This window comes from Cydia amplana, chromosome 27 (genome assembly GCF_948474715.1).
Source record: "Cydia amplana chromosome 27, ilCydAmpl1.1, whole genome shotgun sequence".
NCBI classification, from domain to species: domain Eukaryota; kingdom Metazoa; phylum Arthropoda; class Insecta; order Lepidoptera; family Tortricidae; genus Cydia; species Cydia amplana.
Window position 1 is genome coordinate 2,506,789 of NC_086095.1, and position 68,021 is coordinate 2,574,809.

Here is a 68,021-nt window from a genome sequence, read left to right on the forward strand (position 1 = left end):
CAAGTTTGAAAAATGTAGGCGTGAAGGGATATCTTCCCATAGAAAATTTGAATTTCGCGCCTTTTTTTACTGACAAAATTTGCTTGACCAGCTATAATGCCAAATTTCTTTGAAATGTGACGATTATAGAGGCTCTCCACAGTGAGTATTACATTCTTTGGCCATGAATTACACTGCCAAGTAGGTTTCAAACTTGGCTTAGGGACACAATTCACTAATTATGCTAAAAATTATGCCAGATGCTAAATGGATAATTTGGATGCCAAAGAGTGTGAAAATGTGCCAGATCTGGCAACGCCAAGTTGGCAACACTGAGCGTGGCTGTGTGCTCACGCGTGATGTGAGCAGCGTGCACTAAGGCCGCCCCTATACGTGCGCATTTGTTTAACATGCACGCCGCACGCCCCGCCCCGCTGCACGCACAACAAGAGCGTCCACTCAGCCCTTACACTTATAGAAGTTATCAAAGTTTATCATATTAGGTAGAAGGATTTTAATAAAATGCGATATTTCATTTATTGTCCATATTTATGTTTTTCGTGTGATTTTCCTTGATTTTGTTACAAAATGTGCAGTTCCGATATTTTTATATACAGATAAGCTTTCATTACATGAATGATAATTAGCAAATTATATTAATATGATATTAATGTGGCTTTCCAGCAGAGAAGGGCAGCTTGTATACGGGCATTAATCACTTAAAAGTGTTACTATTACTTTTTTGGAAAATCTTTCAACTTTTGGGTTATTTCTACTCAGAATAACGAGGACTGTCGATTTTATAAGAAAAAAAATGTCCTAAAAAAATTTCGGTTTTGTAACGCATTTTCACATACATTTTGTATGGACCATTACAAAACTGACACCCAAAATTTGTATGAAAAACTGGGGACACATTTTTTCTTTGTCTCCTTCAATAGTACTCGTGATTCCCAAAAGTTGATAGTTTTTCGAAAAAAAAGTAAATGGTTCCATTTTTTTTCTGAAAACCCTCATCATACATGTTTAACCCTTTGAACGCCACGCCTATCGTATGCGGCGTGTCATTGTGAACCTTGTCGGAATGCACGAAGGTTGATATTGGGCAGCGTCAGTTGTCTTTGGCGGTCAAAGGGTTAAACCGTTTTATAACAAACTCTTTAAACGCTAAGAACGCATACAGGTTAAGTTATATCCACAGCGCCAAGAACGCATATGGATCAACAATTTCTTGCTTTTATTTTCTCCGGTCAGCCAAGAGACAATAGTAGCATAGTTTGTTAGAAGACATTGTACACCTTCTGACACGCTTGGTAGACGACCCTCTATGGAAAAAGTTTATAAGTATCACAAAAAAGCGTGTTTCGTGAATTTAAATGCCTAAAAATCAGGTTTTAAAGAGTGACTCAGAGGAACGTAACCATGGCAACGAGTGACAAGAAAAAGTTGATTCAACCAAGTAATTAATATTTATCTATAAACGACAGACTAGTCAGCCGGAGCCGGCTAATAAGTATTCTGCGGTCCTAGATGAAAGTGGAAAGTATACCTACGTGTGCAGTGAAACGCCGTGACTCAGCATTCATTCAGGAGAACGTAACCATGGCAACGAGTGACAAGAAATAGTTGATTCACCCATACACGTGTTATGGCGTACACTGTTTGAAGCCTTAATGCTTTCAAATAGGGTTCACATTGGTTCGCTAGCAGAAGTGATGTTGGCGTGTGAGTGACGTGTGATTTGCTAATTATCATTCCTGTTGCGCCCTTACGCTAATAGATTTAAATACTGCTTATAAAAATATGATAAATGCATTCAGTGCGTACTTTTAAAGGTAAGTATGGATACAATGCCTTTAAGTATCGTAACGTTCAGAGCCCATCAACGTGCTTACTAGCGCCACTGGTAAATAATTGTGATTATTTTAATTTAACGGTAGATATTTAAAAAAGGGGCCGCTATGTACTGTATTTTGTATTAAAGTACCTTTTGAATACATCAAACTAGTTTTTACGTTGCAGGATTCGTCAATCTATGAACTCAAAACAACAACGGCCGTTTTAACTTTGGACGCATAGATTGACGAATCCAGCAACGTAAAAAGTATTATAATGTATTCAAAAGGTACTTAAATACAGAATACAGTATATAGCGGCCCCATTTCCCTTAGCTTAGATGCATGAAGTATAAAATACAACCATAATGCAAAAAATGTGTTATCGGTTAAGGTATACCAATTTTTTTATTGTATGACTTCACAATTTACAATTTAATATACCCATACATATTTTGACCTTTAAAAGCACTCACTATGATGTTTAATATGGCAACGAAACCACTACGCTACCGCGACCCGCTCACAATCTTGACAATTTCAGTATTAAAAAAAAAAAACAAGTGAAACTCGAAATATGTATACACGTACAGAAAATCAAAAGTAGTCTATTTAGCCCCCAAAGCTTTAAATCCAGGCACGAGTTTGCAATACATAATGTATAAACATGAAAGTGAGAGTTAGCGCTAAGACCTCGCTTCGCTCGGTCGAATAGGGATCCCTTGTATTATGGTCAAGTGCGAGCAAGTCACAGACAGACGCGTAGTCACATTATTAATAAAATAATAATAATTAATAATACTCAAGTTGTGATGCTCGTTGCATTTAATAAAACCAAAAAGAATTTGAAATAGAGGCGAATTGTCAAAGTACATTATGCAGCCACAGTAAATTTACTGCCATCTTTCGACAGAAGATTAAAACTGTACGAACGCCATTTGACTTTGATCCTTATTCTTTCACTGATATGTGTTAATTTGTTAAATATAAAAAATTAACGCCATCTACTCGACAGTAAGCTAAAGGTATGGCGCCATCGCTCGAAAAGATTGCACCGTACCTTTGGCCTATAGTTCGTTTTTTTAGCATTAGAAAGAACTTGCAAGAAGGTAAGCGAAAAACGCTTTTTAAAAATCAAAAACTATTACTTATGAAAGCAGAAGAATATAAATGATCGTATTAGATTCATAATTGTTACATATTTGCCGTAACTTATTTTTAAAATGTGTTTTTCAATTAAAAGACACATCAAGATTGTTTACCTTATTTCTAATGCTAAAAAAAAACGAACTATAGTCTCGAGTAGATGGCGTTAATTTTTGACATTTAACAAATTGACACGTATCAGTGAAAGAATAAGGATGAAAGTCAAATGGCGTTCTTACAGTTTTAATCTTCTGTCGAAAGATGGCAGTAAATCTACTGTGGCTGCATAATGTACTTTGACAATTCGCCTCTATTTCATATTATCTTTGATAAGACGTTTAAATGCACTCGTTTTAATAATAGAGAGTAATAAATAAATTCAACATAACAATTAACCTAACAGTTTAATTGAATTAGTTTAAAGAAAATACCAGATTTTTTAAGCGCTGATGGCCTAGCGGTAAGAGCGTGCGACTTGCAATCCGGAGGTCGAGGGTTCGAACCCCGGCTCGTACCGATGAGTTTTTCGGAACTTATGTACGAAATATCATTTGATATTTACCAGTCGTTTGGTGAAGGAAAACATCGTGAGGAAACCGGACTAATCCCAATACAGGCCTAGTTTACCCTCTGGGTTGTAAGGTCAGATGGCAGTCGCTTTCGTAAAAACTAGTGCCCACGCCAATTACTGGGATTTGTTGCCTAGCGGACCCCAGGCTTCAATTATTCACAATTAAAATCTGTTACCGTACGGCGCCGTATGGAGGTCATCAGCGCCATCTATTTCAGCGGCATTACTACATTACGCGAGCTTCTTATCGCTTTTATATTGTTTAGATATTTGTGAGCCCCTTGGCCGCTCCGATATATATACGTGGCGATTGACGGCATATGAAAATTTTAAAACCCGATTTTCTTTAAACTAATTCATCTATACAAAATAATATTTGGATACATTATTTCAAAGTCTAACAGGCTGATTTTTTTAGAACAAAGGCTTTTCACAAAAAACAATATACCATAAATAAAATTGCTTTTGGAATTTCAATCTTATATCAACGAGTATAAGGTACAAATTTAATATTTATTAATCGGTCAGTGCATTGCTGAGTCTCACAACCGTCTGCACTCACACATTGCTATCTCTATCCTACCTCTTCAAGTTAGAGAAGGACAGCATGCATATTTTACTCAGAATGGAGCAAGCTAAGTGATGCCACATTATACATTTTAAAAGCTGACCACCAAGTATGAAGAAATTCGTACGTTGACTTATATAAAGAGACCAGTAAAATTAAAGTCTGTACATCGCTATATGGCGTTCTTCATTTGTTTTAGGTTGTTATTCCACCTGTGCATTGCGTCTCACTCTCACATTAAGCAAAACGTGAGACGCAAATACACATCAACTACATGTATAAAACAAAGTCGCTTCCCGCTGTCTGTCTGTATGTATGCTTAGATCTTTAAAATTACGCAACGGATTTTGATGCGGTTTTTTAAATAGATAGAGTGATTCAAGAGGAAGGTTTATGTATAATTTGTTAACCCGTGCGAAGCCGGGGCGGGTCGCGAGTTGGAACATTAAATTGGACAGGTGGAATACCACGATACGATTGCCTAATCTTTACAACTTACACCTGGGGGCCTAGTCAATATGACAATCGTACAACGTCAAACGCTAAAACTACCATTTTTAGGGGTTTAACCACACCTTTATTCATAAAACTTTGCAACCTCGTACATTTTGTCTCTTTCACACATGAAGCAGAAATGCCAAAATGACAGATTAAACAGACACGTTAAGATTGTTTACCTTTTTCTAATGCTAAAAAAACTTAACTATAATGTTTGTGACTTGGTTAACTTCATGCCGTCAATAATAAATGTGCTATCGGAGATAACCAGTCTTTAAATATAACTTGTCTCTGCAACGAGTCAATGACCGACATTCTCCACACTCGGCGGCCGAACTATACTGCCACAATATATGTGACGTTCTCGAGCAAAAGGTACCACCTCTTACCATAAGGACGAAATTAGCTCGTATCTTCATACGAATAACCTGTCAGAGCGTCCTTATGGCAAGCGACATTGTGGTACCTTTTGAGAACTTCACATATTATACATTATAATTTGAATAATCTAGAACTTTAAAATAATACATACAAACGTATTCACAATGAGAGTATTAGTTATATTCACAGTAGCGGTACATAATAACATCAACGCGCGACGCACTGGTCAAATGTCAGACCGAATGTATGGGCTTTTTTTTTTGTTGTCCCCTACACTTTTTTTTCAAATTTGGGATTTTTTATGTTATTTCAAATCAGAATCACGAGCTCTTTCTATCCTAATAGGAGAAAAAAAGTGCCCTAAGGTTTTTATTTTCATTACGTCACCATTTTTCATAGACTGTATGGCGGTCACGGAATGGAAAGATCGAAAAGTGTATGGACATTTTGGGACACTTTTTTTCTCCTATTAGGATAGAAAGAGCTCGTGATTCTGAGTAGAAATAACATAAAAAAATCCCAAATTTGAAAAAAAAAGTGTAGGGGACAACTTAAAAAAAAAACGCCCGTATGGACCCTCTCAAAATATACACTAGAGATTTTTAAACTGAGATTCATACATTTTAATGTCATCAATCTATAGACATTTTGTATTTTTGATGAAACAGTTTCTTAATATGGAGTATTAAAGTGTCATTCTATGAAATTTGCTAACTATGTAAACCATGAACCTAGTATTTTAACTGGACCAGGCATGAGGGGTGGGGGGAAATGGCCGAACGGGATAGTCTTATATGTATCTTTCAGTAGGAGTAGCAGCGAAAGCGCTATTATTGTTTGTCCTTGTCACAGTCTCACATTTTTTTTTATTCCCCACCATAAATTAGTATGGGTTATGGTGGGCAACAAATAAATTCGACCAATCACAGTGTCGCATTGCCTATGTTTTGTCCCTCACGGAGGCACGCGTATACCACTTCTATAGGATCCTACCTTCTATGATGTAAACATTGTAAACCAACCGCCATATTGAAATTGTCTCTGAATGTCAGTTTACTAGTGACTTTTGTTTACATAGTTAGCAAGTTCCATAGAATGACACTTTACTGCAATGTTCTGCCGCCAGAGGCAGCACTAGCACTAACCGTAAACCATAGAGTAACTTATGTATACTATGCCGTAAACAGTTTTTGACAAGTTTTCACAGATTATTTGTAACGAATAAACATGACATTGATGCATCAAGGCAGGTTTACAGTATGTGCTAGTGGCGCCCCCTACGCAGAGTTTTGCGTAATATTCCCTATCCCCATATGTAGCGAAAATATAGCGTACCGCTTTTCCGCCGCATACCGTAATTCAACAGAAAGCTAAAGTAAAAAACATTTTTTGTCAAAGTCACTTGACTCATTTTTGACTACTGTACGGCTACCATCAGTTTGGCACTGACATATATGAGAACGTAATTTACTTTCTAGTTTCTATACATCTCGCTCGTACTCGCATATTAGTGCAAACGAGATGTATAGAAAGTAAATTACGTTCTCGATAGCGTAAATGTCAGTTTTGACACTGTCAGTGACTCACGGTACGGGCTCAGGTAGTGTTAATAAGTCTGACAGGTCCACGTCGGTATTACCGAGTCACGACACGTCGTCCACACGTCGACGACACGACGTCCACACATCGACGACACGTCGTCCACACGTCGACGACACGACGACACGCTGTCGTTCAGCCGCTGTTTTGAGTCTTTTGCTCAAAGATGGCGGCCATGTCTCGAATGTTGTACGATGGGGACATCTTCTCTTTCCTGAAATTAATATTTTAAGATGTTACACAAATATAAAAGATCACTACACCTTATAAAACAAAGTCCCCCGCCGCGTCTGTCTGTTTGTATGTTCGGTAAACTCAAAAACTACTGAACGGATTTTCATGCGGTTTAAACATAAACATATTCTTGAGGAAGGTTTGTGTATAATTTGTTAACCCGTGCGCTATTAATATAATAAATAAAACGGTATTTAAACATCAAATGTGACGTTCCACGGCAAAAGGTACCTTATGGCACTTGGCGCTTACGACGCATAGCGCCGCAATAATACTAGCGCGCGGCGGCGGAGCGGCGTTAATAATAGCGTAAGCGCCAACGGTCATAAGGTACCTTTAGCCGTGGGACGTCACAAATATTCACCCCGAAACAAACGGTATTAAATTAATGTTTTGCGCTTATATACTTTCATGTTTCATACATTTTAATCTCCCTCTTGCATGTAAAAAACACGCAAGTAAGTATAACGGGTTGGCATTGATTGACTAGCACGTTATCTTTTCGCGGATTAGCAAATTAATATTTTGGTTTTAATTCATAGTTAAAAATTTAAAATGTTACAAAAGCAAAACCTAGACTAACCTTTCAAAATGGCGTCCAGCGCTGCTCCCCCCCCCCGGGCTAGTGGGGGAGGGGATGCTGTCCAACTGCTGGCTACTTCTAGCAAGTGAGAACCTGATCCTCTGCCCCAAGTCCACAGTATTCCTCCTCTCAAACTTTGGACTAACTTCCTCTTTCATCAGTTTAACCCTCGTCAGCTGTTCAGGGTTACTTCTGAAAGATTGAGAACTGTATTTCTCTCGAAGAAAATTTCTCCGCTCCGCTTTGTATTTCTCTATTCTTTCTCTGCTTAGTTTCTTCTCTGTGTCGAAGCCTATTAGGTTTTTAATGTCTTTTTTAGTATCGAATCTTTGTATTAAAGATATTTTATTCTCAGTGGTGGGAGTCGTTGCATGTTTGTCTTCCTCCATGTTTAGATTTAGATTTAAATCTGGTAAGAATTTGTTTTGCTTTTGCACATCCTTGACTTCTAGACTTTTTCTCCGGTCAACATAATTCTTCTCCGGAGCGAATTCTTTTATAAAAGCGCTTTCGTCTAAAGACCTGGCGTTGGAGGAGTTTTTAGATAACTTGTAGCATTTTGGAGAAGGCGGCGGTTGAGATTCCTTGTCGGGATATTTGACTTCGGTCTTGAACTTTTCGAAGAACGGCCCCTTCTGTTCGGTCGGGCTTTCGAATCTGTTAGCTAATTCTCTTACATTTAGAGTCTCTTTTGGTTTGATAATGTTTCCATTTTCTTGTGTAGACTTTATATCCACATTTTCATACTGTCTGCCTTCAAAAGAAATGTTTTCATAGTGTGATTCCTTCGGAGGTGATTCTAGTATCATAGCGTTAACTTCTTCAATACTTTTCTTGAAGAACTTAACTTGGCTGTACACATCTGTGTTGTCCACATCAGAGTCTGTCGGAGTTTCTAGAATGATCAGATCCTCTGTAAAACTGTGAGGTTGGCACGCTTGCTGGGTTGGTAGACTCGCATCCGCTTCCGGTATAGTAGCTTCCTCGACAATAGACAAATTTTTCTCTAAATCTATATCTTCATAGACTGAGTCTCTCTCATTGGTCGGAGTGTCATTCTCTATAGGTTCATAATCTGGTGATTTTTTTGTAGGCGACCTAAATGTGATACTAATAGTGCTTTTTAATGGGCTTTTCAAAGGGCTGCCAGGTGAGCTTTTGGAACTGGAAGACTGTAGGTTTATATAGTTGGGGCGGCTAAAGCTGTAGCATTCGTAAAGCTCATCAGGCTTAGGGCTAATATTGCTGTAGCTTGAAGAGCTTTCGTGTGATGACGTCATGACTTTCATATCACAGTTTTCATACGACAGTTCTTTCTTTCCCGTACCTTCAGACGTGGACGATGATACAGCTGATAATCTATTGAGATTATGATAGCTGATATTAGTTGAATTCGCCGGACTAGCTTCCAAACTGTCTTTCAAAGTGTCTGTATAATCTTCAACCTTAATATTTTCATAATCCGCCGCCTTCAATTCACACTTTAGACATTTTTCATCGCAATTGTCACAGTTATTAATTTTAATAGTTTGTTTATTATGCTCGCTCACTTCGGAGTCGCTCTCTAAGGGATCGTAAACTGGGGTAGCGGGAGTGATGGGTGTGTTGGGTGTATTTAGTGTCGAGTTAGTAAGGTTGCTTGTGGAGTTGTCTACAGGCCAGTCTATTTTGATGAGAGTGGAATGGTCTTTTCCGTGCCAGCTGAGTCTTGAGACGGTGACGTCATCTGATTGGTGGAGGTTGCTGTACCGGGCCGACTTGCACTTTTTGGGCGATGTACGTTCTCTGTCGAGTTAATTTTAAGCGGAAAATTAGAGGTTAGACCATTGATGATTATTGATTAATTTTGATCGATTTGGTTGGGGATATATGATATTTTCTTTTAGTAAATCTCAGTAAGTGACGTAAGTAATAAATGTCTGCCGCGATATATTTTTAGGGTTCCGTACTCAAAGGGTAAAAACAGGACCCTATTACTAAGACTCTGCCGTCCGTCTGTCTGTCACCAGGCAGTATCTCATGAACCGTGACAGCTAGACAATTGAAAATTTCACAGATGATGTATTTCTGTTGCCGCTATAACAACAAATACTAAAAAGTACGGAACCCTCGGTGGGCGAGTCTTGGTTTCTGCGTACGATACGATACGATAATAAATAGTCATATAACACCAACCAAATCGTTAAGCCAATAGATAAACAAACTGTAGATTCAATTCAATACTAATGATACAAAAAGTTTACATATCTGTTTAACTTTTGATCGTTATTTAAATGGCACGTAAATATGTAAAATAAAGCAAAATATTATATATTCTTTTGATTTGCGTAATGATAATTTTTCGATATAATCGAATTGAAACTGTTGTGAGACATACTAACATTGAGTAATTTTACGGTTACGGTACGCGATACACGGCCGTCGTGAACGCTGCTTGCACTGTTAGTGCTTGAGAAAGGAGACCTAGGCTCTCCGAAACATGTCGCGCGAGTGACTTAAAACAAGTCAGTCTAAACCGTAAAATTATTCAATGTCGATATAATCATAGAGAAATATAAGTAAAGAAAGAGTGGTAACTCCATACATCACTTGTCTTACCAAAACGCGAGTCATTTCGTGGTCGACATCTAGCGTCAAGTAGCGGACATTATCAGTTCTGCTAGTTGACAATAGATGTAGCGGCAAACAAAAACTCTAATGCTCGACAATTTTTAGCTAATGTTATAACCGGATTAACCGGAACTCTATTTTCAACTCCTTCTGTTTATAACATTAGTTGTAAATTGTTTTAGTAGTACATTTTTCGTCAGTAGCGAAACTTGTGTCATCTGTTAGTCACCAGATGTCACAAGTCAGTCCGCTACTAGTCAGTAGCGGTACTGATAGTTCCACTACTTGACGTTAGATGTCGACTGCGAAATAACTCTCGTTTTGTTAAGAAAACTGATGTATGGAGTTACCACTCTTTCTTTACTTATATTTCTCTATGATATAATTCGTGACCATTTTATTATGGCTTGTACGGTCATCTGCAATAATATGTTACACAAAGAAGGCCGCAAAAATATCTGGCACGATCTTATTTGTAGAGCCATAAGAGCGTGTCACATATTTTTGCGGCCTTCGAAGAGTAACATATTATTGCAGGTGACTGTACGTGTACGTGGCTCGTTAGCGGTAGTAGGAAGCAAGTTTGTGAGAAATCTGAATGCTCACCTCATCTTGACACCGCCGGTCGAGTTCTGTAAGTCCGAGCCGGCGGTGGGACAGTCGCGGTCTTTGCACAGGCTGTCGACAAAAGTTTACACTTAAGATAAGATTATATTTTATTGTCAAAATTGTGTAAAAAGTATAACATGTTATTTATTTATTTATTGCACAATACATGAAGGTACAAATGGCGGACTTAATGCCTTAAGGCATTCTCTACCAGTCAACCAATGGGTCAAACCAGAAATATTAAGTAGGTGCAGTGTCTTAGAGTAAATTAATTTGAAAACTGAGTAAATTAATTAATGTTATAAATATAAAGGTACCAACAACTGTACCCATTCCGAGCGTACAATATATCTTCTATTACTAAAATCAATGTCGAAATTACAAAAAAATACTCATTTAAATCGTAATAACATTTATACAGCAGCCAATCTTTCAACCTACCTACTTTGAGACAAACAACACGGTTTATGCCCTATTAATTTTTTTTATTATAGTTTTATAAAAATAAGTATTCGCAAGTTTTTACAGTGGTAAAACCGACCCTAAGGCCCTCAGCACCATAGAGAATGTGCCACAGACGTTAGATTAGAAATCGACTACTAAAATAAGCAGTATTTTGGTTACAATCATGTCTCGGGGAGCCGTCTGTCTTATTAGTCTAGTACATAGTGAGTGCATAGTTAGTGTAAGTGTTAATAACAGCTGCTCCTCCAGGGCGCTGCGCTTCCTATAGTAAATAGTGAGTGCATAGTACAGTGTAATGTACATGGGTAGTGACCAGGGATGTTGCGGATGCAGATTTTTTGACATCCGCGGATGCGGATGTCAAGATTAGGTACTTAGAAAACGTCAAAGATTACATATTTAGTATTTTTTTATTTAAAAAAAAAAACGAATCTTAGTATTTGAGCAAGAATATAGGTGCGTTATATTTAATAAACAGTAACTTCGCCGACTTTTCTGGATCTAGACGATTTCGTTATAGGTAATGACGAAATTACCTAGCACTTACGCCGCCGCTAAGACGTTCGTACCGACTTGTTCGACTTCCGCATCCGCATAAGCTCCGCATCGATTTTATGCGGACGCGGATGCAGATGCGGATGTTGAAAATAATGCGGAGGTTCCGCGGCTGCGGATGCGGATGTGGATATTCGCAACATCCTTGGTAGTGACTAGGGCTCGCGGTCGAGTCCGTGTTTCGTTTACACGTTTCGAATACCCGTTTCCGAATAACACGTACACGGTTTTCTGGCCCGTTCCGCACGTGTAATTAAGAAACGTGTAATTAAGATCCGTTCCCACGGATAAACGGGTATTTGAAGAAACGGATCTTATTTACCCGTGGCTCCGGAGACGTCCTTGACGAGTAGCGAAGGAACGAACCGGCGTAGGTACTTAAGAGCTACAAATGAATAGACAAAAGATTCATGAGGAGTCTCTGTCATATTTAACCTTATTTCGTGGTTCATAGAGTCGAAATTCAATAAACGGTTTACAAAACCCTTTTCTGAGCAGGTAGTTTTTGCTTGCAATGTTGCAATACGAGTAGAAAATTAGAATTACAGTTGGTATACCTACATGCTACTATCAAAATAGTATTTTGTATAAGACTTGAAATACTAATACTTTATGGTTTATTATATAATTTGATAGCAATAAATATAAAGTGCTAGTAATAAAAAATAAAAGCAATAAAGAGTATAAAGAGAAGACTGTACGATAAAAACTGGCCATGCATGATCTGGTAGGTATACATACAATATAAACAGCTCTTATATTTTTAATAATCTGTAGATATAAGTCCTATAAGTATAATTATAATTAAAATTCAATCAATTGTCAATCATATTACTGATATTACCTACAATGTATGTGTGAGTTTTCTCGAATAGGTATATTTTATCGAATAAATATTCTGTCAATAAGAATGTATGTTTTTTCATCGTATTATTTTTTAACTTACGTAAGCCAGGCATCTAGGTATTAAGTATTATAGTAAACCATGTAAAAATTGATAAATAATCATGTGTACCTGCCGCTGCATTTGTTACAATTTCTTGTGTAGACGTGTTCACCTTATTACACCGACATAAAGCTTATAATTGGTTGTGGCAGTTCTGATAATGGTTTGGGAACCTACCTGTTTTCGGCGATATCAGATAAAAGGGTATTTGAAAACAACACGTTCTAATGAATGGAACACCAGCGGACGGCATTTATTACCTGAACACTCGTGTGAAAGTGACCCAAGTGAACATGAATGATTACCAATTTTGAGATCTATCTTAATGTTCTTAACAATATAATCGCTAGGTAACCAAAGTAGCATGGGTTTTTATTTTTTTAAGGTTCTCGCGTGAAATCCTTCGTTTCGAATGCCGCTTGTGTGTACTTTTTTTTGCATCGTTGGCAGATTTGCTGTTTTCGCTCAGCAGTAAATTGATAATAATAAGAAATAACCACAAAGTAATTCATACTTATTACCTGTAATTATCTGTTATTTTTAACTAATATAGGTAGTTTTTGTCTGCACATCTATTCTTCACGAAACTATATTACTTACACAATTATACATGTATAAAATGTATTTCTTTGATTGAAATATAATTATATTAATTATGTAACTAATGATGAATATGTTAGCTTAAAAGTAGAGATGCCCCGAATAGTGGTTTCGGCCGAATACCGAATACCGAATATTCGGCCACTCTCGGCCGAATACCGAATATTCGGCATGAGATACGAACATTGTGGGTCACAATTATTATGAAAACTGTTCGCCAACAAAGCACAACGTTTGCTAAGATATATTTTTTGTAAAACAGAACTAATAGAGTCAATCAAATCAGACCCATGATAAAATGAAAATATTCCATAATCAACAAATGCTTAAAAAAGGGTCTTCCTTTTTAACAACTTTCCAATAATACTTTTTAAATATTATGCCGAATAGGCCGAATACCGAATAGTTGCCGAATATTCGTGGCATCTCTACTTAAAAGCAATAATAGTTAAAAAAAATGAAGGTTTTAATTAAAACTAGGGACGAGTTTAAAATTAAAAATATTAGACAATATAGGATAGGGTCACCTACTTCGATTAATATATTGTATAGTTGGCTAAATATGTTATATCAAGACAGTTATAAATAATTAAAAAAAAAATCGTACGCCAAACGAGTTTATCTGAAGTCAACATTCAATATTAGACCTTACATACCCAGACCTAGAGCATTGATTGGGTCAACCTATTTCGGATCCGTTCGGGGCGGTGTTAAGTACCCGTGTAAACGGAGATACGTATCTGAGAAACGTGTCTTGGGAACGTTTATTGGAGACGTATCCGGATCCCGGCGGTTCCGTGTAAACCGTGTTCTTAGCACCGCCGGGCTTAAGAACACGGGTATTCGTTTCGGCGTGTAACACGGATATCGGGAGCCCTAGTAGTGACTGACCGCTTGGCCAGGTTGTCGTGCCGGGCGGAGTGTCGCTTCTCGGCGGGCTTGGCGCGCGGCGAGTCGCCGTCGATGTACCCGATACCGGCCAGCTGCTCCTCCAGGGCGCTGCGCTTCCTATACAAAAAAAAAAAAGATTTCAAAATCGGTCCAGTAATGACGGAGATATGGAGTAACAAACATTTAAAAAAAAACATACAACCGAATTGATAACCTCCTCCTTTTAGATTTGGAAGTCGGTTAACAAATACATTTCAGACGGGATCTCTATTGTTTCCCAAACAGTTTTAAGTCATAATGTATTGTTTGCCCGCATTTTCGTCAGTCATAATTCATTTGGTTCGGAAACGCGTCACTTTTCAGGATTGCCATAAAACCTAACCTAACTATAGGATAACCTTACGACCTGAAAAGTTAACGGTTTCATAATAATATGACAAACGATACATTATGACTTAAAAGTTTATGGATAATAAAACAAAAATACATGAAAATATTTTAAATATTTTAAATGTTTTTATTTATTTATTTACTTATTTATTTATTTAAACTTTATTGCACAAAATATATACAACAATGTACAAATGGCGGACTTAATGCCAAATGGCATTATTTACCACTCAACCATAGGGCCAAACAGAGATACCTTCAATTGGTGCAGAGAGAGAAAATATATTGTGTGAGTTAAAAAAAGCAAACTATACTTATAAATTACATAAATAAATAAAATATATATAAACTACCACATATTTATTAAATACATACTATAAATATAATAATGATGGATATTATTCGAACTCTTGCTTTAGCAAATGCTTACGTAACATCCGCTTGAAAGAAAACTTACTAGTAGCTTGTCTAATATTTCAAGTAGACACACTACTATATAAATCCCTTGCTTACTATTAGGGTTTGCACGACGGATCCTAAATGTATGGGAATATCCGCGGATCCGGATAATTTCATACATTTCGGATCCGGATTGCAAACCCTACTTACTATATAAAGGCCTTGGTCACTTTTTCTTAGTATATGACATAATTTATTTAAAGTTTACCAAAATGCATGTTAAATAAAAGCTTGTAACACCGCGTACCTCTCAGCAAGCTCATTAGCAGCCTCTATATCGACCCTGAGGTTTCTCCTGGGGCTGGGGTCCACGCTGCCCGGGCCCGACTCGACCGGCGTGGAGCATAAGGAATCATCCTGTACGAATAAAATAAGTTTGAGGTCAAATATTCATTTTTAGGGTTCCGTACCCAAAGGGTAAAAACGGGACCCTATTACTAAGACTCCGCTGTCCGTCCGTCCGTCTGTCACCAGGCTGTATCTCACGAACCGTGATAGCTAGACAGTTGAAATTTTCACAGATGATGTATTTCTGTTGCCGCTATAACAACAAATACTAAAAACAGAATAAAATAAAGATTTAAGTGGGGCTCCCATACAACAAACGTGATTTTTGACCGAAGTTAAGCAACGTCGGGCGGGGTCAGTACTTGGATGGGTGACCGTTTTTTTGCTTTTTTTTTTCCTTGTTTTGATCTATTTTTTGTTGATGGTGCGGAACCCTCCGTGCGCGAGTCCGACTCGCACTTGGCCGGTTTTTTGGTACAAGCTTTTATCGCTGACTGCACTTTTCATGTCTCATCGAGACAATAGATAGGGTAAATATTATTTTAGTTAGTCGTAGTAGTTTCTTAGGGGGCAAAGTTGTTGTTTAACTGCTCGTGCTAATATTATTACCCGAGCAAGCGAAAGATTCCAAAATTGAATTGAATTCCTAAAAATGGAATCTTGAGCGTTGCGAGGGTTAAACAAAATTTGCCCCCGAGTGAAACATAAATTTTTTCACCACACCAACCCGAAGAAAATATTAACTTTAAGATATCAAACAAAATCAAACCAAATCTAATCCAAATGAATGTTATTAAATATTTATCATTCAATATTTCAATATCATCATTTAGTCAATTCTAGCAGCAAACATAAGAAAACAACTCAAAATTAGCATTTGATTACTTTGCCTCGCATGTGAATAAAATGCAACTTTGCTATCAGTTTTTGAAAAATCAAGAGAGCCTTTACCAGTTGGTGTGGTGAAAATAAGTTTTTGGTAAAAAAATCATTTTTGATACAAGCTTTTATTAAATTATATTTTAGTTAATTTTAATTTTGTTGTGTAAGTTTTATGGAATTTTATTCTGAAATAAATTATTTGAATTTGAATTTTATCGCTGACTGTACTTTTCATGTCTCATTGAAACAATAGGGTATTCTTTTAGTCAAATAATCTGTTTCTTTTTTAGAACTGTCAAGACGATTTGCTAATATGGAATTTATATGAAACATTACATCGTGACGTCGCGGTCAACTCACCTACATTTTATCAAAGAGTATAGATGTTATAGAGAGTTACAGTCATGGTAAATTATGTAGACACAGTAAATTCACCATCTTTTGACAGAAGATTAAAACTGATAGAACGCCATTTGACTTTGATCCTTATTCTTTCACTGATATGTGTTAATTTGTAAATATTGAAATTAACGCCATCTAGTCGAGAATAGGCCAAAGGTATGGTGCGCCATCTTTAAAAAACATTGCCTGTTGACGGTACGTAAGCTATGTTGTTGTACCTGGGCCGGCACACAGTGCGTGTCGTCCTCTTCACTGAACATATGCCTGTCTCTCTCCTGCGGGGACAGTCGGAGCCTCATGTCGGCCAGTTCGGCTTGCCACGGCTCGAAATATGAGTCGCAAGATGACGATCTAGAAAAAAAAACCATTTTTTTGGTAAAGCTTTGGTTTCCTCCGATAGCGGTGCCGTCATATGGCGGCCGTCTCCATACAAATACTACGACATCCATATTTAGCCGTATTATTTAGTATGGAGACGGCCGCTATATGACGGCACCGCTATCCTAGGAAAACCGATCTTAAGAGCTTTAAAATCATCATCATTTTCCTCGCGTTGTGTTCGAACCCAGGACCGTCGGCTTCACAGGCAGGGTCACTACCTACTAGGCCAGACCGGTCGTCCACACCAGGGATGTTGCGAATATCCGCATCCGCAACCGCGGAACTTCCGCATTATTTTCAACATCCGCATCCGCATAAAATCCATGCGGATTTAATGCGGATGTGGAACAGGTCGGTACAGGAACGTCTTAGCATCGGCGTAAGTGCTAGACTGCTAGGTAATTTAGTCATTAGCCAAAAAAACCTATTAGAAATTAGCAGTCAAGCGTGAGTGGGACTTAATGTACGGAACCCTTGGAACGCGAGTCCGACTCGCACTTGTCCGGTTTTTTGAAATAAAAATTACTAAAATGTAATATTTTACGTTTTTGATGTACCTATCTTGACATCCGCGATGTGAGCCTTTAAAAATCCGCATCCGCATCCGCATCCGCGGATGTCAAAAAATCGGCATCCGCAACATCCCTGGTCCACACGTCCACAGCCTTATTGCTGACTGTAGTTTTCTTCCCACAGGCAACTCATACGAGGGGCGTTCAAAATATTCTCGGTATTGATATCTTACAACCTCTTCTAAAATTTCTTTCGTTACTGGCCGCTAAGGTTTATTCATTGACATTAAAAAAAAGTATAATTCGAACCGAGATGTTCTTTTGTTTTTCTGCAATTGCTGAACAAACATGAACATCATGTGGGAATTGACAATGTTAACTAAATTAGAACATCGATGCGTGATAAAATTCTTGACAAAACAGGGAAAAATCAAAAAACCATAAAAGAGGAAATGGATTGTGTTTACCGTGAGTCTGCTCCTTCTTTATCTACCATTCAAAAGTGGTCAAGCGAGTTTAAACGTGGAAGGGAGAGTGTTGAAGACGACCCTAGACCTGGCTGGCCTGTAGTAGCTACTTCACAAGAAAATATTGATAAAGTGGAAAAACTTATATTGGAAGATGGTCGAGTGAAGGTAAAATCTATAGCACAAGTAACCAATCTCTCTATTGGTACCGTACATGATATTATCCATGACCATCTTAATATGTCAAAAGTAAGTGCAAGATGGGTTCCGCGAATGCTGACTCGGCTTCAAAAAGACATGCGTGTAGCTTGTTGTTCCGATTTTATTGACCTGTGCGGTGAAAATCCTGATGAGGTGCTGCAAAGAATAGTTACTGGAGATGAAACCTGGGTTCATCATTATGACCCAGAGAGTAAACAAGAGTCCATGCAGTGGCACATTAAGGGTTCAGCTCATCCCAAGAAGTTCAAGGTCATCCCTTCAGCTGGCAAGGTCATGGCCACGATATTTTGGGATTGTGAAGGAGTATTACTGATCGATTATAAAGAAAAAGGTGTAAATATCACAGGACAGTACTACGCTAACATTCTACGTCAATTAAAGGATGCAATCAAAGAAAAGAGGCGAGGAAAGTTAACCAAAGGTGTTATGCTTCTGCATGACAACGCCCCCGTCCATACTGCTCATATTGCCAAGGCAGCTATTGTTGAATGTGGGTTTGAAACTGTTACTCACCCACCGTATAGTCCGGACTTAGCCCCCAGCGACTTCTTTTTGTTCCCCAATCTTAAAAAGGATCTGCGTGGAAATAAATTTTCCGATGATGAAGCATTGAAGGCGGCAGTGGAGGAGCATTTTTACACCAAAGATAAAAAATATTTTTATGCAGGATTAAAAAAAAAATTGATCGATCTTTTAAGTGTATGAACATAGGGGGGGAGTATATTGAAAAATAAAAATATCAAACTTTTCGTACTTGTTTGTTTTCATTCTCATACCGAGAATATTTTGAACACCCCTCGTACTTACTCATTCAGACAACTATTGGCAACTCAACACTGATTTAAACTTTCACGATTTTTACACATTATTAAATTATACAACGGGACTTAATCGCGTATCTAAGTTTTAAGATTTACCTCCGACGTTTCGAGGACGGCGTTGTCCCCGTGGTCTCGGAGAAGACTGGCTTAAGTTGACATCAGCATCGTCTAACCGCGCGAGTTTTTCGAACTACCCGCACTTTGTACGCGCGTTGGTTAGATACGCGATTAAGTCCCGTTGTATGATTTAATAACTATTGGCAAGGTGCGAAGTCGGTGGAGGGGGAAGTGGCGCTGATCGTCACAAACACAGGTAATCTTATGGAATGTCCGACATTAGTACTAGCGGCAGCCGCTTGAAGTAATTTGACTCCATAAGATTTAACGTAGAAAGTCCGACAAAATGAGGGCAGCACCAGTCGTATAATAACCCCAAATACAATCAGTGTGCGTTGTTTTACTTGTTTTATCACAGAGTTCATATGGCCACCTCCTGTCTCCATCATCAGATCAGCTCGATGTCATCATAATATTGCATCGTCATCCGATATACGTATGTATGCATTATTTCAGCTCAATCGGAAATCGGGTGTCCTGTTGCCATTAGTACAGTTACGATGTAAACAGGTACCTGGTGTGATGTTTGAGAGGTTTCATGGCTCTCTCCGCTAGTGGCGCCACCGTGTCGCCGTCGGAGGCGAGCGACTCGCACGACTTCACCGGCCGCAGGCCTGCTGGGTTCATCGGTATGTCCTGTGAACACTGTTATTAATGTTTATTAACGTTTAAAAAAAATATACCACATCGGTGGCAAACAAGCATGCGGCCCGCCTGGTGGTAAGCAGTCACCGTAGCCTATGGACGCCTGCAACTTAATGCCTGCATTAAATAAAAAAACTCGGCTATTTATAAATGAAAGTTAACTTTCCAATGATAGATGAAAAAGTACTCATATTTGTATCTACGGGAGCGGGTACAGGCAGGGATCGGAACCGGTTTTTTGCAAAAACTTAGAAATAACCATATTTTTCGAATTATTTTATACTCGAAATGTAGGACTCAGTTGTGTTTTTAGGTTACGACTTCGTATTATTAAATTGCCCAATTAGAAATGAAGTAATTAGCAAAGAACGAAAAAATACCGTTTCCATTCCCATACAAAAAATACCGGTATCCGATCCCTGGTTACAGGGTAATCCGCACTCCGAAAACCTATAAAACGACTTCCACGACGACTTGTAGAAAAAAGGAAGTGTCTGCCATCTAACATCTTAGATTCCAAAATAAACGTCTTTTACAGTACATATGGGGCTACTTTTCCGCACTAGTGCGTAAAATAGCACTTTTCGTGCGTATGTCGAAACTTTAAAGTGCCATATGTACTGTAAAACGTTGTTCGATACACGTGCGAATAGGTAATTCGCAACTCGTGTCGATTTAAAACACTCCCTTCGGTCGTGTTTTAATTTATCGCCACTAGTTTCGAATTTCCTCTTTTTCGCACTTGTATCGAAAATAACTATTTCGATATTGATACTTCCGAAAATCTATAAAAACGACTTTTAAGAAAATATACACGTTCGCCACCTTGGATTCCAAACTGGGCACCATTTGCGAAATATAAATGTTAACTTTTCAAGAGAAATTAAATAGTTATTTACGATACAAGTGCGGAAAAGAGGAAATTCGAAACGAGTGGCGATAAATTAAAACACGACCGAAGGGAGCGTTTTAAATCGACACGAGTTGCGAATTACCTATTCGCATGTGTATCGTACAACGTTTTACAGTACACATGGCACTTTAAACTTTCGACATACGCACGGACAGTGTTATTTCCCGCACTAGTTCGGGAATAGCACCATATGTACTGTAAAAAGTATTAGCATTGTATTGTATTTGTATAGTTTGTAGCTTTCTAATAGAGCCCGATGGCTAATCCTATTGTCTATTGTTAAGTAAAACCGCTCGTGCCACGTGCCACAACCACCTGCATAAAAAATCGCTCGTTCACTTTACCCAGGTAATTGAATTACAACTCCTATGGAAATTGCAATAAGATTCAAAATGAACTAATGTATAAATATTTTGTTACGATGTGTGCGGTCAGACTTCGGTTACTGAGTGCCGGCGAGTCGAACGCTACATAACCAGTCTAAAATCTGTCATCGAGATGCGTAACAAAGGCGCGTTATCGGAGAGCGCACCTACACTGGTATTTTGAGTGTTGGACTAGCCCGCGCTCAGGTGCCAAATAGAATAATGGAGACCCTTTTTTGCAGGTAAGTAGCACGTGCGGTTTTACTGAACAATAGACAATAGATAAGCCTTCGGGCTCTACTAGAAAGCTACAAACTATACCTCTACGGGAGCGGGTACGGGGGCGGTGACTTGTGGCCGCAGCGCCGCCTTGTGCCTCTGCAGTTTGCTGCGAGAAAACAGGCCTCGCCAGCCTGACGGAGACCGCTTCAGGCCTCGCTTCGCCCCTGTACAGACAGTTGTGCACATGAAATTAAAATAAATAAAGAGATATTTATTTACCGACACAAAAAAAACACAACGAATTGCAAGTACATTGAAAAAAACAGGTAGAATTTACAAATATTTGTGCAGTAAAATGGATGAGACTCAGCGAGACCGCTGATTTTCAGTCCCCAACCGGAAAAAAACCTAAAGCTAATTCTTAACTAAGTTCTTAAATCTAACCTATCTAACTTACTAACTAACCAGACGAATAGTTCGCTGCCAAGGCGATGTTATTGGACAGTTTATCATTTCAAAGGCTTTATTAATAATACCATAGAGAAAAAAATACATAGAGTGCTCACTCCATACATCAGTTTTAGTACCAAAAAGACTATAAGCATCTAGCATCGAGTAGCGGAACTCTCAGTACTGCTACTTGACAATAGATGTAGCACCGACCGGAAAGTCTTATGCTGTTGAGATAAGACTTTCCGGTCGGTGCTACATCTATTGTAAAGTAGCAGTACTGATAGTTCCGCTACTCGATGCTAGATGTAGACACTGAAATTAATAGTCTGAACTGATGTATGGAGTGAGCACTCTTGTCTTACTTATTTCTCTATGCTCCTGTACAGACAGATGTGCACATGAAATTAAAATAGGGCATTTGACTGAATTCAAAACTAGTGCCCACACCAATTCCTGGGATTAGTTGCCAAGCGGACCCCAGGCTCCCATGAGCCGTAGCAAAATGCCGGGACAACGCGAGGAAGATGATGGTGACTGTATTTAAAATAAATTATTTTACGCCATGCATGAAATAAAGCACCAGACGATTAATGGAGAAACGTAGACAGCAGTTATTTTTAGACACAATTTCTATTTTAAAACCCGTATAAAACTATAAAGAGTATTACTGCAATGTTCTGCCGCCAGAGTGCAGCACTAGCACCCATCGTAAACATTCGTAAACCATAGAATAACTTATACATACTGTGCCTTAAACTGTTTTTTGACAAGTTTTCACGGGCAATACAATATGACATTGATACATCAAGGCGGTTTGTTTACAAAGGGCCTACCGGGAAACGCGAAATCGAAACTCAGCTATCTGCCTCTTTATCGCTCGAATATGCAAGAATGGTAGAAAGAATGGTAGGTAGAAAGGTTAGATAACAAAATTTCGACTCTCTCGTTTGCGGTAGACCCTCAGATTGTGATGGACTCAGGAAGTGGCGCCCCCTACGCAGAGTTTCGCGTAATATTCCCTTTTGAACGAACCTGAGAGCGGAAGATCCAATACGGTGTGGTACTGCGGAAGATTGTCTGGCCCCGACCCAACCTGTAAACACATAATATTGTAACTTATTTGTATGCCCAATGGTTGATGGGTAGAGATTGCCTTGTAGCATTAAGAGACCATCAACGTGCTCACTAGCGCCACTGGTAAATAATTATTATGACTGTTTAAATTTAACGATAGATATTTAGAAAAGGGGGCCGCTATGTACTGTATATTGTATTTAAGTACCTTTTGAATACATTATATAGTATTTTATACAATCGTGATATAATGGAGAGCTTTTCAGTCGAGTACCGTGTTTAGGCAACGAAGCTTGCTGAGTTGCCTAAGGTACGAGATTTGAGCTATAGTTTTGATTCATCCTCTTGACGGCGGCGAGCTGTGATTGGTTAATTTCATTATAGTTGACTAAACCGTTTCGAAATGAATATTGTAGTTGAGTTGGGAGCCCATACATTAAAAGTACCCAATTGCAGTTTGGTATACGAAATCTTAATTCAAGAATTACAGTCGACGAGTAGAAAAACATTTTAATGTACTGGTTAGGTTAGGCATAGAGAAAAAAATACATAGAGTGCTCACTCCATACATCAGTTTTAGTACCAAAAAGACTATTAGCATCTAGCATCGAGTAGCGGGACTATCAGTACTGTTACTTGACAATAGATGTAGCACCGACCGGAAAGTCTTATGCTGTTGAGATAAGAATTTCCGGTCGGTGCTACATCTATTGTCAAGTAGCAGTACTGATAGTTCCGCTACTCGATGCTAGATGTAGACACTGAAATTGATAGTCTGAACTGATGTATGGAGTGAGCACTCTTGTCTTTATTTCTCTATGGGTTAGGTGGGTACCTCGATGTACTTGGGCCGCAGGTGTCCCGCGGGCCGCAGTTGAGGCTGCGCGCGCGCGGCGGCCGCGATGGCGCCCGACGGTGGTGGCAAACGAGGACTCTGTACCGTTGATGTGCACTTCTCGCGCCGACGGGCTTCTTCCAAGCTGACAAAAAATACGGTATTCAAATCAGACCACACCAATAGGGTATTTGACTGTATTTAAAATACAATATTTACAACATGCATGAAATAAAGCACCAGAAGATTAATAGAGAAACGTGGACAGCGGTTATTTTTAGACACAATTTCTATTTTAAAACCCGTATAAAACTACAAAGAGTAGTTTTGTAAAAACTAGTGCCCACGCCAATTACTGGGATTAGTTGCCAAGCGGACCCCAGGCTCCCATGAGCCGTGGCAAAATGCCGGGACAACGCGAGGAAGATGATGATTAAACTATAAAGAGTAGGAAATTTGATTGTGACGTCACATGCCAGTGTTTCATATAAATTCCACAGTCACAAAATAGTTTTGACAGTTCGAAAAAAGAAACTGACTATACTAGTTGTCAAATACCCTACTCATAAAATTTCACGAGATTGAGAATTGCAATAAAGATGACATACGGATGCATTTTTACCTAACCTGAAACGGAGACCTTCGCTGACGCTCGGTCAATTACCACTTCATTTTTAAATCAAGTCAATTTTTGTCACATCATCTTCCTCGCGTTGTCCCGGCATTTTGCCACGGCTCATGGGAGCCTGGGGTCCGCTTGGCAACTAATCCCGCTAATTGGCGTGGGCACTAGTTTTTACGAAAGCGACTGCCATCTGACCTTCCAACCCAGAGGGTAAACTAGGCCCGTATTCGGATTAGTCCGGTTTCCTCGCGATGTTTTCCTTCACCGAAAAGCGGCTGGTAAATATCAAATGATATTTCGTACATAAGTTCCGAAAAACTCATTGGTACGAGCCGGGGATCGAACCCGCGACCTCCGGATTGCAAGTCGTACGCTTTACCGCTAGGCCACTAGCGCTTTTAAATGTCAATTTTGTCACAAACTGAATAAAAACCGGCCAAGTGCGAGTCGGACTCGCACACGAAGGGTTCCGTACCATTATCTATAAAAACGGTCACCCATCCAAGTACTGACCCCGCCCGACGTTGCTTAACTTCGGTCAAAAATCACGTTTATTGTATGGGAGCCCCACTTAAATCTTTATTTTATTCTGTTTTTAGTATTTGTTGTTATAGCGGCAACAGAAATACATCATCTGTGAAAATTTCAACTGTCTAGCTATCACGGTTCGTGAGATACAGCCTGGTGACAGACGGACGGACAGCGGAGTCTTAGTAATAGGGTCCCGTTTTTACCCTTTGGGTACGGAACCCTAAAAACCTTAATAAATACCTGAGTAGTTTAGTAGGCGGGTTGAGCGGTAAACTCTTCGGGCGTCGGCACGAGTCGTGACCTCGCAACTCGACCTGCTCCAACTGCTCCTAAACAAATACAAGACCAGTATATATTATTATAAAACAACAAATTATCTCAATTTTCTAACAAGCAGATACGTCTGCGAGCGATATTCTAAATTTTATATTAAAGGAAAAAATGGAAAAAGTTACACTTCCGGCAGGACTTGAACCCGCATCATCCGCAATCCGTGCGTTGCTCTTAACCAATTGAGATACGGAAGCCTACCAGGACATCGCAAATCTTTCCATCCCTTCCTTTATGCATACACGCCATAAGCGTGGCGTATAGCGACATCTACCGAAAGACCCCCCTATCGAATGTCCTGGTAGGCTTCCGTAGCTCAATTGGTTAAGAGCATCGCACGGATTGCGGAGGATGCGGGTTCAAGTCCTGCCGGAAGCGTAACTTTTTCCATTTTTTACTTTAATATAAAAAATGTTAACAAATTATCTACCCAATAATAGTGCATTACGATACAAGTGCGAAAAGTAGGAATATAATTCTAACAAATAGCTTTGTCCCTACTTACGTAAGTAAAACTTACAAGGGTATCTCAGGCCTAATAACATGCCGAGCATAAAACATTTGCCTTACAGAAAATTAACTTACCGAATTCAGCGACTCCGGTCCGGAATCCCAATCTTGCTCCTCGGCGAAAAGTTCCTCCGCGTAACAGATCAGGAATTCCGTGACCACCGCCTGTAAAAAACACATTGTTTTAAATCGACTTCAAAAATGAGGCGCTTTTCTTTAAGATGGTGGAACGTATAAGGAAAAATATATTTTCAGAATACACTCACAAAAGTGAAACATAAATTTCGAGGGTAGTTACAAAACTATTCATCCCGTTGGAAGATAATATTTTTACCAACGACAATCGACTATGGTGTTTGTCATAACCTGCACAGACACGTGTTGTAGGGCGGGGAGACCCGAGCAAGTTGTACATGTCCACAAGGCTCACCTGCACAGAAACGTGTTGTAGGGCGTGCTGCGGGCGGGGAGACCGGAGCAAGTTGGGCGCCCACACGATGGCCATGTTGCGTGCTGTCATGCCGGTGACGTCACCTAGTAGTGACACGCGGCGGAGGTGACGCATTAGGTATGCTAGCGTTCTAGAAAATGAAAAAAAAAAGTTAAAACCTTTCTTTTAACCACGTAAATTGTTTTTTGTAACCTTTCTATCCTAAGAAAGGTCGTGTAGGGTGAACAATGAACCAATGGTACACTAAGAACCAAAGAAAATACAACGTTGCCAAAGCGAACAATGACACAGAATAAATAATAGTACTAAGTACAGAAGACTCACTCTCTAACAAAACGCGTCTGTTACGATCAGCCATAGAGAAAAAAATACATAGATTGCTCACTCCATACATCAGTTTTAGTACCAAAAAGACTATAAGCATCTAGCATCGAGTAGCGGAACTATCAGTACTGCTACTTGACAATAGATGTAGCACCGACCGGAAAGTCTTATCTCAACAGCATAAGACTTTCCGGTCGGTGCTACATCTATTGTCAAGTAGCAGTACTGATAGTTCCGCTACTCGATGCTAGATGTAGACACTGAAATTAATAGTCTAACTGATGTATGGAGTGAGCACTCTTGTCTTACTATATTTCTCTATGGATCAGCACAGATATGGCCGCTAGGTGGCGACAGCGCCACGCGCGGCTTATGGCTTTCCCCAAAATTGGGGCCGAACGGATGTACTTTTAGCTACCTGTAGCAAAGCGACGAAATCGCGGAGTGAGACACGCCTGGCCATACTGGATTTGATGTTCCTTATATAGTTTCTATTGTCTAGGAGAGGATACTGACTTCTGTAACACAGGTCTTTACCTAGCTCAGGGACTTCAACACGTACCTTGTAACTTGTTTTTTGTTAATTTAAAATTTAATGTAATGAACGCGTTTGATATCGAAATAAACATGTTTTTTAATATATTTTTTTATATCCACACCCTGATATTACACTCAGTACTAATTTACTATCAAATGACCAACTGTCCTGCAGTTTGGCAGAAGAAAAAATGTGTAACACTTTTTTATTTCTGAATTAATGTTTTTTTTATTAACTGACCTATAATGTGGTGGTGGTAGCTTGACCACGACATCTCTGACCGCTTTCAATCGCTTGGATTCTTCTGTCTGAACGGCTGACACGAAACTTTCATATAGCTGGTATGTGCACAGCGGGTTAGGCAGCTCTCTGAAAATAAAAACAATAGTTTTATTGAAGTGATAACTTCTTTAGCGGCGCTGTGCACTTTTTGTGATGGGGAAAAAATGTTAAACTCGCGAGAGGTCGCCGTCCACGATGGCTTTAGCACACTCCACTAGGACTAGAGGCACTGTGGACAACATTTCGACCCACCTGAAGTACATCTTGAGCAGCGAGGCCGTGGCGTGGGGGTCTGGGGGCAGGGCGGGCGCCTCGCCGCCGTCGAAGGCGGCGCGCAGGCGCTGCGTGAGCCCCGCGCCGCCCGACAGCCGGTAGATCCCGTCCACGATGGCTTTAGCACACTCCACTAGGACTAGAGGCACTGTGGACAACATTTCGACCCACCTGAAGTACATCTTGAGCAGCGAGGCCGTGGCGTGGGGGTCTGGGGGCAGGGCGGGCGCCTCGCCGCCGTCGAAGGCGGCGCGCAGGCGCTGCGTGAGCCCCGCGCCGCCCGACAGCCGGTAGATCCCGTCCACGATGGCTTTAGCACACTCCACTAGGACTAGAGGCACTGTGGACAACATTTCGACCCACCTGAAGTACATCTTGAGCAGCGAGGCCGTGGCGTGGGGGTCTGGGGGCAGGGCGGGCGCCTCGCCGCCGTCGAAGGCGGCGCGCAGGCGCTGCGTGAGCCCCGCGCCGCCCGACAGCCGGTAGATCCCGTCCACGATGGCTTTAGCACACTCCACTAGGACTAGAGGCACTGTGGACAACATTTCGACCCACCTGAAGTACATCTTGAGCAGCGAGGCCGTGGCGTGGGGGTCTGGGGGCAGGGCGGGCGCCTCGCCGCCGTCGAAGGCGGCGCGCAGGCGCTGCGTGAGCCCCGCGCCGCCCGACAGCCGGTAGATCCCGTCCACGATGGCTTTAGCACACTCCACTAGGACTAGAGGCACTGTGGACAACATTTCGACCCACCTGAAGTACATCTTGAGCAGCGAGGCCGTGGCGTGGGGGTCTGGGGGCAGGGCGGGCGCCTCGCCGCCGTCGAAGGCGGCGCGCAGGCGCTGCGTGAGCCCCGCGCCGCCCGACAGCCGGTAGATCCCGTCCACGATGGCTTTAGCACACTCCACTAGGACTAGAGGCACTGTGGACAACATTTCGACCCACCTGAAGTACATCTTGAGCAGCGAGGCCGTGGCGTGGGGGTCTGGGGGCAGGGCGGGCGCCTCGCCGCCGTCGAAGGCGGCGCGCAGGCGCTGCGTGAGCCCCGCGCCGCCCGACAGCCGGTAGATCCCGTCCACGGCGCCGCGCGCCTCGATGGCCGCCGCACACGACACGAGGACTAAGGGCACTGTCGACAACATTCAAATTAATTCATTTTTTGGGTTCCACGGGAAACCATGTAACGGAACTGGCATGGCTCGAGATGGCGTTTGGCATTCTCTCTTTCAAAATCTGAGTTTTAAGAGTCCCCGGCCGAATTTATAGGTATTTACTGGTAACCATGGTAACTCGACGTTTAACCCGGGTGATTCACCTTCCCGTACAAACGGAATTTCGTTCCCGTTTTAAAACTACGTGTTAAATTGTAATGAAACTTTGCACACACAATGACATGAGGTATATCTTGTCCTGTGATTAGTTTATATAGCTCCAGTTTATAAAACAAACGAAATACAGCAAAAACAAGTTATGTATGAAAAACTTAAATTCGCTGTATTATTTTAACTGTGGTATCTGAAGCTGCATAAACTAATTACAGACATAGATATACCTTATCCTATTGTAAGTAAAAAGATTCAGAGCAAACCAGCTACTCCTTTTAAAATAAGAGAGTAACTACGTTTATATGGAGAACCGAACTTGCCGGGGACCCTTAACCCTTCGAACGCCTTGTCCCGTATACGTCACAGACAATTTCAAGGTTATTAATTCTGTAGCAAAATTTTGACACGCGCGTTCGAGAGGTTAAGCCGGGTAATAAGTTCGAATCCCAGGGTAAAGGCATTTATATGTGTGAAATAGGCGTGATTATATGTACGTATGTAACACCATAGAGAAATATAGTAAGGCAAGAGTGCATCAGTTAGACTATTAATTTCAGTGTCTACATCTAGCATCGAGTAGCAGAATTATCAGTACTGCTACTTGACAATAGATGTAGCACCGACCGGAAAGTCTTATCTCAACAGCATAAGACTTTCCGGTCGGTGCTACATCTATTGTCAAGTAGCAGTACTGATAGTTCCGCTACTCGATGCTGGATGCTAATAGTCTTTTTGGTACTAAAACTGACGTATGGAGTGAGCACTCTATGTATTTTTTTCTCTATGGTAACACTTACCATCGTGTTCGAAGTTGAGTAGATGCTCCCCGAGGTAGATGTAGAGGTAGACAGGATGAAGATCCGGAACAGCGAGATCAGCTTCCCGTGCTTACGGGCTTTATCGGACCTGTACAATGCCACTTACCATCGTGTTCGAAGTTGAGTAGATGCTCCCCGAGGTCGCAGCCGAACACCCGCTCCCTCAGGATGCCCTGCTGCTTGAGGCGCCGGCGCGACGGCCGTGACAGGATAAAGCTCCCAGTGAGATCAGCTTCCCGTGCTTACGGGCTTTATCGGACCTGTACAATGACACTTACCATCGTGTTCGAAGTTGAGTAGATGCTCCCCGAGGTCGCAGCTGAACACCCGCTCCCTCAGGATGCCCTGCTGCTTGAGGCGCCGCCGCGACGGCCGTGACAGGATAAAGCTCCCAGTGAGATCAGCTTCCCGTGCTTACGGGCTTTATCGGACCTGTACAATAAGACTTACCATCGTGTTCGAAGTTGAGTAGATGCTCCCCGAGGTCGCAGCCGAACACTCGCTCCCTCAGGATGCCCTGCTGCTTGAGGCGCCGCCGCGACGGCCGCGACAGGATGAAACTGCGGAACAGCGAGATCAGCTTCCCGTGCTTACGGGCTTTATCGGACCTGTACAATGACACTTACCATCGTGTTCGAAGTTGAGTAGATGCTCCCCGAGGTCGCAGCCGAACACCCGCTCCCTCAGGATGCCCTGCTGCTTGAGGCGCCGCCGCGACGGCCGCGACAGGATAAAGCTCCCAGTGAGATCAGCTTCCCGTGCTTACGGGCTTTATCGGACCTGTACAATGACACTTACCATCGTGTTCGAAGTTGAGTAGATGCTCCCCGAGGTCGCAGCCGAACACCCGCTCCCTCAGGATGCCCTGCTGCTTGAGGCGCCGCCGCGACGGCCGCGACAGGATAAAGCTCCCAGTGAGATCAGCTTCCCGTGCTTACGGGCTTTATCGGACCTGTACAATGACACTTACCATCGTGTTCGAAGTTGAGTAGATGCTCCCCGAGGTCGCAGCCGAACACCCGCTCCCTCAGGATGCCCTGCTGCTTGAGGCGCCGCCGCGACGGCCGCGACAGGATGAAACTGCGGAACAGCGAGATCAGCTTCCCGTGCTTGCGGAGCACCGGCTTTATTGGGGCCACGGCTACGGACCTGCACAATAAAATAGTTATTAAAACAAAGCTTAGAAAGTGAAATAAATGTCATATACTAAGAAAAAGTGACCCAAGCCTCCAGTGCCCCAGGCTGGAATCGAACCAGCGTCCTCTGCTATCGCGACAGGTGCCTGTTGCCACTCGGCCACCGGGCCGAAGCGGCATAGGTCGAAATTTTCCAAGTATATGCACTTCATACTGAAGGCTTATGGCGCCCCCTGGCCACCTCTAAGGTACAGAACAGTATGGTTCGACCTTCTAACTGGATCATCTCAGGTGATACCGAGTTAGCGAGAGAGATGGCGCTGCCAATCAATACATATTAGAACAAATTAAAATATTTTCTGAAAATAATTTAATTTATAAATAAATAAATATTATAGGACATTATTACACAAATTGACTAAGCCCCACGGTAAGCTCAAGAAAGCTTGTGTTGTGGGTACTCAGACAACGATATATATAATATACAAATACTTAAATACATAGAAAACAACCATGACTCAGGAACAAATATCTGTGCACATCACACAAATAAATGCCCTTACTGGGATTCGAACCCAGGACCGCGGCTTCACAGGCAGGGTCACTACCCACTAGGCCAGACCGGTCGTCAAGGTCATTTGTTCTAATATAAAATAAAGCTTGCTGTTTTGCCCCATGAGATTTAGCTTAAAGGGCTGGCATGTCACTTTTTGACAGCTTTTATTAGAAAGGGACTTCCACTTGTATTACAAGTTACAAGCTTTTGAGAAACAGGCAGGCCAACCCCATTAATTGATTGAATAAAATGTTGTAACACTTGTAACGTATACTGCTAACACGTTTAGTAGATGACAAAAGGTAATCGAAAAAATGGCTGATTTTATACTGTGCTTTTGCTGTATTGTGTACAAGTGTGTGTCAACATATACACGGTGATAAGACTAGAATCTTACCCGACTATAGGGGGAGGTTGTGTCATGTGCCTGGGCACTTTATCGCCGATGACGGCCACGCAGTGATGCGGGAAGAATCCGACCCGGAACCCGCGCTTGCCGCGCTACCATGTCGACTCCTGAGGGCCTGGAGACAGGACACTCACCCGACTATAGGGGGAGGTTGTGTCATGTGCCTGGGCACTTTATCCCCGATGACGGCCACGCAGTGATGCGGGAAGAATCCGACCCGGAACCCGCGCTTGCCGCGCTACCATGTCGACTCCTGAGGGCCTGGAGACAGGACACTCACCCGACTATAGGGGGAGGTTGTGTCATGTGCCTGGGCACTTTATCCCCGATGACGGCCACGCAGTGGTGCGGGAAGAATCCGACCCGGAACCCGCGCTTGCCACGCCACCATGTCGACTCTTGACCTGGAGACAGGACACTCACCCGACTATAGGGGGAGGTTGTGTCATGTGCCTGGGCACTTTATCCCCGATGACGGCCACGCAGTGGTGCGGGAAGAATCCGACCCGGAACCCGCGCTTGGCGCGCCACCATGTCGACTCTTGACCTGGAGACAGGACACTCACCCGACTATAGGGGGAGGTTGTGTCATGTGCCTGGGCACTTTATCCCCGATGACGGCCACGCAGTGATGCGGGAAGAATCCGACCCGGAACCCGCGCTTGCCACGCCACCATGTCGACTCTTGACCTGGAGACAAGACACTCACCCGACTATAGGGGGAGGTTGTGTCATGTGCCTGGGCACTTTATCCCCGATGACGGCCACGCAGTGATGCGGGAAGAATCCGACCCGGAACCCGCGCTTGCCGCGCTACCATGTCGACTCCTGAGGGCCTGGAGACAGGACACTCACCCGACTATAGGGGGAGGTTGTATCATGTGCCTGGGCACTTTATCCCCGATGACGGCCACGCAGTGGTGCGGGAAGAATCCGACCCGGAACCCGCGCTTGGCGCGCCACCATGTCGACTCTTGACCTGGAGACAGGACACTCACCCGACTATAGGGGGAGGTTGTGTCATGTGCCTGGGCACTTTATCCCCGATGACGGCCACGCAGTGATGCGGGAAGAATCCGACCCGGAACCCGCGCTTGCCGCGCTACCATGTCGACTCCTGAGGGCCTGGAGACAGGACACTCACCCGACTATAGGGGGAGGTTGTGTCATGTGCCTGGGCACTTTATCCCCGATGACGGCCACGCAGTGGTGCGGGAAGAATCCGACCCGGAACCCGCGCTTGGCGCGCCACCATGTCGACTCTTGACCTGGAGACAGGACACTCACCCGACTATAGGGGGAGGTTGTGTCATGTGCCTGGGCACTTTATCCCCGATGACGGCCACGCAGTGATGCGGGAAGAATCCGACCCGGAACCCGCGCTTGCCGCGCTACCATGTCGACTCCTGAGGGCCTGGAGACAGGACACTCACCCGACTATAGGGGGAGGTTGTGTCATGTGCCTGGGCACTTTATCCCCGATGACGGCCACGCAGTGGTGCGGGAAGAATCCGACCCGAAACCCGCGCTTGCCACGCCACCATGTCGACTCTTGACCTGAAGACAGGACACTCACCCGACTATAGGGGGAGGTTGTGTCATGTGCCTGGGCACTTTATCCCCGATGACGGCCACGCAGTGGTGCGGGAAGAATCCGACCCGGAACCCGCGCTTGGCGCGCCACCATGTCGACTCTTGACCTGGAGACAGGACACTCACCCGACTATAGGGGGAGGTTGTGTCATGTGCCTGGGCACTTTATCCCCGATGACGGCCACGCAGTGGTGCGGGAAGAATCCGACCCGGAACCCGCGCTTGGCGCGCCACCATGTCGACTCTTGACCTGGAGACAGGACACTCACCCGACTATAGGGGGAGGTTGTGTCATGTGCCTGGGCACTTTATCCCCGATGACGGCCACGCAGTGGTGCGGGAAGAATCCGACCCGGAACCCGCGCTTGCCACGCCACCATGTCGACTCTTGGGGACCTGGAAACGCAAACTAGTTTATCGTATTGTTTAATGCAAATACAGTCAGCAGCAAGTTGCTAAGCGGGCGAGGTGTTCAAAATGATCTTAACGCGATTTTATTGTTAAAAGAATAAGAGCGTGTTAAGGTAATTTTGAACACCTAGCCCGCTTAACAACTTTTGCTGCTGACTGTACGACGAAGAATTATTATTAAAATGGCGTAAAATTAAGTTTTAAATTTACCTCCGACGTTTCGAGGACGGCGTTGTCCCCTCTCGGAGAAGACTGGCTAAAGTTGACATCAGCATTTTCTAACCGGGCGAGTTTTTCGAACTGCCCGCACTTGGTCTTGTTTATTAACTTGAACGTTTTGCGCACTAGGGATGTCCCGTCGTTGTGAAGTGTAATGAGTGAAAATCGTGAAAGTTTAAATCAGAGACGACGAAGAATTATTATCAACAACCTCTTTTCTGCCTCCAAACTACGGCACAGAATAAGTAATAGTATTATCATACAGAACGGCCACGCACCGCCCCGCCCCGACTCGCATTACCTCGCCCCGCGACATGAATCTGCCGGACTTCTGGCGTACTCTCAGTAAAGCGACTTACCCACACATACACAACGACGCGTGTACAGATGTGCCGCGCACACATCTAAACGCAAATGATTTTTGATGTATGGCGTGTCCGCCCTGTGACTACGGTAAGAGCCTTCTAATCTAGCCCGCAGAAAAAAGCGATAAACTTTTTACTGATTTTCTTCGATTTTTACCACAATAATATTCAAAGTTGTCTGATATGTTCTCTTTTCTAATATTTTAATTTGTACTATTTGTTTTTCAAAAAGAGTATTGTAATGTTGTATTTTATACTACCAGAGAATGATAAAGGAATGACACACTTACCAGGCATGTCTATTATTGAGATCATATCGCCAACTTCAAAGCTGATTTCGTCCCTTGCCTGTGAAAACAAATATTTATAAAATATAATACATAAGTATATACATAATTAATTATGCACCAGCAACTAAAATATACTCTGCCAACGCTAAATTTGCACCTTAGAAAAATATAAGTAAAGAAAGAGTGGTAACTCCATACAGTTTTCTTACAAAAACGCGAGTTATATCGTAGTCGACATCTAGCGTCAAGTAGCGGACATTATCAGTTCTGCTAGTTGACAACAGATGTCACAAGTGTCGCTACTGACGAAAAATGTACTACTAAAACAATTTACAACTAATAATAGCTCGGAAATCGAACCCGGACGTTTTGAAAAAAAAAATATCTAAAATTATTTCTATTTAGATATCGATTGTGTAGGTCTTAAGCAGTAAATGTTACTATGAAACATGATGTCTGAAATGAATAAAATGCATTGTATTTATATCCTTTAATTTATTTTAGTATGTTTTCGAAATGGCCACCATTTTTTTCAATACATTTTACATAAAAAAATTTTAAATGTTTGAATGCAGTTTTTCTTGTTACTAAAATCGATGACATGGTTCCTAAGAAGAGATTGTCGTATGTCTTATAGTTTCAGATTTTCCTGATACTGACCGATCTAAATGGGCCACCCTGTATATACACGTTAGGTTGCGCTGACACAAGCAATATGCGTTTATGTCGCAGTAAACCAAAGAGTTGCTGCTAAACACTGAAAGTGGTTAATTGCTATATTACAATATATTTTTTTCAACATAATAATTTTATTATGTTTTCACCTGTGAGACGTATTTCCGTACAGAATAGGCAGCGGCGACGGCGGGAGTGTTTATAGAACTGGAGTCCTCGTTGGCTACTAACAGCTTGTGGCCTGCAAAAAAACATACCGATTTAAACTTTCACGATTTTCACACATTTGGTGAAGATCATAGAGTAGCGGACCAGAACGCCTGGCAGCTCCTCATCGGTGGAGGTCAGAGTGTAGAATGTTTAATATGATATAAAAATGTGGTTTTCTAATGTTTTCTAATAATTAATGTATTTTTATATGGTTACCTTTGTTATCCATCTGGAGCCAGTTAAGCACGGGTCCACAGTTGATCGAGTCATCTGTTATGATGGACAGGTGCCATAACTGCCATATAGTCCGCTATTATGCTTCTGTACTCCGTCTCATCTCTCTATCTCACTCACCTTATTATAGTGTACCATTCTCGTGTCCCACGCTATATTACCTGATCCGGGCGCCTGGCAGCTGACCATCAGTGTAAGTCAAATTGACGGGCTAATAGTTTTTAAATGTTTCGGGCACCTGGCAGCTGTTCATCGGTGGAGGTCAGAGCAGTGGGCCCGGACGCCTGGCAGCTGTTCATCGGTGTTTACCTTTGTTATCCATCTGGAGCCAGTTAAGCACGGGTCCACAGTTGATCGAGTCATCCACTATGATGGACAGGTGCCATATTAGGCTCCTGTACTCCGTCTCATCTCTCTATCTCACTCACCTTATTATAGTGTACCATTCTCGTGTGCCACGTTATATTACGTGATCCGGGCGCCTGGCAGCTGACCATCAGTGCAAGTTAAATTGACGGGCTAATAGTTTTTAAATGTTTCAGGCACCTGGCAGCTGTTCATCGGTGGAGGTCAGAGCAGTGAGCCCGGACGCCTGTCAGCTGTTCATCGGTGCTTACCTTTGTTATCCATCTGCAGCCAGTTAAGCACGGGTCCACAGTTGATCGAGTCGTCCGCTATAATGGACAGGTGATGCATGTAGTCCGCTATGAGGCTTCTGTACTCCGTCTCATCCAGCGAGCTGTTGATCTTCTCGGTTAGGTTGGGCAGGCCGGAGACTTTTCTGTCGTATATGCATCTGTGAATAAATAAGGAATTTATTTATATGTTTGTTGGTGCGTCCATTCTGTCTATATGGAATGATTAACAAATCTACCTTATTCTAAGCAGTGGTGACTTTTATAATAACTATTAATGTAATCTACAAAATGTTACAGTTGGGAGCAAGCAATTTCCACTTGATGACACTGACTAAGACTCCACTGTCCGTGTGTCTGTCTGTCTGTCCGTCTGTCTATCACCAGGCTGTATCTCGTGAACCGTGATAGCTAGTCAGTTGAAATTTTCACAGATGTATTTCTGTTGCCGTTATAACAACACTAAAAACAGAATAAAATAAATATTTAACTGGGGCTCCCATACAACAAACGTGATTTTTTGCCGTTTTTTGCGTAACGGTACGTAACCCTTCGTGCGCGAGTCCGACACGCACTTGGCTGGTTTTTGTACCACTACTGCCTCGGAGCACTCACCTGTGCACCATGTCGTCCAGCTGCCGGCAGTGGTCCGCGTTCCTGGCCAGCGTCCACTCTCTAACATCGCTGGCTTCCGACCACGAGCAGTGCAGCGCTCTGGTGGAAGACTTGTCCCGCCACGACACGTGTGAGCGGACCTTTATGGATATCCAGCCTGGAACAATAAGGAAATTTAATACCATGTGTTTTACAAAAGAGTTGACACTCTCGCTGCACGAATACTTCTAGCCTACAGGGGATGGAAGTGACAGAGGCTGGTTGTGACAACTTACCCTCCCCCTGCGGTGAGTCCGCGGGTTCCTGCGCCGGCCCCAGCTCTATACTGAGCCCGCCGAGGCACACGCGCTCGTAATGGAAATGTGCACACTCCTCTAGCTTAGGAAAGCGGCATGAGGCGGGCGATGGTGGCTGAAAAGGAAATAATCCATACTAATATTATAAATGCGAAAGTGTGTTTGTCAGTCTGTCTGTCTGTTACCTCTTCACGCTTAAACCGCTGAACCGATTTAGTTGACATTTGGTATGAAGATAGTTTGAGTCCCGGGGAAGGACATAGAATACTTTTTATCTCAGAACTCACCCCTTAAGGGGTGAAAAGGGGGGTGGAAATTTGTGTGGGCAATCAATAACCATTGAAATTTGGTATGGAGATAGTTTAAGTCCCGGGGAAGGACATAGGGTAGTTTTTATCCCAAAAATCTCCCTTTAAGGGGGTGAAAAGGGGGGTGGAAGTTTGTATGGGGAATCTTTAAAAAGCAGATTGGGTAAAAATAAGCTACCCATATTACTAACTCCACGCAGACGAAGTCGCGGGCAAAAGCTAGTTTAGGTATTGTTCTAAGTACGACATTTATCAATTATCAAAGATTTAGAGACCCTCCCACAAGGGAAACTTTACATAATGGTTCGCGCCAATGATGAATAGGGGGCGTCTGTGCTGCCGTTTACAGTTAATTATTTATTTTTAAGCTTTATTGCACATCAAAAAAAAGTACAAAAGGCGGACTTAATACTTACTTGGCTGCCGCGATGACCCAAAATGAGTCTTGGCCTCCGACAAAAGAGCACGCCACTTTGCTCGGTCATAGAGAAATATAGAAAACAAGAGTGCTCACTCCATACATCAGTTCAGACTATTAATTTCAGTGTCTACATCTAGCATCGAGTAGCGGAACTATCAGTACTGCTACTTGACAATAGATGTAGCACCGACCGGAAAGTCTTATCTCAACAGCATAAGACTTTCCGGTCGGTGCTACATCTATTGTCAAGTAGCAGTACTGATAGTTCCGCTACTCGATGCTAGATGCTAATAGTCTTTTTGGTACTAAAACTGATGTATGGAGTGAGCACTCTATGTATTTTTTTCTCTATGGCTCGGTCCAGAGCGGTGTCACGCCAGCTTTCGCCGAGATCACGGAGATCTGCCTCCACATGCCTCATGGCATTCTCTACTAGTACAGTTCACTACATTTCACGTATTATCCCTATACGTACCGTGTCGGTGTCCGGGAACCCGCTGCCGGATGGCGCCGACTGACTCATGGCGGCCGCGCCAGACGCAGGCGTCAGCGACAACGCCGTCAGCGATATCGACCCTGAAACAACACATCATGGAAATCGTATCTATCTAGTATCAAGTAGCGGTACTGATAATTTCGGCTTCACTTCAAATTGTTACGCCAATCGCCTTTTTTAACCTCTCTTGAACAACGGTTGCATAAAATACTATTCTCTATGGAGAGGGCCACAAAAGCAACGTTTTGCCTTTTAGCCCCGGCCACAAGAGGTGGTTCTGTATCTATACCAGGATCACCTAATGGGCTACCTAATTAAGTTCGGTTGCACCAAACTGTTTGTCATCGTTAAAGAGTTCGCTAAATTTGATTGTATGGAGAGTTTCATAGTAAACCGCCGCGGCGCGTCGACTGACGTTTATCAGTCTGTCAACTGCGGATGGTGCAACTGGCACTAAAGGGGCCCACTGATTAGATTAACAGTCCGCCGGCCGGTATCGGCCTGTCAGTTGTTCGGAACTATCAACTTTTTGTTCTAACTGACAGGCCGATACCGTCCGGCGGACTGTTAATCAGTGGGCCCCTTAAGCCGGTCGCAGGTTGAGTATATGGAGGCTGGTCTAGGGCACCGGTCGGCAACCTGCGGCCCGTGAACCTGTCACTTGCGGCCCGCGAGCCTCCCTGGCTACTTTGTATGTAATATTGACACACGACAATGTCTGATAAAGTCATAAATATTAACAAAGTACGGCCCGCGTCAACTTCGTTAACTACTATGTGGCCCTTGGCTACTAAAAGGTTGCCGACCGCTGGTCTAGCTAGGGTATGGAAAGCTGTCTCTGTCTCACCCGGTGTCTCCCTCTTGCAGTCGACATCGTGGGAGGCTCGCGTCGAGCTCCGGGACTCCGAACTGAACCGCACCGACCTGAAATTACGTTTCATCATCAGCATACGCATCTCGCAGCCAATTGGTTGAATTAGCCAGCTAATTGGAAGCATAGGCCGTTCATTAAATGCGAGCATCTCATTAAATGGCTGAAGAATAACCAGCAGAGTCATTGAGCGCAGCGTTTAACCAGATGGCTGAACGTTGCGTAGTCATTATGTTAAATTTGATATTAATGAGTTTATGATGTGTCTGACAAAATGTCTGACAGACCTTAGTTAGGTCTCTCTCTCTAACAAAACGCGTCTATTACGACAGATATGACTGGTAGGTGACGCAAGCGCGAGCATGCGTCCGTTCCGCTATGGCTAGACACCAAAATTGGTGTGGGCCGCATGTACTTGTAGCGACGCGACGAAATCGCGGAGTGAGCCACACCTGGTTATATACACAATCATAACTTCATAAGGACTTGTCATATATTTTTGCACGCTCCTCCATCGTGTAAGATAAATGTGGTTGCTATGGACATTACACACAAGACACAATTCCGACACAAGAGCAGCCGATGCAACGGAGCCACGCCGTTTTGTCGACTAAATAACTAGTGTTTCGTTTTAAGTTTATAAAATACATATGTATGTTAGTCTGTAAGGTATTTGTAGTATGGGCCTTGTTGCCTGATTTAAATTTCTAAATATGTAAATAAATCACAGACAATCCAACCTCTAGACTGAGCTAAGGCCAATTCTTTCATGAAACCGATGCTGCCAAAAATACGGGGGTGCGGGGGGACGAGGTGAGCGAATCCCGTGCCGTGATTGGTCCGTTCAAAAACACGGACCAATCACGGCACGGGATTGACTCGAAGATGGAGTAACGCTACCGTATGTGTGGCAGAGGGGGTAGCGCGACTATGCTATGTCTAGAGGTTGGATTGTCTGTGAAATAAATAAATTGCCTGTGGAAGCCAGAGCAGTGAGCCTCTGATTTGTCTGGCTCCGCGAACGCGCGCGCCGCCAGGGACTGGCAGGACATCACGGAGCCGTGAGGGGAGCCCTGGAAACAAAAGACAACAACATTTAGTTATCGTTAAAAAAAAAATTATTAAGGGACATCTTACACAGATCAACCTAGCCCCAAACTAAGCAAAGCTTGTACTATGGGTCCTAGGCGACGATATAAATACTTATATATATAAATGCATTCTTATATACATAGAAAACACCCATGACTCAGGAACAAATATCTCGAAGATCTACGCAAAGTGGCTGCATGATAATAGCCACGAAACAGGGTGGCCAGAGGTCCCGAATTCTTCGTTTTTCGGGTTTGGCAACTGATTTTTTATGGAGAATCATCGATAAAGGCCCGATCACCAACTACCCAAACGATCTTTTAAAACGTAACAACGCATCTAAGCTTCTATATACGAGATAATAAAATTAGCCAATTCACTAACTGATCCGTCATACAGGTCATGCCTTTATACCTACAAAGATTAACTTTATACAGATCGGATTGACAGATTCCAGCTAGCGAACTGTCGTTTTAGCATGAATCTAGTATTTTAACTGGATAAGGCATGATGGGTGGAGGAAATGAGCGAACGAGATAGTCTTACGTAGCTTTCAGTAGGAGTAGCAGCGAAAGCGCTATTATTGTTTGTCCTTGTCACAGTCTCACATTTATTTTATTCCCCACCATAAATACGTGTTACGTCCACATAAAGGAACGTTCGATACGTTTGTGACCACTTGAGTTGTCTAAGATTGTCGCGTGCTCAGACCCACTCGAGATAAGACTCGTTAAACTATCATAAACGCGCATTTCCACTCCTACACTTATCTGAGTATTTCAGATAAGTGTCGATGAATGTTGGTGATATGGCCGTGATGCTGATGACTATACTTTAACACATTCAGTGCCGAAAACCCGACTATGGTGTATTTTATGATTTCGTTCCCAGCCCGGACGACCCGATAGTTGGGATTGTAGTACTACCTACAGCTTTATATGACTAAGTACATTTTTCTGCCCTGGCACGGATGTCTTGTTGGGTGGCAATGAATGTGATAAGGCCCTCAGCACACGAGGCGTAGGCGTAAGCGTGGCGTGATACGCGCGTAGAACGAGAGCGCCACGAGCACGTACAATCTCAAACAAGACCGCACACGAAGCGTAGTCGTAGCGTAGCGTTAGCGTGAAGAACTTGTATTGTATACAAAGAGAACGATCACGCTTACGCGACGCTTGGTGTCCAGAACTCTACGCCTCTCGTACTCGTATCGTTTTTACGCTACGCTACGGCTACGCCTCGTGTGCTGACGGCCTTATTTTTCAAAAGTGTTTCAATAAAAATACACTTTTAAGGGGCCCACTGATTACCAGTTTGCGGATCAGCCTGTCAGTTAAAGACAAAAGGTGACAGCTCCGAACAACTGACAGGCTGATATCGTCCGGCGGACTGGTAATCACTAATCAGTGGGCCCCTTTACACATCTTACACAATCAATGCTTTCGCCTCAAACTAATTACAATGTAATCCCCTTTATGGTTTTACAACAATGAATATATGTATAGTTATAAACAAAGATTTACGGCCCGTATTCCCAGTTCGGGCTGCATTCGGGATCTCTTCCTACATTTTACAACGGTAATAAAATGTCGGGGAACTGGGTCAGTTGTCTACTTCATGTCTCGTAAAGATACTACAAAGTTTCGGACGGACGGACGACTCGACTTGAGAATGTATATTTGTAACTTATACCTAGTTCTGATATTAAAATTTTATTTGGCTCCCCGCCGCAGACAGATGCCCGAGTGATCCTATAAGGGTTCCGTTTTTTCCTTTTGAGGCACGGAACCGTAAAAAGCAAATTGGATAAAAAGACGCGGGCAAAAGCTAGTTTTACAGTTTAAGCGTCAATTCATAACTGTCAAAGATCTTAGGTTCCGCAGTCTATAAAACGATTTCCGTACTCTGTGATAGTCTGGTGACAGTGCGTAAATGCCTTAGTAGTATTAATCGTACGCAAAACATCTGGTAAACAATTAATTCAACAATGCATGATTCATTCGTCGTCGGTTGACGCGCGCCACATAGTAATTACGAGCTAATTCTAATGCTGAATAGAAATTAAACCGAATAAGTACATCCGCGAGACGTGCTAGACATAGCGTCTTTTGATTACTTATTACTAGCGACCCGCCCCGGCTTCGCACGGGTTAACAAATTATACAAAAACCTTCCTCTTGGATTACTCTGTCTATTAAAAAAACCGCATCAAAATCCGTTGCGTAGTTTTAAAGATCTAAGCATACATACATACAGACAGACAGACAGACAGACAGCGGGAAGTGACTTTGTTTTATACTAATCAAAAGACGCTATGACTACGTCTCGTAGTATAATAATAAAATATTTACTACTAAATTTTGGTTTAAAATTACCTGTTCCTAAAATAAACACCACACCCACAGGTCACTTAATAAAATTAATAAGTTCAGTTCTCAAGACAATCCTAAGGACAAATTCATCGTGAAGACGGCAATAAACGTATTACATATGACCTTAACACTATAGTGGGCGTGCGATGGCCGTATGTTAATGTATGTAATCTGTGTATGTTAGTATGTATACGAGTCAATCGTATGGAATACGGTTAGATGATCAGAAAGCTAGTTTTTAAGCACGCGATTTTAGGCTGTATGATTATAGTACAATGGACACATAATCGTTTAAACTTTGGTTTTACACATAGAAATCACGAGTTACACAACATAGCTATTTATATCTGCATAACTTTCGTTAGCGACATGAAGGAAAGGGATGAAACACAAATACTTGGGAAAACGTGGCCAATTGGCCGAAACACATCAGATACTTATTAAGACTAGACCTAAGTAAGCATGCTCATACGTTCATTATAAATGTTGTGACGTATGGAATTTCTTAACAGATGTCACATTGTTACACATACGTATATAACTAAATGCATTGACATAGATATCTAGGGACTGGCTTTACGGGCAATAATAATGAGGCATGACAGGGGCCAGTACAGCGGCGTGACACCGCTACAACGCGATTAGTTGATGAGTTCGCATCACGCGCGCGAAGGTCGCAACTAGTTGCGTTAGGCCCTGGTCTCCTATTTTATGCTGTACGCGGCGTCTGGCGTCAGCGTCAACGTTTTTGAACAAAAAAGACGCTGACGTCGACGTCTAAAACAGACCACAACAGTACATCTCTATAGTATAAGCATCGTGACGCAGACGCTGTAAGCGGCCGATGGCGTTTATAGGAGACCAGGGCCTTAGACTGCACGATTCGCTGGAATTCGTGAGTAACACCGCTGAACTAGTACCATTTTTAGTGCCCGTTAACGCCCGTCCTTAGATATTAAACGTCAATGAGTAAATGGATATGGCACGCAACGCAACGTAAGCAACGCACACACACAATTCCATACAGCACAACCAGAGTGTGCCCGCGCGTCTTACTCACGCATCATGGTAGGTACCTACCTAGTTATGTATTGTCCTATACATTCAGCCAAGTATGCTGTGAAATAACAAGTGACACAACAAACCATGTACAGTCGCCATCAGATATATCGGAGCGGCCAAGGTGTTCACAATATCTTAACAAGCACTCTAACTAGGGTTGCCAGATCGAAAGGCGCTATTATCGGGAATTCATATAAATTTTTCGGGAATTTGGGATTTAAGTCGGGAAAAAAAACATTCAAATTAAAGTAATTGTATCAAAAACAACGATATTTTACATTATTGGCACTACGTCAGCTGCTCTGCCCATAGACGATTTTATATAAAAATAGTATAAAATATTTGAGATCTTGAACAAACAAAAAAAATGTCTTCTCATTATCTGCCTATATTCACTTATCATAGTTATACTTAGGTGTCAATAAGCTAAAAAAATATGTAACTAATTTATTTCTTAGTTTGCCCTTGCCACATGTATTTCATGTTACTTTTTACCGATTTTACAATTTTTTCGCCTTTTTCACTATTTAACGTGAAGCTGTTTTTCGGGACAATTTTCACTTTGTCGGGAATCGGGAACACATGCTTAAAATCGGGAGAATCCCGCCGAATCCCGACCATCTGGCAACCCTAACTCTAACGCCCTGAAAATAGAGTGCGTGTTCAGATATTTGGGAGCACCTTGGCCGCTCCGATATATCTGATGACGAGTGTACGGCCGACGAATAAGGAAAACGAATTAGTTATTAATTGTACGGACTCATCAACATGCTCGCTGACATAGTTATCATTACTCACTGACAATCCAACCTCTAGACTGAGCTTAGGCCAATTATTTCATGAAACCGATGCTGCCAAAAATACGGGGGTGCGGGGGGACGAGGTGAGCGAATCCCGTGCCGTGATTGGTCCGTTCAAAAACACGGACCAATCACGGCACGGGATTGATTCGAAGATGTAACGCTACCATATGTGTGGCAGAGGGGGTAGCGCGATTATGCTATGTCTAGAGGTTGTATTGTCTGTGTCATTACTACTACAATTATTTATGTATTTGCCTTATTTGTTGTTAAGTTTACTGTAACTTGTAATGATATTCTTATTAGAGTTGGACCATGCCATGTTATTCTATCTTATAAAGTTAAATTTTAATGGTTTAGTACAGTGTAATAATTAGTTACGATTCATAAGTGCTCGTTGCTAGGCCTACATGAATAAAGTATATTTTGACTTTGACTTTGGTTTAGTAACTTTAGTAGATATGGGTGGTAAATGAAATTATTCATTAAATCATTCATGAGCAGCAATAATAATATGACTAACACAAAGTTTATACAACAGCACAAACCACAAAAACTGGCTGTATTTACAAATCACAAGACTTGAAACATGCAAAATAATCATTAAAAAAACTTTTAGTCTTCAAGCAAACTGGACTCATAGATACAAACAGCAACACTCTTAACTGTCCATCAGTGGACCTTATGCCTTTTGTAATAAGGTCCCCCGATAGACAGTTAACAGTGTGGGTGATGGTACTAAGTTAAGGAGAATCACATTTAGTGTGTAGTGCCTGAGTGTGAGAGTGTAGTAAGTGTAAGGCCTGAGTGGACGCTCGAAGCGGAGCGTTCGCGGCGGCGCGTGCAGCGTGGCTGTGGGCTCACGCGTGATGTGAGCAGCGTGCACTAAGGCCGCTCCTATACGATTGCATTTGTTTAACATGCACGCCGCACGCCCCGCCCCGCCCCGTTGCACGGCCAACTCGAGCGTCCACTTAGGCCTTACACTTAGGATTTAAAAAATAAATCAGGATCTTTATATTGACCATACACATAATCTGACTTCATCAATGTAACATTTCATTATTTGCAATAAAAATATAGTATTTTTTTTAAACAGGTCAATGTGGACAAGACTTGAAATTTTTGGTGGAAAAGACCATCTTAGGGAAAGAATTCTCGTAATTGTACAATTACGTCACTCACATCTCTATTGTGAAGGCGTTAGAGTGTGTGTTCAGATATTGTGAACACCTTGGCCGCTCCGATATATCTGATGGTGACTATACATAGTCATACCTGATAGACAGTCTTCACCACATTGATCTTAACATTTCAAGTGGTTTTACATTTCCATAAGAAAAATTTGTGTATGATCTGGGGCCCGTTTCTCAAAAGCTTGTAACTTGTAACACAAGCGGATGTCACTTTTTGTCAGCTGTTAGAAAGGGACTTCCACTTGTATTACAAGTTACTTTTGAGAAACGTGCCTCTTTTCCATTGTTAATGGACATAAAAAAACAAGGGAGTATAATATACAACATACAAGCAACACCAACAGCTACGGCTCACATTCTGTCCGCACAGGTACCAGCTCTCCGAGCAAACCCCGAACACACGCCTCATATCCTCCAGATCATATTTAAATATGTACACTTTAATATTTATCTACACGTCAAAACTCTACTCGTATTCGCGCTATTATGAATGTGTGGATTGAAGTGAAAAAATAGTCTATGGAAGCCTTAATGCAGAACTCACAGCCGCGTTCACGTTTACACTGATTTTGAAGTTGGGTTGTGTTTATTTTCACTATTTTTGGCACTAAAGTAGGACAATTTTGTACTTCAAGTTGGCACGGCAAAAATCGAAAGCTTGATCGACGTTCTCGTTTGTTTACGCTTCGGTAAGCGCACGGAACTGTTTCAAACTGTTATAAATGCTAAAAAACGCTTACGAAAGATCGTTTCGGCACAAAAAACATTATTTAACGTTAAACTGGGGTACAAAACAAAAATAGAAACCAGAGTTTATACACGGCACATATTGTAACACCAAACATTGCGCTTTTTAAGCGACTGCGGCGACCGTCGCGGGTTAATTAACAGTTTTATTAATTAAGCGACGCTATTATTTCGTTTTTTAAGCGTTTTATCGGAAAATAAACGCATAATCGCAAATCAAGCAGTATAATTCGATTTGACAGCGCCCTGCCTCCCGCCCCGCATACTGCGGTCGATTACAGTGTTGCAGACGCGGAGAATTTACCCCACAATGGGGTAATTTTAATTGCTTACTTCTTTTAACTTTCGTATTTTTTTCCTACTATTTATAAATTCGAAAGTAACTCTGTCTGTCTGTTACATCTTCGCGCTTAAACAAGTGAACCTAGATGAAATTTGGTATGAGGATAGTTTGAACTTTTGAAGCCCGGGGAAGGAAAGGGCAGTTTTTATCAATCATCATCATAATTATTCGACGCAGACGACGTCGCGGACAGAAGCTAGTTGTTCAGTTCAGCCGTGTTTGGTAATAAGGTTGTGGTCAGTCATTTCCTTCACTGTATTTAAAAGACTGCAAGTTAAAAAAAAACATGAAAGGTATCCTAAATCACCTAATTCATACAGAAATTTTAACAGAAAAAAAATTGCAAGCAAGAGTCAAATAAATTTTACTTATTTTATCAATTATTTTTTTTTTTTGCGCCTAGGTGAATTAAGTTATATTAACTAAGAAACAAACGAAACTATAGATGGTAAAGCATATCTTGTCAGTAGAAAAAGGCGCGAAATTCAAATTTTCTATGGGACGATATGAACGATATCCCTTCGCGCCTACAGTTTTCAAATATGCCGCCTTTTCTACTGACAAGATCTGCTTGACCAGCTATTTGTTTTATGTTTTGTACTAGAATTACTGTGTTTTTACGCATTCGTAAACTTATAGTAGGTATTATGACAAGTTCGTTTCTATTATTAACAATTTATAGATTTATAAGTGACAAATGACGAACGTTAAATGTAGATTGAATAACATTAAATGTTTTTAAACCAGTTCCAATAGAAGCATTAGTTCGTATACAAAACATTGACTTCCTCTAGAAATAATACCCGGATTAGTCATTGTCGGCACATTGATTAAAAATATAATTAGGGGAAATGACGCACCGTATCAAACATTGCTAACCAAGTAAACAAAAAATAGATTAAATAACATTCATCTCCTAAATGTGTACAATCTAGTGTTGTATTAAAATACTAGTCTTGAATACTTTCGAAACCAATAAGACTCGAAACCTTGACGATTCAAGCTTTCAAGACTCGAGTGTTGAAGGTTTGACCTGAAAGAACGTTCAGAACCTTAACGACTTAAGTTAACAGCTATTTTTGAGCAAGGGTTATTTTAAACGTAAAACTTCTACGAAATTATGATGTTATATCAGAACTCGGGCCCTGGAAAGCTCAAGCTTTTTGAGGTCTTTGAAAGCTCAAGTGCTCTGAGGTAGGGCTTCCAATACCGGGATCCCGGTATTTCGGGATCCCGGGATCCCGTCTTATTAAACGCATTTTTCAATACCGGTATTTTTAAAGGCAATACCGGGGTCCCGGTATTTTAAAAAATGAGGGAAATGCGCAGTATAAACCCTTTAAATCCATTATATTCGGCTGTATCAAAAAGCTTACTAAACATCAGATGCATCTAGAGTTAGACCAAGAAAAGTCTGCAACGATTTTGATAGCACGCGCAGTGCAAATGTAATATTAAACGTCAAACTTCTATGAAATTATGACGTACAAATAACACTTGCACTGCGTACTGCGTACTGCGTATGCTATCAAAATCGTTGCAGACTTTACTTGGTCTAACTCTAACTGGTCTCTAGCCTGCATTTTATTATTGAAACAAGATCGTTGCCTAATGCGTCAGATAAATATTTGGTGGTTGGTGGTGGATGAATCCTGAAGGTATGTGAGTGATGAATATGATGATCTTCTTCTTTGGCCAACCCTCTTCCCAGCTCATCTGGGGTCGGGTCTCCTTGTACGTTTGCGCCAGAGAGCTCTGTTCTGGGTTGTCTGCGTATCTAGGCTGTCCTGGTTCATCTCTTTTTGTACTTTGGTCCACCAAGTAGCGGGGGGTCTACCTCGTCCTCTGGATCGGTTGGGTATGTTCAGGACCTTTTTGACTACATAGTCATCCTCTCGCCTGGAAATGTGTCCGAACCAGCGCAGTCGGCTTTCCTTGATTTTTTCCGCTATTGGGGCTACTTTAAACGATCCCCTCACGTGTTCGTTGCGGACCCTGTCCAGACGTGTCACACCACCTGCCCATCTAAGCATCTTCATTTCGCTCGTATGTAGTTGTTGCTCGTGTACTGCTTTAGTAGTCCAGCATTCAGCTCCGTACATTAATGCAGGTCTCACTACTGTCTTATAGAGCTTTCCCTTTGTTCTAATGGGCATTTTGGGATCACAGAGAGTTCCGGAGATTGATCTCCATTTAAGCCATGCCGTATTTATGCGGTTGTTTACATCTCTATCGATGTTGGCATCTGGTGTGATTGTAGAACCCAGGTATTTGAAGCTGTCTACTTTAGGTAATGGTGCGTCATCGAGGCATATGGTGCAACCTACATTCTCTGTACCACCGTAGTTACACTCCATGAATTCCGTCTTGGTTCTGCTGATTCGAAGACCGTGGCTTTCAATTCGTGCTACCCATGTGTCGAAAGTTTCTTGCAGGGCAGTTGCACTTCTGCTTAGTAGCACAATGTCGTCTGCGTACAGCATGCACCATGGGGTGGGCCCTTGTATTTCACGTGTAATAAAGTCCATGCAGAGATTAAATAGCAAGGGGCTAAGCGCTGACCCTTGGTGGACTCCTACCTCTACTTTAAATGGGTCGCTGATCCCTGCAGGGCTCTTGACGCAGGTGGTAGTGTCGTGATACATGTCCTGTACCAGAGCTACGTAGCCTTCGGGTATATTCTGCGCTCTCATAGCCTGCCAGACTAGTTTCCGAGGTACGCGATCAAATGCCTTTTCCAGGTCTATGAATAGTAAGAACAGGTTGTCTTTGTTTGCGCGGTGTTTTTCCATTACTATTCGGATGGTTTGTATAGCTTCGATCGTACTTTTACCTGGAATAAAGCCGAATTGATTTTCTGAGATGTCAGATAAAGCCATTATTCGGGCCGCGATTATTCTCTCCCATATCTTTAGAGTGTGCGATGTCAGCTTTATCCCTCTGTAGTTTCCGCATTGGGCTATATCTCCCTTGTTTTTATAAATAGGGCATAGAGTACTTTTTCGCCATGATTCGGGAATCTTACACTCTATTAGGATATTATTGAAGAGTTTTGTAAGCCAGGGTAACGCAGCATCACTCATTTTCTTCCACACGTCTGCTGGAATTAGATCAGGGCCAGCAGTCTTACGGTATTTTATTTTAGAGACTGCTTTTCTGGTTTCCTCGAGAGATATAAGATTTACACGGCCTTTGGTCGCTCTAACAGTGGTCCTGGATTCACTCGGGTACTCTTCGTTCATAAGCTGTTCAAAGTACTCCTTCCATCTTTTGGTAATATCTCTATTTGATGTTAAAAGGGTGCCTTGGGTGTTTCTTATGTATTTATTTAATTTTGTATCTAGGGTCGCCCTATGCCTTTGTCGGGCGATCTTGTATATAGTGGCCTCGTTTTCTGCTTTTTCCAGTCTCTCGTAGAAGTTTTTGTTTGCAACTGCTCTAGATTGGGCGACTGCGGTCCTCACTATCTTTTTAAATGTGATATACTTTTCGCGATCTTCTTCAGAGCTCGATTTTTGCCAGGTTTTGAAAGCTTCTCTTTTGCATTTGATTAGTTCTTTTACGCTCCCATTCCACCATGAGCAGTCTTTGTTGGATTGTAGTGGACCTCTAGATACACCCAGGATCGTTTTAGCCTTATCTATGCAGACCGTCTCAAAATCAGCCCACATTTTCTGCAATGATTTTTCAATTTTAAGGTCCTCCTCAAGATAAGATATAAGTTGTTCGCACAAAACGTCACCCCTTGGCCCGTGTAATTCATGCCATTTTATTCGTTCAGTTCTGTCTACGTGGGGTTTTAGAGGTTTTGGTAGAATCAGAATGGAGACTAAGAGCCTGTGTTGTGATGTGAGAGCGTTACCCGGGATCACTTTGCAGTCCCTATACAGTTTATACAGGTTCTCATTTGCCAGGATGTAGTCCACCTGGGTTTTATGATTTCCACTTTTGTACGTTATTAAATGTTCCTCTTTCTTAACAAAGTAGGTGTTAATGATTCTAAGATTATATTTAGTAGCAAAGTTGATAATTTCTATCCCCTGTTGGTTTTCCTTTCCGTATCCATATCCCCCATGGGCGTTTGTGTTTGTATCGCATTTCCTGCCGACATGGCCATTTAAGTCCCCTCCGATATGTATATATTCCGCCACCGGTATATTTTGCATTACCTCATCGAAGTCTTCCCAGAAATTTCGTTTTTCCTGCTCGGTGCATCCAGATTGTGGCGCATATGGCGAGATGATATTGAGTGGTGGTTGATTGTCCATCGCTAATTTTACTGCTATAAGCCGGTCGCTTTTCCTCTCTACATTGATTATCCTCTGTTTTAGGTCTTTGTCGAGGATAATACCCACTCCATTTCTCTTATTAGTGGTACCATGGTAGAGTAGTTGGTAATCATTTCCGATGTTTCTGGATTTAGACCCCTTCCATTTGGTTTCTTGGACGCAGCATACATTTATTTCCCTAGCACTGAGAATGTCACTGAGCTCATTGCTGCGTCCAGTCATACTGCCGAGATTCCAGGTTGCCATTCTGAGCTTATAAGTATTGGTAGATTGCGAACGCGAGTTTTTGTCAATTTCGTCGCTTGGGGGGGACGCCCTAGCATTTTTAGCTCTAGTTATCCTCGGTGTCGCATCTACGTCGCTTCCGGGGGACGCCCTAGTATTTATATCGCTCTTATCAGTTATTCGTATTGCCATTGTACAAGGAGGTGGAGATTTTGGCTTACTGTTTTACGGCCGGTTGCCACCTGACGCCAAGGTTGTCCCTCTCCTGGAGAAGTATGGGCGCCGCCGTTGGCTCTGCTAGAGCTCTTCCGCCGCCTACCCTTCTGTACACCCCACCCAAGACGTACAGCACTGATAGCAGCCTCTACTCCAATCATTTCAGAGAAGCCTGCTGTCAGGGGTTTGTTAACGGAGTGTCCATCTCCGGCCTGTCGGTCCGCGAGGGCTATTTTATTTCACCCTTACCCTCCAGGGGCTGCGTGAGTAGCCCCTGGCGAGCGTTCCCCTATCCGCCACCTGGGGACGCGTTCTCTAGGAGTGAGGCTCCCCCGAGAAGATGATAGTGACATTAAATAAAACGAAAGAGCAATGATAACTGTAATAATGGCAAACCAATTTTGACCGGGATCCCGGTATTGATGAAGACAGTTTCGGTATTAATACCGGTATTGTGAGAAGTCCGGTATTTGGAAGCCCTACTCTTTTTGCTTTAAGCTTTGAGCTTTAAGCGAGCTTCAACAATCAGATTCAGTAATTTTCTTAAATCTATATTCACGAGATCCATGACTGTTTTAAATTTAAAACCACTTATATTTTATAAATTTTATATTTCACTCCTGACAACTAGTGTCGTGAATAACGCTCATTTCGAGGCTTAAAGACTCAAACCCTTAAGTAAGACTCTCGAGGCTTAACGCCTCAAAGGCGGCAAAGACGACTTCTTACATCCATCCATACGCGTAAAATAGATAAATACAATTCTCAAATATAGTCGAGTCTGCAAGACTTACGAGTCTTAATGGCTCGAGTCTTTAAGCGTTACTCACAACACTGCTGACAACATTATCTCATGAGAAACAGCAGACAGTACAAAAATAACTGAAGTCCGCGGCAAAACCTGGAACTAATCCCATAATCCTACTTTACACGACAGTAGCGCCACTGTCTTTATAAAAGATAACTTTGCGAATCTAATCCAGTTTCAATTGACGGATTACTTACGCAAGCTCTCTTTTGATTCAAATGTGATTTTGGAAAATGAACTTTTAGTTGTTTCCATAAAGCACAAATTTGAACAACAAATATGAATAGACATCGGCACTGAGATCCCGTCAATTTCCGTTTAGAAAAAGTTTTAATACCAAATTAGACTATCATAGTTGAATTTATCGTCCTGTATAAAGGTTGCAATTCGTTTGCACCGACTGTATATTAATAAGGAAGTAATACATATCTGTCATCGATTGATATTATGCAAAGTTTAATGTTTATTTACATCTATTTTCGGGAGTACGCCAGTTGCTAGTTATACTATTTTATTACATAGTTTATTGAAATGAAGTACATAGATGAAAGTAGTTATATTTGGTGTAGATTTCGTAAGATATGACGGGTAATTGATATTATTTTACGTAACGATTCAACGATTGGGCATTTCCTGATCTATAAGAGATGTACACGCGTGAATGCACATTAAAATTATGTAAATATAAAAAGCTTTCGATAAAACAAAATTGTCTACTTATACATAAATCTTATTTAAAACTTCATAAAGTCTACCAAACGGTCAGTCAGTCGTGTCGCTGTTAGTGCCTACATACATACATAATATGTACATATTAACATAAGAGTAAGTCCTAAAACAACAGGACACGACAGAAACAAAACAAACACGTACGCCATCTGCCGCCCATGCGGTGTGACCAAGTGTGACGCAACCAAACCATGGAAAGATATTTTTTTTACTAAGCGTTGCGTGTCTACTTTATTCTCTTTGGTTGCGAGGAAGTGCACGGCCCATTTGACAGTAAGCGGTCACTGTTGTTGGCGGTTTCTTTAAACGCTTGCTGAGGTAAGTATTTCACTGCGGCTTTGATATGATTTTACAATCAGCATTTTTTTATCTTGAGATTTGTACTAAAAACAGTAGGTAGACATTCAAAAACTATTTCACTTTAAAATAAAATTGTATCTTAATAGATACCTGCCTAATGGCCTAATGGCCCAAGATACACTTGTAAGTTTTACTTACGTAAGTAGGGACACAGCTATACTACAGAATGAGAGATGAATATCATTATCTCATTCTAACAAATAGCTTTGTCCCTACTTACGTAAGTAAAATTTACACAAGTGTATCTCGGGCCTTATAATGAACCGTTAGCTTAGGGTTCCTATTCTATGATTATTTTTTAAATAAAATTGTGATTATGAAAAGTCACAGCGTGACTCAGCTGCCAAAATGACGTTGTCATTGTACTCACTGATCGTGTAGATATAACTGTTGGATAACGGTTAGAGTGGCAATCAGTTTTAAATAGCTAAATAATAAAGATCGTTAAAAAAAACCTTATTTAATTACGTAAATCGTTACGTGATTTATAAGGATTTATTTTTAATTCTTAGTCAGATTGTATGACAGTGACAGTACCTAATTACGTAAAAAAATCGGGACTTTAGAAATTTGTAACTGGTAACCCTAATTATTGAAATTTATGATTAAGACTGAAGAACTAGAATCCGTGGTCATGAAATAAATAAAAAAACTTTTCCAACGTTTTTGAAACTTTTCTCGACTCAACTTTCCCAGCACCAGACACCGAGGTTGCCGAAAGGGCACCCTGATACTAGTACCCGAATTTTTCGCCACCAACCGATTTATAGCCATGGAATTTGGCCGAGTCCCAATTATGAGAATCATAAATAAAATTGATATATATGATCATAAAATAAGTTTTTGGCAAAAATTACATTTTTGGTACAAACTTTTATCACTGACTGTACTTTTCTTACGACAGACAACTAATACTCATCGAGACAATTCTAAAAACCCCTAACACAATTAGGTTGCGTTGTTTCATCACAGAGTTCCTATGGCCACCTCCTGTCTCCATCATCAGATCAGTTCGACAGTACCATATTATTGTATTGTCATCAGAACTACATACAGCTGCCAATTTTCATGACGCTACGATCCTTGGAACATGGTTAAATTAGTTACCTTAGATTCCATTACATAGTTACACACAGGTCGACCTAATAAAAGCTTGTTAATAACCGGCTATAGGCAGGCTATAGGCTAAGAGGCTGCCAAAACGTCATGATACTCATGATTTGTTAATTCAGTGCCGAAAACCCAACTATCGGGTATTTTATGATTTCGTTCCCAGGCCGGACGACCCGATAGTCGGGATCGTGGTATTCGTGGTACTACAGCTTTATATGAAGAAATTGTGACAAATTTGTGGCCTGGCGCGGATGTCTTGTTTGGCTGGATGGCAATGAATGTGTTAAGAACATAATCACACAATTCACTCCGCTCTTGTACAACAGGCTCATGAATAATACACGATTAAATCTGTTCAAGTCATTATCGCGAACTAAGAAATACCAATGACAAATTACTACTTGAGATGACTCATACAATTTGCCACTAACTACTTAATAAATGTGTAAGGTAATAAACACACACGCAAAGATATAATCATGTATGATAACTGAGCCCGTACCATGAGTCACTGACAGTGTCAACTCAAAACTGACATATACAGGGAGAACGTTGACATATATATACCTACGTTTCAACGTTTCTATGGAGAACATAATTTACTTCGTTTACATCTCGCTCGCACTAATATGAGAGTACGAGCGAGATGCATAGAAAGCAAATTACGTTCTCAGCGTTTATGTCAGTGCCAAAACTAGTGGTAGCCACACTGGTATGACAACGGGCAAGAGCGAGTAGGATTATACCAACTCGCTTTCATATTTGTAGATAATGCTGAGCCAAAACTTAACATGAAACAACTGGTAGAGAATGCCTTAAGGCATTAAGTCCACCATTTGTATCTTCATGTATTGTGCAATAAAGATGAAATTGTGTGATTTTACCTAAATATTCAGCCTGCGAATCTGGGGGCACGGCAGTGTCCCCGCCAAGTCGAGCAAAACACAGAGGCACGACCGTACCATCCTTTTCTCGAAGCCATTCAGGCCATTTTCAACGTCCTGTAATTTTGTGATGGCTAAAGCTAGATCCCTGAATTTTTTGTGACATATTGAGCATAACATGATTTAGATATATTCTCTATTACATTTCATTTGAGCTTGTAGTTTTAAATTAACTGCTCACCGAATAATAATGAAGCAACAGTCATTATTTATGTATGTACTTATTTATACTAACAACAACACTCCAAAATCACCATTATTAGACCTTATGCCTTGGGAATAAGGTTTACAAATGGTTAATTTAAACGGACGATGAGATAAGGCGTATAACGTGATGGCTACAAAAAAAGTCGCGCAGTTATAAGACTTATAAGATCCGTTATGTACTTATTTATCTATAACTGTGTCTATTGAAAAGACTCATTTTTGTAGAATGATAGTGGCAAATTGACTTGACGACCGGTCTGGCCTAGTGGGTAGTGACCCTGCCTGCTAAGCCGATGGTCCTGGGTTCGAATCCCGGTAAGGGCATTTATTTGTGTGATGAACACTAATATTTGTTCCGGAGTCATGGATATTTTCTATGTATATAAGTATGTATTTTTATCTATATAAGTATGTATATCGTCGCCTAGTACCCATAGTACAAGCTTTGCTTAGTTTGGGGCTAGGTTGATCTGTGTAAGATGGCCCCCAATATTTATATTTATTTTATTTAAATAAGTATGTCTTACCAGGGGCCTATACAGGGTGGAAGGGAAGTGTATTTTTGAAAAATCTTTGAATGCAGTTTCGTTTTGTTTCTTTTCGAAAATAAAGGAATGTTTCTTTTAAGTGAAATATTTAGAGTACTTTCCCTCCATTGTATTCGAAAATTCCAACCTGTATATAAAGATACAAGTTATAAATATATCTATAGTGGCAACATATAGTCATTAGTATTGCCAGTTTACAGAGTTTACATCTGTAAATTCTGTAATTATGGACATGTTTGTGATGAAGTTAAAAAACCACAGATTAAAACGCTTACAACTTTGAATACAAAAAAAGTCTATAGTCCGTAGTTTGTTTCTATGGATTTGATTTTCAATATGGCGGTTTGTTTACTTTACACAGTTAGCAAGTTCCATAATAACACTTTATATAAATAAGCTTATAGGTGCACTGTAAAAGTGTTAAAATACGTATTTGTCGCCATCAGATATATCGTAGCGGCCAAGGTGCTCACAAATATCTGAACACGCCTCTATTGTCAAGGCTTTAGAGTGCGTGTTCAGATATTTTTGAGCGCCTCGACCGCTCTGATCTGATGGCGACTGTACAATAAGAGATTGTTAAACCCTTTCACGGCAGTTTTGTAGTAATTGTGCGAATGTCAGACAATAGCTTCCGTTTGTATGTGTGTCTGTGTATAACTGACATAACTGGCTTCACGGTCGATCGCGGTGTTTTTATATGTACTTTTTATACTATCGCCAGTCCATTGTCTTTGGGGTTCCGTAGTAGAATAGAATAGTTTTTTATTCGTAAACACACATACACTAGACATAAATGTAATTTAATTACATAAAAAGAACATAGTGAAAATAAAGTGTCACGAAATGGCCCCATTTCAGCATCTTGCTGGCGACTTCCAGCGCTAATCTTCTGATGAGACCATCAAGCGAGAAATAATCACGGAAGGTTACAGACAAAGAGAAAGAAACGTAAAGGAAAGAAACATAATATAAGCCTTTAAATAAATTACACACAGTTTACACAAAATACAGTTAGCAACAGAGTTTGCTAAGCGGGCGAGGTGTTCAAAATGATCTTGACGCGACTTTATTATAATTATTATACTCTGAAATAGATGTCATATATTAAAGAAAAAGTGAGTCAGTTTATAATTTATATACAGGTTGGATTTTCTTATTGGGTCAGTCAGGGCAGCTACAAGATCCCGCGTGTTGTTGAGTTTGCCAAATGATGACCTTAATTTCTTGCAACCTGTATGTTTTTTCCAAAATCTGCAGCCAATCTTCATTAATTTTAAATTGAGGGAAGGTCTTCTAAGATAATTTTCGCGTAGCAGCACGGGATCTAGTAGCTCCTCTCACTGACCCAATAAGAAAATCCACCCTGTATAGTAATGTGACTAATTAAAAACACAAATCAAAATATTTAATAAAATAATTTGATTTGTTCCCAAAGTTGTGCGACTTTTTTGTTACGAGAATAAAAGCGTGTCAAGGTAATTTTGAACACCTCGCCCGCTTAGCAGCTTCTGCAACACGGACCCCTAAGCTATGAAAAACGATTCGCCATGCACTACCGATTACGAGTATTACGCGCTATGACGGCAACTTGAGCGTATCATTTGCTTTTCTACAGATCAATAGAGTGTATATTCATTGTTTCAATTGTTATAACATCTTCAGAGGGGCTACCGCGAAAACCGAAATTCGCAAATTGCGGGGATCTTTCTCTGTCACACTAATTACGCCCTCATTGGAGTAAAAGAGCGCTTATATAACCCGGCAACCTTCAAATCAAGGGTGAACAGGCACCTTCTGGGCAGACTCGCTCCATCGTAGGCCACGTCTTCGCCTCGGCTAGTCTGTGGCCATGAGTAAGCCGATTTATAATATTTAAAAACAAAACCATTCAGAGAGATAGCAAGTAAACAGTTTTCAAGTAATCAGCAGCAGAAGTTGCTAAACGGGCGAGGTATTCAAAATTACCTTGACACGCTCTTATTATCTTAACAATAAAGTCGCGTCAAGATCATTATGAACAGCTGGCCCGCTTAGCAACAATAGCAACTTCTGCTGCTGACTGTATGACCTGTCTATTGCTACCGTATCTGTCAAGAACACAGTTCCCAGCACCATCAAAACTACATCCAGTTCCACGCAACTTTCTTCTCAATTTACTAGCCATTCGACATAATAATACATATATCATGTCCGTTCGATAATCCAGTATCAGTACTACCCATTTAAAACTTTATTTCAAGGCCATAAAGTCCACAAGCGGTCAAGATTGCTAATGTAATGCAATGAACTGGATATAACCCTTATTACACACACATAAAGACTATCATCGATCAATTAAGCTTTCTTTTAATACAGCAGCGAACTGGCTGAATTTACGCCTGCCTTATGATATAGGTACAAATAGCAACACTCTTAACTGTCCATCAGTGGACCTTATGTTTTTTGTAATAAGGTTTACGAACAGTTAACAGTGTGGGCGATGGTGCAGTATCTCACGACCGGTTGGTCGTCTGCTTTCTAAACCGGACTGTGACGTGCGGTGTGCGGTAGGCGGCAACCCGAAAATTACTACAGTGGAATCCGTTTATTATGACTCCGCTTAATACTGACCAACCGCTTACTATGACGTAATTATACTGTGCGAAGTTTGGTTTTCATAGAAAATTCTTTGTGACAAATTCGGATAAGATGACTTCGCTTATAGTGACAAATCGTTTACTATGACCTAAAATCCTATTTCCATGAAATAATGTCCGGTTATAATGACACATTGGCTGGTTTTCGTGGCCGTCACCACGTCTTTCCCTGCGAGGACGATTGGTATGTTCGTGGTGTGTAAAGTATTTTAGTTTTGGTCCTCAGTAACAAGTTGATATTTGTTACAAGTTTAATAAAAATAAAGGAATTTGAGATTAATTCGGAAAACTTAACAAAAATAAAAAGTTGTACAACTATGCTTTATATGACATCCGCTTAGTATGACGTGTTTGTCTCTTCCCTTCGATGTCATTATAAGCGGATTCTACTGTATGTATAAGGGCTAGTGTTGCTGGTATTGTACGTAACCTATACAAAAGAAGAGACGCGTTTCATATAGATTTTCGTCATGTATTGACCAGCCTGCTCACATCTCTATTTCACTCGTATAATAGGGACGATGATACATGTTGAATTTTATAACAAATCTAGTAAAATAGATAGCAAATGAGCAATTAATATCAGTGAGTTAATATGTGTATAGTAAATAGTTGGTCAATACACAAATTGGCAGTAAACAAGAACAAAAAAACTATACTCGTCCTTTTCTTTTGAGTGCTAGTACTAGTGTAATGTAAGACAAAGCTAGTATGATTCTCACTGTCTATGTTTGAAATGAGACAGTCCTTTGACAAACTATATATACGTTATCCTACATAGTGCATACCTACTACAGCAATATAATTTTAGTGTAAAATACCTGATATAAGAAAGGTACAATAAAAACCAGGGGCCCGTTTCTCAAAAGCTTGTAACTTGTAATACAAGTCCCTTTCTAACAAAAGCTGTCAATAAGTGACATCCGCTTGTATTACAATTACAAGTTACAAGCTTTTGAGAAACAGGCCCCAGCGCGAAATTCATATATTCGCTTGCATGTTTCGCGCTGCGCGCCATATTTTTTGTTCCTCTCTAATATATGATACTAGCGACCCGCCCCGGCTTCGCACGGGTTAACAAATTATACATAAACCTTCCTCTTGAATCACTCTATCTATTTAAAAAAACCGGCCAAGTGCAAGTCGGACTCGCGCACGGAGGGTTCCGCACCATCAACAAAAAATAGAGCAAAACAAGCAAAAAACGGTCACCCATCCAAGTACTGACCCCGCCCGACGTTGCTTAACTTCGGTCAAAAATCACGTTTGTTGTATGGGAGCCCCACTTAAATCTTTATTTTATTCTGTTTTTAGTATTTGTTGTTATAGCGGCAACACACTCTAAAAAAAATTTGGTTGGCCCTATCAATATCTTGATAGTCGTAATCAAGCATCTTGATTCCATACGAGCCTAACAAGAACTTAGACACATCAAATAAGGTAATTCTGATTGCTATTACTATATCTATGTAACTGAACCAATTAAGATCTTGTTCAATATTTACACGAAAAATAATTATGCTAACTAATTGATCCTTGCAAGATCAATTAAGGGCTTAATAATTATTATCATGATAAGTTACTGTACCAACTAATACAAACAAGTCAGTTTAACTAAGATGTAGGTCAATATTAACATGAAGAATTACTGTATTAACTATTTGACCCAAATAAGTTCAACTAAGAACATGATTACATCGACTAATGCACCTTATTAGCCTGAACTAAGATATTGTTAAATTTGAATCTCAATTGTTTAATCATTTCAACTAAGATGTAAATCAATGTTAACATGAAGAATTACTGTCATCAACTATTTGATCCTAATAAGTTCAACTAAGAACATGATTGCATCGACTTATGCATCTTATTAGCCAGAACTAAGAAATTGTTAAATTTGAATCTCAATTGTTTAATCAGTTCAACTATGAAGCTTGTCTAGTACAATATACCATTCTTCATCAATTGTACTAGTACAATAAAACACAACAACAAACAACAAGCTTCATAGTTGAACTGATTAAACAATTGAGATTCAAATTTAACAAAGTAAAGTTGTATGAAAAGGGGGTAAATGAATAAAACAAAAAATATATATAATAAGATGTTATTTATTCATCTAAACATTTAGAAAACTAAACGTTTTACATTTAAAAATCGAACTTTCTTTTACATACCTTACATATATATTATAATTAACATTTAAAACGGGCTACAAATATAATGATCGTTTGGCGTACAACCGTCGATTTGCCCCTTATGGGTACCCGTTGGCGGCAGGCTCGGGGACGTCTGTCGCCTACACGAGGGTCCCTGGGATGGCCAATGCGCAAAAAATGGCGCACTCTTAGAGAAGTAAAGGGAAACAGTTCCTCCGAAGTCGAGTCCGCAGTTCGGACAGCCGCTGGCGGGGTTTAGGAAGCATGGTCCCGATCGTTTCCCGTGCCTCGCCTTAAAGCCTTGAGGCGGCCAACAGGGGTTTTACTGGGTAGACCTGGGGTCTCATTAGTCCACAATAGGGATTCCCACATAACCATCCCGGCCCGTCCCCGCGCCTTTTATTCCCGTCGCCGCGATTAGCACTTGCTCCATGTTGCACATACACTATTATACATTAGGTACACAAAGCAAAGGTAACACGTTCACTGTTCCAGGCTTGCCGTGAAATAAAGGCACAAGTAAAGTTTATTTCGTTGACGCGCACTTGAATGACTAAGTAGTTGAATGTTGAACGTCGAGGCTGAGACTGACTCCCCACTCGCACGGTCACAGGCGCCGCAGGGGCGCGGGCGGGGAGGACCGCGGGTGCACCGGCGCCCCCCTACTTATCTCTTGATTGAACGGATTAACTGATTATTTAATTTAATTATGAAGAAAATCGATTTAACAAATAATTCTTAATAGAATGTAATATTAGTTTCGTAATTAATACAATAACTTGATCATAATGGGATTGAATGTTTTATCTTCGTTGTTCTATAGTAGTTTATGCAACAGTGATATAATAAGGGTTCTTAAAATTCAAGGGTCGAAGTTACAAAACGAGACGTAGTCGAGTTTTGTAAAAAAAGACCCGAGAATTTTAAGAACCAATTATGAGCTGTTGCATACATTACTTTTTCTATGACAGCTGCAGCAAAAAAAAAAAAAAAAGTCGAGTTTTGTAAAAAAAGACCCGAGAATTTTAAGAACCAATTATGAGCTGTTGCATACATTACTTTTTCTATGACAGCTGCAGCAAAAAAAAAAAAAAAAAAAAAAAAAGAGAGAGAGTTATTATTAAAAAAAGAGTTATTATTAAAAAAAAAGAGTTATTATTAAAAAAAAAGAGTTATTATTAAAAAAAAAGAGTTATTATTTAAAAAAAATTGAGTTATTATTTCAAAAAAAAAAAGAGTTATTATTGTAAATGAAAACATACCTCTTTCAATCAAGATGATCGGAACTTGTATCTTTAAAAAAAATAAAGCAGTTGTATTATACTCATAAGATGACTGCTAGCAGTCATCTTATGAGCCTATAGACAAAGCATTCAAATGACATTGCTTTAGATATCACTGTCAGTCATTTAATTGACACATTTAAGTGCTGGAGTAGAAAAAATATTATGTGTTTAGTTGATTAAAATACCAAGTCTTATGTAAATCAACAAAGAGAAAATAATCACATAAACTATTAAAATGTTCATAACTATTACCATATTTATCTGTTTTAATTAATTTGTTAAGGATTGAATCAACCTACGTTACATAATTATGCCAACAAGTTAATGATAGATGCAAAGTATACAATTGTTAGGATTAATAACATACCTACTTTATTAGTTCAATCACAGATACACTTATTGTTTTAAGTAATCAGGTTTCTTTGATTTATATAAGATCGTTATTGTTATAATTAACTTAACGTCAACTAAGAGAAAACTGCTCTTAGTTGGTCTTCATTTTTTAGAGTGCAGAAATACATCATCTGTGAAAATTTCAACTGTCTAGCTATCACGGTTCGTGAGATACAGCCTGGTGACAGACGGACGGACGGACGGACGGACGGACAGCGGAGTCTTAGTAATAGGGTCCCATTTTTACCCTTTGGGTACGGAACCCTAAAAAACCGCATCAAAATCCGTTGTGTAGTTTTAAAGATCTATAAGCATACAGACAGACGGACAGCGGGAAGCGACTTTGTTTTATACTATGTAGTGATGTGATGACTTGGTAAGAATAGTTAGCCCATGTTCTAGTGAAAGACTAGAATCTAGTCTTTCTAGATTCCTAAGGCAATTGGGTACAGACCGCAAGACCAAGATTGTACGACATGTGCAATCTCGGATAGAAATTCACAATTATAGTAATTTTGTCTGCGCTGGTGGCCTAGCGGTAAGAGCGTGCGACTTGCAATCCGGAGGTCGCGCGTTCAAACCCCGGCTCGTACCAATGAGTTTTTCGGAACTTATGTACGAAATATCATTTGATATTTACCAGTCGCTTTTCGGTGAAGGAAAACATCGTGAGGAAACCGGACTAATCCCAATACGGGCCTAGTTTACCCTCTGGGTTGGGAGGTCAGATGGCAGACGCTTTCGTAAAACTAGTGCCCAGTGCCCACGCCAATTACTGGGATTAGTTGCCAAGCGGACCCCAGACTCCCATCCTCCCATGAGCCGTGGCCGAAATGCCAGGACAACGCGAGGAAGATGATGATGATAATATTGTTCTTGTCTGGCTGTCTCATATGTAGTAGCTAGGTTAGCGGAGATAACGGTGTTCAAGGAGCAGAACATGACAAAAGTAGCACTACCACCAGTTTGACACTGACATAAACGCCATCGAGAACGTAATTTACTTTCTATGCATCTCGCTCGTACTCGCATATTAGGGCAAGCGAGATGTATAGAAAGTAAATTACGTTCTCGAGAGCGTTCGTGTCAGTTTTGACACTTTTGACACTGTCAATGACTCATGGTACGGGCTCTGATGTGTGGTGGCAGTTCAGTTTAGGGTGGGATCACATCTGTCAGCATCGAGCCGCATTTTATATATGAGAAATTGCTCGTTAGTGAGATGTGATCAGATGTGATTTCACCCTTAGTATGAACAATTTAGTTCCAATGAAATTCCGCAATATGGCGCGTGATCATATCTATCTAATCTAATACCTTTAAACGAGAAATTCTTGTATATTTATTTATATATATATTTCGCGGATCTCGAAAACGGCTCTAACGATCTCGATGAAATTTGCTATATGGGGGTTTTGGGGGGCGAAAAATCGATCTAGCTAGGTCTTATCTCCGGGAAGCGCGCATTTTTGAGTTGTATGTTTTCCGAGCAAAGCTCGGTCTCCCAGATATTATTACTGGTCATCTCATCAGGCTTTAATCCATTATGCTGTTAGTTCAACGTACATAATTTTTGAAAATAGAATAATACAGTCAGTTAAGCGTCAACAACTTTAACCCAACTAAAAACATACTCTGTTACTTTTCATTAAGGTCGATAATCGTCTTCATTTTCCAAATAGAACGTCACAGGAACTGAGCATCGTCGCGACTATGAGACGATTTAAATTAAACTCTATTCCAAAAGATTTAAGGTCGACTTTCTTTTGTGTAGGATGATTATTACAATTTGTCAACAGTAGTCAACACATAAATTGAAAGCTTTTCCCACGCTCATAAACGACAGTTAACGGTTACTAGTTTTACTTGATAATTTCACTTTGACACGAACATGACAAAAGGCTAGCTCGTGAAGTTTTTAACAGTTATCAATGTTATCATAGACATATGAGTACCTACAGTCAGCAGCAGAAGTTGCTAAGCGGGCGAGGTGTTCAAAATTACCTTGACACGCTCTTATTCTCTTAACAATAAAGTGGCGTCAAGATCATTTTGAACACCTAGCCCGCTTAGCAACTTCTGCTGCTGACTGTACATGTAGTTAATTACATACCTACACAGATACACACATAGAACTAATATCTGATGTACGGAACCATTGGTGCGCGAGTACTTTTTAGTATTTGTGTTATAGCGGCAACAGAAATACATAATCTGTGAAAATTTCAACTGCTAGCTATGGTTCATGAGTAACAGCCTGGTGACTGACGGACGGACAGTGGAGTCTTAGTAATAGGGTCCCGTTTTTACCCTTTGGGTACGGAGCCCTAAAAAACCAATGTAGTATATACAGAAGTGAAACCAAGCGTGCAAAAGCTAGCATGCCAGGTTTTTACACGACTTGGACTAATGACCACATGATATTGACCTTTAGATGAGGTCAAATAGTGGCCAATGAGCAGTCATATACGAAAGTCGCACATTTATTACAAAGAATAGTACTTGGTCAATTCGAATTTTAGTTATTCGATCTGTTTCCGATAATGATACTGATCGTCAGTGTCAAAAGTTTTTTGGATGAAGAAATGTCACTTTTGACACTGACGATCAGTATCATTATCGGAAACAGATCGAATAACTAAAATTCGAAATGGCCTGTTAGGACCATAGTGGCTAGACTAGTATCATAACATAAAAAAATTGTCCGTCAGTCAAGTAGATTGCCAAAAAATGTGTATTGGACACATTTTTTTGACCCACGAGTGTAGAGAGTGGTTTGAAGAGTGGAATCTTGAGTAGGCTCTGTCTGTCTGTCTCATTTGTTAGTCAAGAGATACCCTCAAGCGTGCAAAAAACAGCGTGCAGCTCTTTGTACTAATGACCACATGATATTGACCTTTAGATGAGGTCAACTAGTGGCCAATGAGCACATGAGCAGTCAATGACCGCGTGCGACCAAGGCTTTTGCAATTAATAGCGATAATTATAATGTTTTGCTCGACTTGGCGGGAGTACACCGCCGTACCCCCAGATAGATTCTTTAAAGAATTTTAGCAGAAGTAGCTAAAGATGAGGGGAGGAGGGGGGGGGGGTGTCAGGTTAAAACATTTTTGCTGTAATCTCGCCCTCCTCTGAAATTCCTTCAACTTTTGGCCCCTTATGAAGAAAGTTTGCCCCATCACTGCCCTACAGATCATCACTACATAGTATAAAACAAAGTCGCTTCCCTGTCTGTCTGTCTGTATGCTTCAGGGATGTTGCGAACATCCGCATCCGCATCCGCAACCGCGGAACTTCCGCATTATTTTCAACATCCGCATCCGCATCCGCATCCGCATGAAATCGATGCGGAGCTTATGCGGATGCGGATGTCGAACAAGTCGGCCCAGGAACGTCTTAGCGGCGGCGTAAGTGCTAGGTAATTTCGTCATTACCTATAACGAAATCGTCTAGATCCAGAAAAGTCGGCCAAGTTACTGTTTATTAAATATGACGCACCTATATTCTTGCTTAAATACTAAACGTTACGTTTTTTTTAATAAAAAAAATACTAAAAATGTAATATTTGACGTTTTCTAAGTACCTAATCTTGACATCCGCATCCGCATCCGCATCCGCGGATGTGAGCCTTTAAATATCCGCATCCGCATCCGCATCCGCGGATGTCAAAAAATCTGCATCCGCAACATCCCTGGTATGCTTAGATCTTTAAAACTACGCAACGGATTTTGATGCGTTTTTTTTTAATAGATAGAATGATTCAAGAGGAAGGTTCATGTAAAATTTGTTAACCCGTGCGAAGCCGCGGGGCGGGTCGCTAGTAAGATATAAATAACACGCGACTATTCAAACGTAGTGTTGCTAACCCGCGATTTTTTGATTGCATAAATCGGTATGAAGCTGGCTTGTTTAAAAATATCGAATGCTATGCTACATTCAGTTTACAATTTACTTAAATACTAGAGGCCGAGGCGAGACACGACGTTAAATGTAAACAAGACATTCTATAAAAAGACACCGAGGGTGCACCGACTGAATTTGTTACATTTATTTATACAAAGTGGGGGGGTAGGGGCTTAAATTAGGGGTAATTGTGTAGTAGTATAGGGGTATTTTATTTACCTATAGTCTGGCAAACATAATTTAGTCAGTAAGAACCAGGAAAATTATACTCATCCCTTTCTTTTGGATGCTAGTACTAGCGTAAGACAAAGACAGTATGCCGCTCTGTCTATGTTTTAGATAAGACAGTCCTGGGCCAAACTATGTCAAATTTTTTGGCACGCCTAATATTTAGTAGTATTTACTAAATACCGAAGAGCTATCTACAGCGATGTTTACAAACTGGTTCTGAATGAAACTAATTTTGTTCACCAAATAATTCCATGTATGTACGGCAACAATGCACTTGTGTCTTGTGTCATACTTGTAGCTACCCCGAAAGGGTTACTTGGTAAAAATGGGTCATGCGGCTTTTTAAAGGCTCACATCCGCGGATGCGGATGCGGATGTCAAGATAGGTACATAAAAAACGTCAAATATTACATTTTAGTAACTTTTATTTCAAAAAACCGGCCAAGTGCGAGTCGGACTCGCGTTCCAAGGGTTCCGTACATTAAATCCCACTCACGCTTGACTGCTCATTTCTAATAGGTTTTTTTGGTTAATGACTAAATTACCTAGCAGTCTAGCACTTACGCCAATGCTAAGACGTTCCTGTACCGACCTGTTCCACATCCGCATCCGCATTAAATCCGCATCGATTTTATGCGGATGCGGATGCGGATGCGGATGCGGATATTCGCAACATCCCTGTTTCAGATAAGACAGTCCTGGGCCAAACTATGTCAAATTTTTTGGCACGCCCAATATTTAGTAGTATTTACTAAATACCGAAGAGCTATCTACAGCTATGTTTACAAACTGGTTCTGAATGAAACTAATTTTGTTCACCAAATAATTCCATGTATGTACGGCAACAATGCACTTGTGTCTTGTGTCATACTTGTAGCTACCCCGAAAGGGTTACTTGGTAAAAATGGGTCATACTCATATTATTCGGACCAGGGATGTTGCGGATGCCGATTTTTTGACATCCGCGGATGCGGATGCGGATTTTTAAAGGCTCACATCCGCGGATGCGGATGCGGATGTCAAGATAGGTACATAAAAAACGTCAAATATTACATTTTAGTAACTTTTATTTCAAAAAACCGGCCAAGTGCGAGTCGGAC

At 41.2% G+C, this 68,021-nt stretch overlaps 1 protein-coding gene and 1 non-coding gene across 2 annotated transcripts; one reads left to right on the top strand and one right to left on the bottom strand.

Annotated features, from left to right (window-relative positions):
* Positions 1–6,671: 6,671 nt before the first annotated feature.
* LOC134660499 (GTPase-activating protein CdGAPr) lies at positions 6,672–46,253 on the bottom strand. The gene is made up of 26 exons (XM_063516270.1): positions 46,137–46,253; positions 40,235–40,332; positions 39,236–39,312; positions 38,368–38,468; positions 37,143–37,278; positions 36,868–37,024; positions 36,235–36,413; positions 35,323–35,414; positions 34,499–34,556; positions 33,483–33,609; positions 30,490–30,668; positions 28,322–28,505; positions 27,068–27,196; positions 25,945–26,095; positions 25,590–25,679; positions 24,915–25,003; positions 23,519–23,663; positions 22,642–22,702; positions 21,274–21,380; positions 19,526–19,656; positions 16,710–16,842; positions 15,167–15,276; positions 14,071–14,187; positions 10,611–10,682; positions 7,395–9,179; positions 6,672–6,791 (listed from the first exon to the last, which is right to left on the bottom strand). Exons 1-26 carry the CDS (start codon positions 46,188–46,190, stop codon positions 6,713–6,715), a joined length of 4,641 nt encoding a protein of 1,546 aa, XP_063372340.1. The 5' UTR covers positions 46,191–46,253; the 3' UTR covers positions 6,672–6,712.
* Positions 25,310–25,382, top strand: Trnas-gga (transfer RNA serine (anticodon GGA)). Its single transcript has one exon. It is a non-coding gene; the product is annotated as a tRNA-Ser (tRNA).
* Positions 46,254–68,021: the final 21,768 nt, after the last annotated feature.

Bases quoted from the DNA above. Each gene is read 5' to 3' on its own strand.
- LOC134660499 (XM_063516270.1), bottom strand. From the start codon at position 46,190: ATGAGGCGTGTGTTCGGGGTTTGCTCGGAGAGCTGGTACCTGTGCGGA. The intron at 38,469-39,235 runs GTGAGACAGAGA...GTGTTGTTTCAG, and splicing joins CTGCAAGAGGGAGACACCGG to GGTCGATATCGCTGACGGCG. The intron at 37,279-38,367 runs GTACGTATAGGG...TTTCCTTTTCAG, and splicing joins GGTTCCCGGACACCGACACG to CCACCATCGCCCGCCTCATG.